Source organism: Ranitomeya variabilis, chromosome 2, assembly GCF_051348905.1.
Source record: "Ranitomeya variabilis isolate aRanVar5 chromosome 2, aRanVar5.hap1, whole genome shotgun sequence".
Lineage (NCBI taxonomy): Eukaryota > Metazoa > Chordata > Amphibia > Anura > Dendrobatidae > Ranitomeya > Ranitomeya variabilis.
The window spans coordinates 248,162,710-248,234,798 of record NC_135233.1 but is presented as its reverse complement, the minus strand read 5'-3'; the positions used below and the strand labels follow the sequence as shown (position 1 = coordinate 248,234,798).

General features: G+C 46.3%; 1 protein-coding gene across 4 annotated transcripts; it reads right to left on the bottom strand.

Annotated features, from left to right (window-relative positions):
• Positions 1–19,369: 19,369 nt before the first annotated feature.
• LOC143805314 (uncharacterized) lies at positions 19,370–58,996 on the bottom strand. Of its 4 annotated transcripts, XM_077284503.1 has the most exons (4): positions 58,071–58,837; positions 51,793–52,293; positions 21,103–21,231; positions 19,370–20,157 (listed from the first exon to the last, which is right to left on the bottom strand). In XM_077284503.1, the coding sequence occupies exons 1-4, from the start codon at positions 58,747–58,749 to the stop codon at positions 19,448–19,450; spliced, it is 2,019 nt and encodes a 672-aa protein (XP_077140618.1). In that variant the 5' UTR covers positions 58,750–58,837; the 3' UTR covers positions 19,370–19,447. The 4 variants fall into 4 exon arrangements, with proteins under 4 accessions (XP_077140618.1, XP_077140617.1, XP_077140620.1 ...); XM_077284502.1 differs by having other exon boundaries at positions 19,370–21,231; XM_077284505.1 differs by lacking the exons at positions 19,370–20,157; positions 21,103–21,231 and adding an exon at positions 29,569–30,337 and having other exon boundaries at positions 58,071–58,996.
• Between the last annotated feature and the right edge of the window lie 13,093 nt (positions 58,997–72,089).

The following is a 72,089-nucleotide window of genomic DNA, read 5'->3' as shown; positions in this document are numbered from 1 at the left end:
ATGTAGCCTAATGATGTGTTAACAAATGTCTAGCGCCAAAATAAAACATTTCACATAGTACAGAATAATATTACCATATAGTGCTAACATAATGCTGCTATAAAAAAACACCCAAAAAATGCCATAAAATGGTAAAAAATGAAGCAAATTTTATTAACTATAAAAGATTTCGGCAAACCAGAATAAAGCAATCAGTTCAAATTACACACCTTATAAAAATTATGAAATAAAAAACCGTGAGATCACGCTATTCAACAGCTGTCCGGACTTTGGTTCATCAGAGACAAGTAAACCTCTGCTTGAATCCAGGGTTTGTTAGCTGGACATTGACCACAAATGGTAAGTCATCCTTGAGAATTGCCTGGATGGTGCCAACGCTGAAGTGCATTTTCGATCCCTTCTTGAATGTCTCTGCACCAGATCGAATTACCTGCTGAATTAAGGTGAACAACACCTTCCTCAAACAAGTGAGGAACATCACCCTCCAGACCCATATGGCAAACCACCACTGCCCACATAGTCTTCTTACGTCTTAGATAAGGTATGAGCAGTTTGTTCACCATCTTGCCGACATACTTAAATGATTTCCGGTTCCTTGCCTTTGGATATCTATATCTTCTCTTCACAATCTGTGACCATACAATTTCTACTCCTGGAAAAAGAGACTTCAGCTTAAAGATATCAAACTTTATGTTACCAATCAGATCCATTATAGAAACACCACTATAAACATCATCCTCCCCAGCGTGTATAACCAGAATATCAGGGGGCCTTTCTAAACGTGAGTAACGAGTAACTGTAGGTGTAACAGAATCCCAAGTCAGACTGCTAAATCCTAGCCACCGAATAACGGCCTTTGAAAGCGGAAAACCCAACTGGCGTCCATCTGGAACGAGTGATACATTTTCCAATGCCGAAGTAACAAAGGAATTTCCAAGAATCCACACCAAGCAAAGGATACAGATCTGCAGGAACAAGGTTAAAAAAAATGTAAAAAAAAAAACAAAAAACCTTGCACACACATACAGGTGCTTTTCAATAAATTGGAATACCATCAAAAAGTTAATTTCTTTCAGTTCTTCAATACAAAAAGTGAAACTCATATTTTATAGTCATTACAGATATACAAGAAATAGGAGACAAAAAAGCGCAAATAGGGTCTTATCCACAGGACTGCTCTTAAAGATTTATAAGAGAACTGCTCACCTGATGGTGCAAAGTAAAGGCGTGTAATTTGTCAGCTGCTGCAGATCCACAGGTCGGCGCTGCGACCTTTTAGAGACGTTATAATAGATGAATGTGGATAAAATCTGCGCTGCTGTAACAAATAATGAATCCAGATATAGTTGTAAGGTGTTCGGGTGGTTTATTCAACGCGTTTCAAAGCTCATGGCTTCTTCTTCAGGAAGTTTCCACACAAAGATCGTTGTGTGGAAACTTCCTGAAGAAGAAGCCATGAGCTTTGAAACGCGTTGAATAAACCACCCGAACACCTTACAACTATATCTGGATTCATTATTTGTTACAGCAGCGCAGATTTTATCCACATTCATCTATTATAATAGTCATTACAGAGTGATCTATTTCAAGTGCTTATTTTTGTTAATGTTGATGATTATAGCTTACAGCCAATGAAAACCCAAAAGTTATTATCTCAGTAAATTAGAATAATTAACAAAAAACAAACCTGCAAAGGCTTCCTAAGCGTTTAAAAAGGTCCCTTAGTCTGTTTCAGCAGCTCCACAAACATGGGGAAGACTGCTGACTTGACAGATGTCCAGAAGGCAGTCACTGACACAGTTCACATGGAGGGTAAGCCACAAAAGGTCATTGCTAAAGAAGCTGGCTGTTCACAGAATGCTGTATCCAAGCATATTAATGGTAAGTTGAGTGGCATTAAAAAGTGTGGTAGAAAAAGGTGCAAAAGCAAACGGGATAACTGGAGCCTTGAAAGGATTGTTAAGAAAAGGCCATTCAAAAATTTGGGGAAGATTCACAAGGGGTGAACTGTTGCTGGAGTCATTGCTTCAAGAGCCACCACACAAAGACGTATCCAGGACATGGGCTACAAGTGTTGCATTCCTTGTGTCAAAGCCACTCATGACCAATAGACAATGCCAGAAGCGTCTTACCTGGGCCAAGGAGAAAAAGAACTGGACTGCTGCTCAGTGGTCCAACGTGTTTTCAGATGAATGTAAATTTTGCATTTCATTTGGAAATCAAGGTCCCAGAGTCTGGAGGAAGAGTGGAGAGGCCACAATCCAAGCTGCTTGAGGTCTAGTGTGAAGTTTCCACAATCAGTGATGGTTTGGGGAGCCATGTCATCTCCTTCTGTAGGTCCACTGTGTTTTAAGACCAAAGTCAGCATAGCCATCTACCAGGAAATTTTAGAGCACTTCATGATTCCCTCTGCCGACAAGCTTTTTGGAGATGGAAATTTCATTCTCCAGCAGGACGTGCCACCTGTCCACACTGCTAAGTGTACCAATACCTGGTTTAAAAACAACAGTATCACTGTGCTTCATTGGCCAGCAAACTCGCCTGACCTTAACCCCATAGAGAATATATGGAGTATTGTCAAGAGGAAGATGAGAAACACCAGACCCAACAATGCAGACGAGCTGAAGGCTGCTATCAAAGCAACCTGGGCTTCCATAACCTCAGCAGTGCCACAGGCTGATCGCCTCCATGCTGCACCGCATTGAAGCAGTAATTGATGCAAAAGGAGCCCCGACCAAGAATTGAGTGTATTTACTGAACATACATTTCAGTAAGCCAACATTCCGATTTTAAAAATATTTTTCAAGCTGGTGTTATAAAGTATTCTAATTTACTGAGATTTTGACTTTTGGGTTTTCATTGCCTGTAAGCCATAATCATCAACATTAACAGAAATAAACACTTGAAATAGATCACTCTGTTTGTAATGACTCTATATATGAGTTTCCCTTTTTGAATTGAAGAACTGAAATAAATTTACTTTTTGATGATATTCTAATTTTGTGGGTGCACCTGTATATTTGACGACCCAGTCTACCTCTTCATAGTCCAATATCCCTTCTACCCACCTCAGAAACCTTTGTGCCCACATGAATGTTAAAGCAGAATACTGTATCGTTGGTTAAGATGATCACATTTATTCAGAACAAACTGAATTCTTGTGAAATCAAAATTTTCAAGATTCGATAAGCACAAATCCAGAAAAATGACGGCCAACAAGCTGCCATTTGGCAGGATTGTTTTGAGGGCTGGCAAGGGAAAATAATACTACACATGTCCTAGGCCTTCACTTGACTCCTTAAGCCAACTCCACAGATCCCAGATACACCATGATGGTAGTAGGTTCTTCTACAGCTGACACCTATGAAGTAGGAGGAATACCGTACTTGTCATTGACATCATGTTGTCCTCCTTCGCCATGTCACTGTATGGGGCTTGTTGGCAGAAAAACCAATGACCTTAATGGAGGACTGGTGAGCTGCTGAGGCAGTGTCACATGAGGATATAGGACAGGTGAGTATCATTTTTTCCTTTTTGTGGTCTGAAAAGACCTCAGAGCATAATAAACTTCTTTTCTCGACAATCTGGGCACTTTTTGGATTTGGTCCAAATTCTTCCACTAAACAGTACATGAGACAGCTGACACAATGACATCATTTCATCACATCATCTGTGTACTGCCGAGAGTCAGTGAACAAGAAACAGTAGCAAAGTGCCAGGGGAGCGAAAGCGAGGTGAGTATTTGGTGTTCTTTTTCATGTGTATGAGAGGCTATGTGGGTCTCTTGCTACAAATGAGAGGCTATGTGGGGCTCTTGCTGCATATGGGAGGCTATGTGGGGCTCTTGCTGCATATGGACAAGGACATTGACACCCCACAGACAGGACCGCCAGGCGAGCATAATAAAAATTATTTCTCTCTCTCAAGAATTTTATCCGTGAAAATCCATGCAGGAACTCGGTCGACGCATCTGTCATAACACTGGATGCGTTATACACGTTTTTCGCTATTTTCACAATGTCCGTCGATGCGTCACTTTACTGCATGGCGACGCACCTCGACCGACGGAAGTGTGAAAACAGGCCTTAGCGGGCAAATATACAGGATTATAGAATGCGGTATATAAGCCCTGAAAGGTGGCGGCATTATCTCATATCGGCTAAACCTGGTGACAGGTTCCCTTTATTTCTGCTCAATATTAGGTGATAATTAATCTACATATATACTTACCTTGTAATGTCTTCACATCTTGTTCCGTTCAGATGTGTCTGGATACCAGAATTCCAAGCGGCGGAAGTTCACCGACCTCCATATTGGGACACCCAAGTAAAGGGTGTATCAATATGGAAACTGCTGGTGGTACCAGCCTTTTGCGCAGTACCACCAGCAGAACACCATTGCACCTCACACACACACAAACATACACTGTTTATGTAGTATGCACCACATGCACACACTCACACTGTATATGCAGTACGCACCACACACACAAACACATACTTTATTGCCGCATGCAGCCTCTTGTGCAGTACCACCAGCGGAACAGCATCGCGAACACGCCGCTGCCGGGATCAGCTGAATGATTAACTGACCGCCGCCATCTTTGTAAAGGAGGAGTGCATGCGCAGTTTTAATGTGACCGCCACTATCTGTCTGTACAAAGATGGCAGCGGTCTGATTTACGGCACTTGCACGAATTCCGCGCAGGCACAGTGAATCATTCGGCTGATCCCGGCAGCAGATGCGCAATATGTCTACAGGCAGAGGAAGCCGGTCACATTAAACAGGTTTTCCCACGAACGAAAATTTAAAAAATTGCCTGTGTCTGACTGTGTACGGAGCATAGCACATCTCCTGGGCAGGGGAGGAAGCAAAAGACAATACTGACATTACAGCAGGGGATCACAGAGGATTTCTTTTGTCTGGTAAATTATTTCACTGACTGTTTTTAAACAACATTTTACCTCACAAAATGCGATCCCCTGCTGTAATGTCAGTATTGTCTTTGAGGGGAGAACACAGAACAGGAAGGAGAGAGACAGCAGACAAGGGGGATAGCACATGAGGTAGACAGGTCAAAGAAGAGAGCACAGATGGGAGAAGTTAGCACATGGGGAAAGAGAGAGTGGATAGGTGGGTGAGCACATGGGGGGAGAGATTCTCAACGCTGCAAAGCCTGCCCCCATTGTAACATTACCGGCCTGCCTATGCGATAGCATCGGGCTTCCATCTAGTATTAATATCAAATAATAATTCACATGTTAATATTAATATTGAGCAGAGTTACTTTCAGCCTATAGGTTCGACCCTCCACAACAGTCACGGACTCTCTTGTGGCCCCCCTTGAGAAAATGAATTGCCCACCCTGCTTTAAGGGGTTGTCCGTTCAAAACCGGTAAGTTTGCAGTCACTCTGTGTGACTACAGACTTATGAATCCCCCCATTGCACGCTCTATTGGGGGGGGATTTGACGGTTTCAGACCTGGAACCGCCTTCTGACATGTGCAATACTAGATGGTTATGATGGTTGCTACCGTTTTCTGGATACATCCTCCGCTACACACAAAGCTGTATGGCTGGCATTTTAAAAAGGAATGTGTAATTTTTAAAAAATGAACTACTGTTTAACCCTTTACACCCCCAAGCCTTGTTTCACCTTCCTGACCAGGTCAAATTTTTCAATTCTTACCAGTGTCACTTTATATGGTAATAACTTAGAATTTTTATGCCCTTAAAACAGATGGTCAAAGCACTAAAAATTATTAATAAATTACATTTGTCACATGTCTACTTTACATCAGCGTAATTTTTAAACAACTTTTTTTGTTAGAAGGGTTAAAAGTGTATCAGCAATTTTTCTTTTTTTTTTTTTAAACAAAATGTACATAACAATTTTTTTTTTTAGGGACCACATAACATTTAACCCCTTAATCCCATATGACGTACTATCCCGTCGAGGTGACCTGGGACTTAATTCCCAGTGACGGGATAGTACGTCATATGCAATCGGTTGATCGTCAGCTGACTATATATATATATATATATATAGGCATGCTCTTTCTTGTGTCTTGCGGGTGTCAGCTGACTATCGCAGCTGACATCGAGCACTATGTGCCAGGAGCGGTCACGGATCGCTCCTGGCACATTAACCCCCGGCACACTGCGATGAAACATGATCGCAGCGTTTCGGGGGCATAGAGAAAAATCGCGCAGGGAAGGGGCTCCCTTCATGCTTCCGTGAGACCCTCGGTACAAGGTTATGTGGGTTATAAGTATCAGAAGATTAGAAGTTCCTAGTTAAAGATCACCATATACCCAATAACAACATTTTAAAAATGGGGAATTATTATTTAACCCCTTTCTGACCTCGGACGGGATAGTACGTCCGAGGTCAGAAGCCCCGCTTTGATGGGGGCTCCGGCGGTGAGCCCGCATCAAAGCCGGGACATGTCAGCTGTTTTGAACAGCTGACATGTGCCCGTAATAGGCGCGGGCAGAATCGCGATCTGCCCGCGCCTATTAACTAGTTAAATGCCGCTGTCAAACGCAGACAGCGGCATTTAACTACCGCTTCCGGCCGGGCGGCCGGAAATGATCGCATCGCCGACCCCCGTCGCATGATCAGAGGTCGGCGATGCTTCAGAATAGTAACCATAGAGGTCCTTGAGACCTCTATGGTTACTGATCCCCGGCAGCTGTGAGCGCCACTCTGTGGTCGGCGCTCACAGCACACCTGCATTTCTGCAGAAAAAGTGAAAAAAATGAAAAAAATATAAAAAGTTTAAATCACCCCCCTTTTGCCCCAATCAAAATAAATCAATAAAAAAAAAAAAAATCAAACCTACACATATTTGGTATCGCCGCGTTCAGAATCGCCCGATCAATAAAAAAAAACATTAACCTGATCGCTAAACGGAGTAGCGAGAAAAAAATTTGAAACGCCAGAATCACGTTTTTTTGGTCGTCGCGACATTGCATTAAAATGCAATAACGGGCGATCAAAAGAACGTATCTGCACCGAAATTGTATCATTAAAAACGCCAGCTCGGCACGCAAAAAGTAAGCCCTCAAACGACCCCAGATCATGAAAAATGGAGACGCTACGAGTATCGGAAAATGGCGCAATTTTTTTTTTTTTAGCAAAGTTTGGAATTTTTTTTTCACCACTTAGATAAAAAATAACCTAGTCATGTTAGGTGTCTATGAACTCGTACTGACCTGAAGAATCATAATGGCAGGTCAGTTTCAGAATTTAGTGAACCTAGCAAAAAAGCCAAACAAAAAACAAGTGTGGGACTGCACTTTTTTTGCAATTTCACCGCACTTGGAATTTTTTTACTGTTTTCTAGTACACGACATGGTAAAACCAATGATGTAGTTCAAAAGTACAACTCGTCCCGCAAAAAATAAGCCCTCACATGGCCAAATTGACAGAAAAATAAAAAAGTTATGGCTCTGGGAAGGAGGGGAGCGAAAAACGAACACGGAAAAACGGAAAATCCCGAGGTCATGAAGGGGTTACGCATTTCTCTTCGATTCAAGTGAAACCTAAACTTCAAAATTCTTCTAGACATGAACTTACAACCTCACAGACATAGGAGACTCTAAGTTTGGCTCAGGAGTCAGTCTGGGCCGTATACAGACCATGAAATATGACAGTGTGAATTCAGCCTTACTCAGACACGCCGCGCCGGCTCCAGGATTCCAGATGCATGATGGCGATTGTCACCTAGACCGCACATAGAGTACTGTGTACAGTTTTGGTCACAGGTGCTCAGGAAGGAAATAATGGAACTAGAGCGAGTACAAAGGAGAGCAACAAAATTAATAAAGGGGATGGGGAAACTACAATACCCAGAGAGATTAGCAAAATTAGGATTATTTAGTCTAGAAAAAAGACGACTGAGGGGCTCTCTAATAACCATGTATAAGTATATAAGGGGACAATACAAATATCTCTCCGAGGATCTGTTTATACCAAGGATGGTGACTGTTACAAGGGGGCATTCTCTGCATCTGGAGGAGAGAAGGTTTATCCACCAACATAGAAGAGGATTCTTTACTGCTAGGGCAGTGAGAATCTGGAATTCCTTGCCTGAGGAGGTGGTGATGGCGAACTCAGTCGAGGGGTTCAAGAGCAGCCTGGATGTCTTCCTGGAGCGTAACAATATTGTATCTTACAGTTATTAGGTTCTTTAGAAGGAAGTAGATCTGGGGATTTATTCTGACGGAATATAGGCTAAACTGGATGGACAAATGTCTTTTTTTGGCCTTACTAACTATGCTACCTACAAATCCTTACCTGGAACAGAGGAACTGACCGGCGTTGGCTCAGAGGGTTCGTCCTCCTGCTCATCTTGCATTATTGCAGCTGAACAGCTTTGGAGTAGCCTTTCTATACGTAATTCAATGGAGTCCTCCGCGGCGTTGTTGGAACGGGTTGTGTCGGAATCTTTCCCATTGCTAGTACTGTGGCAGGTTTCCGCCTTGTCTGTGCACGGATTTGGTGACGGACTGGAGTAGCATTGCCCGCTGTCAGCACTGGACTTCTTTTCCTCCTCACATACAATACCAGCGTCCTCAGATTTTGGTCCGCTGTCTGATCGGCGCCGGGAAGCCGCATTAAATGGAATCCGCAAATCTTCATTCCATAAATCAGTGTCTAAACTGAATGGATTCTCTGAAGGACAAGGCACCTCTGAAGATGGGCACTGCCCAGCGGCCACTTCTGGAGGGTCCCTGCCAGAGCTACTAACTTTTAAATGATTTCTGGGCATCGTGGATGGACTTCTGGGCCCCAAAGATCTAACTCTCTTAGCACATGGAGAGGGATCTTGTTCATCAGATGCTTTTCCTTCATCTGGAAGGATTTCTGCCACTTTATCTTGCAGCCAGGTTTCACCTCTCACCAGTGCTGCTGCCCGCACCTTGCCAAGCAATTCCTCCAGGACAGCAGACATGGTGCAATGTGCACACACTTCCTAGTGCAGGTCAGACACCTCCTCATCTTCTCTGATCTCCCAGCATGCTCCAGTAAACCTGTAACCACTACAAGCTCCATTTCTTGCCCTACACACATCCAGGGCCAGCGATAGGGGCAGGCAGACCAGGCAGCTGCCTAGGGCCCCCGTTCCCCCAGCTAGCGGCACATCACGCAGTCGGGAGGCCTGCTGCTGCCAGCGCCGACTCCCCCGCCACCGCCGCATTGAACTATACCGACGTCTACCGTACAGTTCAAAGCAATGATGGAGGAGTGTCAGCTGATGCTCCCACTCCCATCAATCCCCGCTCTGCCTGACACTGCGGGTGCGCGATGACATCATCGCGCACTCACTGTGTACCAGCCAGTGCAGCCACTGAGACAGGAGCAGGGAGCAGCGCGGGCATGAGAAGAGGTGAGGAGTGTGGTTTTTTTTTTACTATAACAGTGAGTACTGGACTGTGGGGCCATTCTCGGGGGGAGATGTGGGCTGTGCTATATACCATGTGGGCTGTTATATACTATGCGGGCTGTGCTATATACCATGCGGGCTGTGCTATATACTATGCGGGCTGTGCTATATACTGTGCGGGCTGTGCTATATACTGTGCAGACTGTTATATACTATGCGGGCTGTTATATACTATGCGGGCTATGCTATATACTATGCGGGCTGTGCTAAATACTATGCGGGCTGTGCTATACACTATGCGGGCTGTGTTGTATACTATGAGGGCTGTGCTCTATACCAGTGTTCCCCAACTCCAGTCCTCAAGGCCCACCAACAGATCATGTTTTCAGGATTTCCTTTGTATTGCACAGGTGATGCAATTATCACCTGGGCAAGACTAAGGAAATCCTGAAAACATGACCTGTTGGTGGGCCTTGAGGACTGGAGTTGGGGACCCCTGCTCTATACTATGCGGCCTATGCTGTATACTATGAGGCTGTGTTATATACTATGGGGGCTGTGCTATATACTATGCGGGCTGTGCTATATAGTATGTAGGCTGTGCTATATACTATGAGGCTGTTCTGTATACTATGTGGTCTGTGCTGTATACTATGCGGGCTGTGCTATATACTATGCGGGTTGTGCTATATACTATGAGGCTGTGCTATATAATATGCGGGCTGTGTTATATACTATGGGTGGTATATTATATTCTATGGGGGAGGCTGTGTTATATACTATGTGGGTCTGTTATATACTATTGGGGGTATATTATATTCTATGGGGGAGGCTGTGTTATATACTATGTGGCTGTGTTATATACTATGGGGGGTACATTATATTCTATGGGGGAGGCTGTGTTATATACTATTGGGGGCTGCTTTATATTCTATGGGGGCTGCATTATAGTCTATGGGGGGCTGTATTAGATTTTATGAGGGAGGATTGCATCATACTCTTTGATGGGGCTACATTATATTCTATGGGGAGGTGAGCTGCATTATATTCTTTTCGGGGCTACATTATATTCTATGGGGGGCTGTATTATATTTATATTCCATGAGGGGTGATTGCATCATACTCTATGAGGGAGCTACATTATACTATATGAGGGGGGCTGCATTATATTCTATGGGGGGGTTACATTATACTCTGTGGGGTGGTTGCATTATACTCTGTGGGGTGGCATATTATACTATATGTGGGCTGCATTATACTGTATCGAGGACTATGGGGAGTACATTATACTATATGAAGAACTATGGGGTGCATTATACTATGGGAAGTGAATTGTACTACATGGATGACTGGCGGTTCATTATACTATGTGGAGGACTGAGCAGAGGACTATGGGGAGTACATTATACTATATGAAGAACTATGGGGTGCATTATACTATGGGAAGTGAATTGTACTACATGGATGACTGGCGGTTCATTATACTATGTGGAGGACTGAGCAGTGTATTTTAATATATGGAGGACTAAAAGGAGCAATTGTGACCACTGTCACTTTATGAGATAATAACTCTGGAACGCTTCAATGGATCCCGGTACGATACGACTTGCGTTTATTTGTGAAAAAAATGGAAATATGGCAAAAATTTAGAAAATTTAGCAATTTTCAAACTTTTTACGTCCTTAAATCAGAGAGTCATATCGCCCACAATAGTTAATATATAACATTGCCCACATGTCTACATCAGCACAATTTTTGAAACATAATTTTTTTTTGTTCGGAAGTGAAGGGTTAAACGTTGACCATTATTACAACAAAATTTGCAAAACCATTTATTTAGAGATCACCTCACATTTGAAGGGCCTAAATGACAGAAAATACCCCCAAATGATACCATTCTAAAAACTGCACCCCTCAAAAGGTACTCAAAACTACATTCAAGAAATTTATTAACCCTTCAGGTGCTCCACAGGAATTTTTGGAATGTGGAAGGAAAAAATAAACATTTACTTTTCTTTCACAAAAATTTTCCTTTAGACCTACTTTTTTACTTTTGCAAGGGTAATAGGAGAAAATAAACCATAAAATTTGTTGTGCAATTTCTCCTGAGCGTGGCGATACACCATATGTGGGGGAAATATACTGTTTGGTTGCTTATCTAGATGTTTGGTAACTTATCTAGATGTGTATTGAGCACCTTGAACCCACAGGTGCTTCACAGAAGTTTATAACGTAGAGCCGTGAACTCCAGTTGACTGGTTAATAGGTCATTTATAGTGGTCTAGGTTATCGTGGCTGATGATAATCATTTGTTTTACATACTGCATAACCACAATCATGGTGTGGAAGTTTAACCGCAGTGAGCGCACAGTCACTCCATTTACTGTTAGAAATTGACACCAGCATGTAAACGGTTAATAGCAGCTCATCTTCGGATGCTGCTGTTAGTACTAGATGCCGGCTATGTAACTAAGCCATCATCCACAGCATGTGGAGTGGGCTCAGCTCCTAAACCCCTGTGTGTAGTGTTACCCAGTTTTTAGAGGGTGATCACCTCAGACGGCCACCTGAGGCGAGATGCTCATTTTCATCACGGCAAAAGCAGCCCTGATTTTTAGGGGGAATCATACTTTGTGGGGGAGCAGCGTGGGGCTATCATACTGGTGGAATTTTACACCAAGGGGATCACAAACAAAATGCCCCAATACCAGAAATAAACACAAACACCTGTATATTGTTGGGTGAAAAAAAAAATCATTCAAAGCTTTATTAAAAAAAAAATCTAATTAAAACAGACATGCATAGCAATCAACCGCTTGGAAGCTAGAAGGGATATGCGAGCACCGATCCCAGTGTGCAAGTCCGCTCTCTAACCAGATTTTCTGCTGCGAATACCAAGGAGGGACCTAAGATCTACAATAGGTTCTGACCCCCACCCAACAAACAGAGTGACTGTTCAACGCCATCTTGTAAGCCTGATAGGAAAATGTCCAAGCCAATGTCAGTAACGTGCACACCATCCTGCATCATCAAGTGCCTGTGGTCACCCTCGAGCTGTAGATGCCTAACATCGACCCCCGAGTGATAGCGTATGTATCGAGCCATACGAGTATTCACAGTTCTACGTGTACCCTCTATGGAAACCGCACAGCTGGAATCTTTCCAGGCAACCCGAGAAATTATCTCTGACCAAACTATCCTAAGTTCAGAGAAAAAGGCAGGGAAGCGGGCAAGGTCCATACGCATCAATGTAAGAGCTGCCAACTTTACATGACATAGATCATTCCCACCAACGTGTAGGACCAGAATGGCGACTGTTTACTTATGTGTACTACTTCTGAGAATACCTGAGTCCATTTCAAGCCCTTGATACTCCTCCACGAGACCTCCAAACCACGGAAACCAAATTCCTGCCTCCAGGTCGGTCTTTAACCCTCTGTGCAGCACAAAAGACATAAGAATGGCCCAGGATCCATATATTGGGTCTGTTGGAACCCAACAAAAAAAAATTATATTAGATTAACAATGCAATACATCTGGCTAGATGTATCTGTAAAAACAAGCTGTATGCCAGCGACCTATGCAAGGGACGTCAGAATCCAGAAGGCCTGTCCTAGCTGCCTGTGTGGCAACCCCAATTTCAAATTAACGAGTCACAAAAAAAATGAGGATTAAGACCAATGGCTACGAGGTAACAAAGTGAAATGAAATGCTATTCCAGCCAAGCTCCTTTTGACTACAGGAGATGAAACACAAAGATTACAGGGGTGAAGTAAATATTGAAATGTAATCTCCTGGTTGGCTTTGTCATCACTGTGTATTTCACAGGAACCTATAAAAACTTTTCCCAATAATTTGAGATCTTCCCATGTGGCGCCCCTAGGGGCACAAAAATAGTTATTGACACTAAATACAAATACTAAAATAGCAAGACTGCACTACCATCTCCGGCCAGAAGGGGGAGCTCCAGAGACTCCTCTTGATCTATTCTGGTCTGAGATAAGGACTGGCAGTTGGGCTAAGGAGCTCGTAGTGAGAGGTCATACAACTGAGGAAAAGGAGAATAGAACAAAAAGGACATTGTGAGAACCGGGTAGCATTAATCGTTATCCAGAATAGGCGCAGAGACGGATACCGGATCCGTGGCTATATTGATTATATATAACAACCGGAAAGACGTGAGGCGATATCAGCTTCACTAGGGTCGGACGCAGCAACAGAGAGTTCAGTGGTACTCCCTGAGGGAGTAAACCGATAAAAGGACTCGAGTTGCCCGTCGAACCAAGACCCAGATGGGATGGATTGGGTCGGCAGCCAGTTCACATACAGCAGCAGGGCCGTATAGAAATTGCGCATAATAAGAGATGGAAATCCTGACAGGGTCAAGATAATTCAGAGTTTTCATATAGACTCCGGTGACAGTACTGATTGCAAATCCCTTTATGTTGAAGTAAACTGGTTAAACGTTTCGGTGCTTCAGTCTTTCATTTGGATAATAGTCATCTATCCGGAATCGGGATCATCACAGCTGAGAGGACCTACTGTCGATCAAGTAAGTGCCTGTTCCTTCATAATATCCCTTACATTGTGCACTGCCTGAGACCACAGCATCGGGTCAAGCCACTAGTGACATCCCCCTCAAGAGACAGATCTCATTGGTCTGGTGCTGGGTACCTTGGTCTCCCGGGCGTCACACCCATATAACTGTCGTGTTTGAAGGAAACTCAGAAGATTTTACAGGTTCCATTAGCTGGTCTCCACTAGTTCTCACATAACTTGGGGACACAGACATGTTGCCAGATTGGCCTTGGGCACAAGCTCCAGGAACGAGACAGAGCATCAGCAATGACGTTATCAACATCTGGCACATGACATGCCCTACACAAAATATTATTTTCCAAGCAACAAAGGGCTAAGTGGAGCAATAGTCCTAGAACTTGGGGTGATGAAGGGGGCAATTGATACCATGGACCACACTTATCTGTCTAAAAACATTTTTCTTTGAGAGCTCGACTGCTGCCACAATAGGGAACAATTGTAACAAAGTCAAATTCTTATTTAGCCCCAATGCTATCCATTTAAGAGGCCACTCCCCGTGGCACTATTTTGGCCTAAGGATGGCCCGAAAGCCCACCGATTCAGAAGCCTCAGTGAATAAAGAAAGTTCATTGTTAGATACCTCAGAATCCAAATAACAAGTACGTTATGTCCTTTGTAGGATAACAAAAATTGCCTCTAGATAAAGAGGTCAGCTCTTAAAGGGAAGGTGCCACCAGTTTTCTTGTATTTTGTTTTCTTGTGAAATTAAGCTTAAAATAGTAATTAAAATGTATTAACTGCACTGTTTGCAAACATTTCTATATGAAAAATATTATATATTTTTTTTACAAATGTATATATTTACCACTAGGGGGAGCATTTTTCGTTTTAGACCTCAAGCAGCTATAGTAAAGGTACCGTCACATTAAGTGACGCTGCAGCGATAGCGACAACGATGCCGATCGCTGCAGCGTCGCTGTTGGTCGCTGGAGAGCTGTCACACAGACCGCTCTCCAGCGACCAACGATGCCGAGGTCCCCGGGTAAACATCGGGTTACTAAGCGCAGGGCCGCGCTTAGTAACCCGATGTTTACCCTGGTTACCAGTGTAAAATGTAAAAAAAACAAACAGTACATACTCACCTTCGCGTCCCCCGGCGTCCGCTTCCTGCACTGACTGAGTGCCGGCCCTAACAGCAGAGCGGTGACGTCACCGCTGTGCTGTGCTTTCACTTTACGGCCAGCGCTCAGTCAGTGCAGGAAGCGGACGCCGGAGGACGCGAAGGTGAGTATGTAGTGTTTGTTTTTTTTACATTTTACACTGGTAACCAGGGTAAACATCGGGTTACTAAGCGCGGCCCTGCGCTTAGCAACCCGATGTTTACCCTGGTTACCAGTGTAAAACATCGCTGGCATCGTTGCTTTTGGTGTCAAACACGACGATACACGCCGGTTTGACGACCAAATAAAGTTCTGAACTTTGTTCAACGACCAGCGATATCACAGCAGGATCCTGATCGCTGCTGCGTGTCAAACTAAACGATATCACTAGCCAGGACGCTGCAACGTCACGGATCGCTAGCGATATCGTTTAGTGTGAAGGTACCTTAAGACTTACCAGCTTTACTGTTAGCTGGAAAATTGGGGCAGTAACTGCTGACATCACCATTTCCCTCCCCTTTTGGGTGGTCTAGTATCCCTAGGGCAGAATGAAGAGCAGCATCACAGGGCAGCGCCATTTTGTGTGTGACTGCCCTGTGACCTGCTATTACCAGCAGTTACTGCATCAGAGGCACAGCTTGTTTACAGAGGAGCAGAACACAGTGGACTCAGCAGCATCTGGACCCAAGGAAGAGTGAAGACATCTGGTGTGCATGGAGCAGCAATAGGCCATGTGCACACGTTGCGGTTTTTGCTGCGGATCCGCAGCGTTTCTGACGCTGCGGATCCGCAGCAGTTTTCCATGCGTTGTACAGTACAATGTTAACCTATGGAAAACAAAAACCGCTGTGCACATGCTGCGGAAAAAAACGCGCGGAAACGCTGCGGTTCATTTTCCGCAGCATGTCAATCCCTTGTGCAGAATCCGCAGCGGTTTGACACCTGCTCCATATTAAAAAAACGCAGGTGTAAAACCGCAGTAGAATCCGCACAAAAACCGCGGTAAATGCGCAGTAAATCTGCAGGAAAAAGGCAGTGTTTTTGCCCTGCGGATTTATCAAAATCAGTGCGGAAAAATCCGCAGACCAGTCCGCAGCTTGTGCACATACCCTTAGGAGCTGTCTGACTCATCGCTCAAGAAGATAAGGAGATCCAGGTCTGCAGTGAATAGCCAGGCATTATGGAGGGAGGGGAGAGATACATTAGAAGGGCTGAGAGTGACTGACGGGAGAGAAAGAGGCATGAAGTATGATGAGTGAGACACATATGGAGTGTGATTGGGAGAAACACATTGAGGCTGTGTGCACACGTTCAGGATTCTTCGCATTTTTTTCACGTTTGTTCGCTATTTTCCGCAATTTTTGTGCATATGTTGCGTTTTTTTTCTGGGGAAAAAACGCATCGCAGTAAAAAACGCAGCATGTTCTGCGCATGTCGTGTCTCCCTCTTTGATGCGGGTTCCGGCGGTGAGCCCACATCAAAGTCGCGACATGTCAGCTGTTTTGTACAGCTGACATGTGCGCGCAATAGCGGCGGGTGAAATCGCAATTCACCCGCCGTTATTAACCTGTTAAATGCCGCTGTCAAATGCTGACAGCGGCATTTAACTACCGCGGCCAGAAATGAGCGCATCGCCGACCCCCGTCACATGATTGGGGGTCGGCGATGCGTCAGGATGGTAACCAGAGGTCCTTGAGACCTCTATGGTTACTGATGCCAGCCTGCTGTGAGCGCCCCCCTGTGGTCATAGCAAGGCTGCACTTCAGCTACGTAGCAGCGATCTGATGATCGCTGCTATGTAGCTGAGCCGATTGAGTTGTGCCAGCTTCTAGCCTCCCATGGAGGCTATTGAAGCATGGCAAAAGTTAAAAAAAAAATGTTTTTAAAAATATACAAAAAAATAAAAGTTTAAATCACCCCCCTTTCGCCCCATCAAAAATAAAACAATAAAAAAAAAAAAAAATCAAACCTACACATATTTGGTACCGCTGCGTTCAGAATCGCCCGATCTGTCAATAAAAAAAAACATTAACCTGATCGCTAAACAGCGTAGCGAGAAAAAAAATTTGAAACGCCAAAATTACATTTTTTTTTGGTTGCCGTGACATTGCATTAAAATGCAATAACGGGCGATCAAAAGAACGTAGCTGCACAAAAGTGGTATCATTAAAAACGTCAGCTCGGCACGCAAAAAATAGGCCCTCACCTGACCCCAGATCACGAAAAATGGAGACGCTACGGGTATCAGCAAATGGCTCAATTTATTTATTTTTTTTAGCAAAGTTTTGAATTTTCTTTCACTACTTAGATAAAAAATAACCCAGTCATGTTAGGTGTCTATGAACTCGTAATGACCTGGAGAATCACAGTGGTATGTCAGTTTTAGCATTTAGTGAACCTAGCAAAAAAGCCAAACAAAAAACAAGTGTGGGATTGCACTTTTTTTGCAATTTCACCACACTTGGAATTTTTTTCCCGTTTTCTAGTACATGACATCGTAAAACCAATGATGTTGTTCAAAAGTACAACTCGTCTCGCAAAAAATAAGCCCTCACATGGCCATACTGACGGAAAAATAAAAAAGTTATGGCTCTGGGAAGGAGGGGAGCGAAAAACGAACACGGAAAAACAGAAAATCCCAGGGTCATGAAGGGGTTAATCTACAAACGCGGCACCCAATTAAACCATACTTACCGAACGCATAATCCCAGAATCCCTCGTCTCCTTCAACAAAAATAAAATAAACCACAAACATTCCTCACCTGTCTGCCGAGATGATAATCCATAATGTCCCACGACGATCTTGATCACTTTGAGAGCAGTCACATCAGTGACGTGACCGCTCTCAACAATACACTGACAGGAGGTGATCGCCCCTGTAGTGGATCACTGCACCGCCGTGAGTATAATGTTTTTTTTATTTTTATGTGAATGTGTATGTAATGTAACTTTTTTTTTTTTTTTTTAAACTGTGAGCACAGGTACCGGCAGGCGATACTACTCTCCCATCAGACATAGCCCAATGGGAGCAGTAGTCTCATCGGTCTGCGCCTGCTTTTTTACCGCAGGTCACCGCTGCGGGTCAGTCAGCTGCAGAATCACGCTGACATCTGCCAGCATGATCCCGCAGTACTGTGACCGACAGTACCGGCGGTAGTGTTACCGCAGGTGAGTCACAGCTGTGGGATCACGCTGATATGTGACAGCATGACCCCCGCAGCTCCTCTTATCACACGCACTGAGCTGTGTGTGCAATGGGGAAAGATATGCAGGGGTAGAGGAGGGAGAGCGACCCAGGGGGGAGAGGAGGGAGAGCGACCCAGGGGGAGTAAGAATGCAAGGGGGAGAGGAGGGAGAGCGACCCATGGGGAGTGAGAAATGCAGGGGGGAGAGGAGGGAGAGCGACCCAGGGGGAGTGAGAATGCAGGGGGGAGAAGAGGGAGAGCGACCCAGGGGGAGTGAGAATGCAGGGGGGAGAGGAGGGAGAGCGACCCATGGGGAGTGAGAAATGCAGGGGGGAGAGGAGAGCGACCCAGGGGGAGTGAGAATGCAGGGGGGAGAGGAGGGAGAGCGACCCATGGGGAGTGAAAAATGCAGGGGGGAGAGGAGAGCGACCCAGGGGGAGTGAGAATGCAGGGGGGAGAGGAGGGAGAGCGACCCATGGGGAGTGAGAAATGCAGGGGGGAGAGGAGAGCGACCCAGGGGGAGTGAGAATGCAGGGGGGAGAGGAGGGAGAGCGAGACTGCTACGACCCATGACCGTTTTTCTCCCATCAAGTGACACACACGACAGTTATCGTAACATTTAAAACCTTTATTGGGAAATATAATCAAAACATTTCCATCTTTACTTTGGGTAAATATCTTTGGTCGCAGCTTAAACCGGCAGTATCTGCCAACAACAGGGGTGTAGGGAGATTACTGCCTTCCGGTCTCCCGGGCAGGTATCTTCACCACCAACAAAAACTCCACCCTTCCGCAGCTGCAACTTAACAAATCTCTAACAAAAGGGGAGGGAGGGTGGGGAACAGGTCTGGGGTCCTGGGATCGGATGTGATATCGGCGCTTCCTGGCGCCAAGAGCAGGGGATAAGCCCCGCCCCTTCCTCGGGGAGTTAACCCCGTATTCAGCCTTGCCTCACTTGATGGGAGATCTCTTGCCATCAAGCGTGGGGAAGGCGCAGCAGTCAGGGGACAGCGGCATGCGCCGCAGTGTCCCAAAGACTGCTACGACCCATGACCGTTTTTCTCCCATCAAGTGACACACACGACAGTTATCGTAACATTTAAAACCTTTATTGGGAAATATAATCAAAACATTTCCATCTTTACTTTGGGTAAATATTTTTGGTCGCAGCTTAAACCGGCAGTATCTGCCAACAACAGGGGTGTAGGGAGATTACTGCCTTCCGGTCTCCCGGGCAGGTATCTTCACCACCAACAAAAACTCCACCCTTCCGCCAAGGAGGAGCGAACCTAGAGAGCTGCGACCCCCCCAATGAATGCACCGCCTGAACCACGCCTTCTCTAATACCATTGAGGAAAATATCTATTCCCGCCTCGTTCAGATGAACTCCGTCTGGAAGCAAAAAACCGGAATTGTCCCCTTCCAGCCGATGGTGCCGAACAACTATGCCATTTTTAAACCTTACAAAACGCGATATCCTCTGATTCAACGTGCGTCTGGATCTCTCCATAGCATTCAACTCCCTGGCCCCCCGCCACACCATCCTTGGGATAACTTCGGACCAGACCAGACGCATCGAAGGGAAAAAACTCGGAAACTTGTCCATGTCTGATCTGATCAGCGTAAGTAGTTCAGCCAGTGGGGACGAAGCCAAATCATTTCCTCCGGCATGGATGACGACAATGGTGGGGGATGAAGCCACCCGTGCGATATGAACCACCTCCGGAAGGACTTGGGACCACATCATGCTTCTCATGCCACGCCATATCACGTCGACATCGTTAAATCCCAGGGATCGCCCTCCTGGGCCCAATTCAGCGCGGCGGGCAGCCCAATAGACGTATGAATGACCCACTATCCAGACACTGGGTCGCACCCCATCTGGGAATACAATGTATACAGTTAGACAATAACCAACAATCAAAGGAAAATTACCCGATGTATTACCAAGGCTGCTCCCGTATTATGATGGTACAAAGAACAACCCAAATTTTATAGCAATAAGTCAGGCCTGATGTATCTATTAAAACAGCGAGATCTCCATCTACCCACCCATCCTTTGAATTTCTGAGACGAACAAACCCGCTCTAGATGCTTCTGTCGCTGCGCCTATTCGAAAAGAGTGAGTCCCAAATTCTGCTGCGGGCATGCCCACCACTGACAACGTACGTCTCAATACAGCTAAAAATTGGCCCGACACTAGGGGAATCCCATTCTCATGTACGAAAAATTGAGAACCATCTTTTCTAACTCGCATGTAATTCAAGATTAGCATTAACGGGCATATGTCCTTGTTGATGGCAAATATAGGAAACCAAGTTCCCCTACCTTCTTGATCTGTTTTGGATTTACGTATCCTAATCCTTAGACAGTCGTTGCAAATCAGAATGTCCTCCCGCCTAAGGCCACCCGGTTTATTCAAAGCAGTAGGAACAATTTCGCTAACCCTCATGGCCCCAAAAAAAGCTAGGCCGAACGCCGCTGATGTTAGCGCAGCTTCGTACTTGGAATCGCAAACAGATTCCGTTGCCTTGACCAAGTTCCCTAGCAATTCAAAAGATATAGGACGCCTGTTATCACCGTGTTTACTCGACCGTCGCCAACCCTTTAGTATCTGGCTGACCAGAAAATGTTTCGTGGAGTCCGGCCAGCCTCGCAGCTTGAAATGGAACGCTAATGCAGACATACGGTTCCGCGCCACTGCACCCGACACTCCCATAGCATACATCTTGGATAAGAACACCATTGTCACCTGCATTTGAGCCGTCTCTGAAGACCCCACTGGTTTACCTTCTGCCAAAAGGCACCACTCCTCCCACACCTTACCATAGGTTTTCCAGGTTGACGGGGCTATCGATGATCGTATTAGCGGCATCAGGTCCCCAGGACATCCCAGATCGAATGTGGGCAATCCACCTCCTCCAATCGCTCCTGAATGCGCCGTTCCAGTACATCCTGCGAGTGAAAGCCAGTTAGTAACTCAGACACATTCTCATTGCTGCCGATTAGTGCATTCGCTTTAAACCAAACATTAAATGTTAAACATTTCAATACTATGAACCTAATTAAGTCTAGCACCAACGATGAAGGAGATGCTAGGTAATTGATGGCATGAGCCCCGCTAACGGTTTTAAGGCGAAGACGAATACGCTTGTTGGCCAATTGTGAACCCCAGATTTCCATGGCCACAGCCACCGTAAGGAGGTCAATCAAGGTTGGCTCTGTATGCCAGTTCCTGGAAACCCAGAAAGCAGGCCAATTCGCTGAACACAATTTGTTGCCCAGGCGAATGCTGAAACCAGTGTGGCTTGACGCTGCGAAAAACAAACCCATGTCCTCATTGGAGCATTCTGACTCCTGAAAGCAAGTCCTGCCATTGTAGTTGTTGAGGAACAGCTTCCATGTGTTTAAATCAGAGCGTAGATGTGCTGTAATCCTGATTCTATGGTGGCTTTGTTTCACTCCTCTTGTGGCTAACATTAATCTGCGCGAAAAGATCCTGCCCGCTGGCATGATCTTACAGGCAAAATTCAAGGAGCCCAGCATTGACTGCATTTGCGTCAAAGTGACTTTTCCAACCGAAATACACCCGCTGATAAGATCCAGCAGCTTTTCAATTTTCTCCATCGGCAACCTAAATTCCATGGCGACCGAATCGATTTCGATCCCGAGGAATGTGATCACCGATACTGGCCCAATCGTTTTCTCAGGAGAAAGTGGGACCCCGACATGTTCCATGGCATCTTTGAATTGAGCTAGGGTTGTGGAACAAACGTCTGATCCAGCTGGACCAACTATCAAAAAGTCATCGAGATAATGCGTGATGGCGGTTTGCCGAGTGATTTTGCGAGCAACCCATTCTAAAAACGTGCTAAATAGTTCGAAATAAAAACAGGAAATAGAACACCCCATGGGAAGGCATGTGTCATAATAGTATCGATCCTCAAATTTAGCTCCCAGTAGGTGGTGACAGTCCGGGTGTACCGGAAGCAGCCGAAACGCGGATTCTATGTCCGATTTTGCCATAAGGGCCCCCGGGCCCGCGCTCCTGACTAAGTCAATTGCTTTGTCAAAAGAAATGTAAGAGACAGCTGTTTCATCTCTGGGTATACCATCGTTAACCGACATGCCCTTGGGGTATGACAGGTGATGAATTAATCGGTATTTACCTGATTCTTTTTTGGGAACTATACCCAAGGGTGAAACCCGTAAATTAGGGAAAGGCGGGAAATTGAAGGGACCGCGAAAACGACCCAAACTGATTTCCTTGTCCAACTTCGCTGCTAGTACATCGGGTAAATCCTTTGCGGATTGTAAGTTTGTGGCCGATTGTGGCTCCGGGGACCACTTAAATGGGATGAAGAAACCATATGAGAAACCAAAACGCAGTTGCGCCGCAGCCTCCTTATTGGGATATTTGTCCAGCCACGGCTCCATTCTTTTTACGCTCACTGGCGTCGTTAACCTCACCTGCAGAGGGATTTTTCCCGGAGTTAGCTTTTTGGGGTGGTCGCGTGCATTTTGCCACAGGGTGGGGGCCTCCGCACGCTGAACACTCGTGTCTATATTTGCAGAGCCCATAAAACTTACAGTGTCCTTCATTAAATAACCAGCATGAACCTGGTCTACGCATGAATGTTGCTGCCGCGTTGTTACCGGACCCGGCAGCGGGCCCGTGAAAGGATTGGGTTGTTCTTTGCGCCATCATCAAGCGGAGCCACGAATCCGTGGCTTTCATACCCCAGCCTAATTGGGGGTTGGCAGCTAAGCAACGGCGAAAATCTTCATCATATTTCCACCAAGCTGATCCCCCGTGTGCCTTATATGAGTTGTAGATGCTATCTAGGTATATAAATAGCTCGGAGCACCTTTCGGGGTGCTTCTCCCCCATAACGCATCCCAGGACCGCAAACACTTGCAACCAGTTATTAATGGTTTTTGCCACTTTTGGTTTACGTTCATATGTTTTTTCTCCCAACCGCCTCTCTCTATCTATCGAGTGTTGGTCCGTGGAGACCAGGGACCATATATCAATGAAATCATTGGCCCAAATTTGTTCCTTGATGGCGCTATCCAAGTGGGCTCCTAACGGAGGGACCCCACAGAATAGGCCATCCTTGTATACCTCTGGGCGGGGCGGAGGGGGTAGCCTGCAAGGTCCCGCTGGCTGCAGCAATTTTGGGTTGACATAAATCCTGCCCCCTGTGGCCGCACTTGCTACTGCGTCTGAAATGTTGGTTCTCTCCCCTCCCCATGCCCCGATAAAGGGGTACTCACCAATCGGTGCATTGGCCTCCGGACAGCTTACATCCCGCGCCATGGGAGTTGACGGACCTTGACGTTCCATGCGATGTATGGACCTACGACGAGAGGACTCCTGCCTGAAGAACTATCAGATGAAGAAGGCGAGCGCCAACGCGAAGCTCTAGACCGTCTACTACGCCGACTGGACCTAGATCTATATGAACGCCATTTGCTACCATGACGATCGCGCTTCCTACGCCTGCTTCTGTGACGCTCTCTAGGGGAGGACGATGATGACGATGAAGATCTGCGCGCGGGGCGGATACCCGCACTCTGTTATCCAGAGCCGGGGTGCCAGCACCCTGATTTGGGGTACGAACACCGGTTGCCATCAGGGATATTGACGCTAAGGCGTTCTGGTGTTCCCCTACCGCCGCCTGCGAGGGAATAATTTGTCCGCCCGATATTTGTGAATACGGTGTGCTAAAAATAAGCGGGTAAGGTGGCAACTGTGAATCGCCCCTGTACTAGCCTGGGAGTATGCACCGTGCTGACTTGATGTTAATATTATGTGGGATGAGCCCATGTCCTGCTGTGCTACAGCTGCCCCATCCTTGTCCCTGCCGGTATTACCATTGGCTTCCCTTGCGTTGCTTGAAAGCGGAGGAATACCTCCCTGCGGAGCCTCAGCCTCCTTTCCTGCCGTGTTCGAGTCCTGCGAGGAAGCTGATGTTCCCTGAACTCCCCCCATGCTGTTCCTAGTTAGGTGCCCAGCTCCGGCTAATACGGCTGGCACCTGCAGTCCTGCACTCCCTCTTATTGTGCCCAGGGCCGAAGAGGGAATAAAGCTTAAATCGCTAGTCCCCGACTCTTGTGTCTCCTCCACCCGCTGCAGTGCACTTCCTCCCGTCCCACTGGCGCCGAGAGCAGCAGGGGCGTGCGCACGAGAGCTGCGCGCGCTCTTTTTTGAAATCGCTGGCGGGCTCAGCCGTGCCGGAGGCCGGGTGGCTCTGCGAGAGCGCCAACCCTCCGGCGGCGCCGCCGCCTGCATCATGGCAGGGAAGGAGTCACTCCTGGTCAGCAGAGCTGCTAGCCAAGCGCTGCCTTCCCTGCCGATCCTATCCCTCACCGCACTCTCCAGCAGGTCCATCACACCGGCAGCCCAACAGGTCCGGGTCCTGGGATCGGATGTGATATCGGCGCTTCCTGGCGCCAAGAGCAGGGGATAAGCCCCGCCCCTTCCTCGGGGAATTAACCCCGTATTCAGCCTTGCCTCACTTGATGGGAGATCTCTTACCATCAAGCGTGGGGAAGGCGCAGCAGTCAGGGGACAGCGGCATGGGTGTCCCAAACCCAGGGGGAGAGAGTGCAGCTTACCGGAGATCACTAGGACTGTGTGAGTGGGGAGGCGGAGACAGAGCAGGAGAAGCACACAGGGCAGCGTGTGAGAGCAGAGGATGTCTGCTCAGAACGTGCAGTGCCTGGAGTACAGAGGAGCAGGGAGGTAAATCACCCGCACTCCCCACTCTCCAGCCTCCGGCTCCAGTCAGCGCTTCTGTCCTGCAGCGATGGAGAGTAAGTGGAGCTCTGCAGATAGCACTGGGCTATAGTAAAATGGCGGCCAGTCACACCTACAGCAGTGAGTTGTGCAGCCGACAGAGGCGTGCCCAGCTCACTGCTAATGTTGCTGCAATGTTAGAGATAGGAGATAATAGACCGCCACTGACCCTATGTCCATGGGGTGCCGTATTCTGACACTGATAGTGTCGTGCTACTGCTGTGAACACAAGATGTCAGCCCCCAGTTCCTTCTTTCTACTCATATAACACACGAAATCTGTTTCACATGCATTCAAATCTTGGTTATAACAGCATGTTATGCTACATTACATTGATTAATTAATGATCTACAAACGCGGTACCTTCCCTTTAAGAAAAGGGTGATCCTGATACTATGATCTGGGTGTTTTGTTCCCTCAGTGGGCAAAGACAAGGGCCTTGAAAATACCCTGCTCATGGGTATAACTCTACACGCAAAAGGTTAATATATCCAAAAGTGACTGCATTTGATGTAAGGTAACCTTATGAGCAGTGCAAAAATTGTCAATGAAGTGTTGAAATTTATTAATTTTTCTTCCGATGGCAGGTGAAAAACCATGGATTTAGTATCTACTTTGATTCGCAAGATAGATTATAAAAGATGCAGGGTCTTCACTTTTACCATGGGACAGGGGAATACCTTCAAAGTCTTGAAGGTTTCTAAAAGCTATAAACATTCTTCTGATGCAGCTGGGGCCACAAAAAGAAAATAAGCCAAATAGGATACACTCATGTATCTGGTTTCATATCGCACTAACCACTTAAAAAAAGAGCTGAAGACCTCGAAGTAGTGGCACAATATGGAACAACCCATGGGAAGGAAAGAATCATGATATTAACCCCTTCACCCCCAAGGGTGGTTTGCACGTTAATGACCGGGCCAATTTTTACAATTCTGACCACTGTCCCTTTATGAGGTTATAACTCTGGAACGCTTCAACGGATCTTGGCGATTCAGATTTGTTTTCTCGTGACATATTGTACTTCATGATAGTGGTAAAATTTCATCGATATAACTTGCGTTTATTTGTGAAAAAAACGAATATTTGGCGAAAATTTTGAAAATTTCGCAATTTTCCAACTTTGAATTTTTATGCCCTTAAATCACAGACATATGTCACGCAAAATACTTAATAAGTAACATTTCCCACATGTCTACTTTACATCAGCACAATTTTGGAACCAAAATTTTTTTTTGTGACGGAGTTATAAGGGTTAAAAGTTGACCAGCAATTTCTCATTTTTACAACACCATTTTTTTTTAGGGACCACATCTCATTTGAAGTCATTTTGAGGGGTCTATATGATAGAAAATACCCAAGTGTGACACCATTCTAAAAACTGCACCCCTCAAGGTACTCAAAACCACTTTCAAAAAGTTTATTAACCCTTCAGGTGTTTCACAGGAATTTTTGGAATGTTTAAATAAAAATAAACATTTAACTTTTTTTCACACAAAATTTATTTCAGCTCCAATTTGTTTTATTTTACCAAGGGTAACAGGAGAAAATAGACCCCAAAATTTGTTGTACAATTTGTCCTGAGTACGCTGATACCCCATATGTGGGGGTAAACCACTGTTTGGGCGCATGGCAGAGCTCGGAAGGAAAGGAGCGCCATTTGACTTTTCAATGCAAAATTGACTGGAATTGAGATGGGACACCATGTTGCGTTTGGAGAGCCCCTGATGTGCCTAAACATTGAAACCCCCCCACAAGTGACACCATTTTGGAAAGTAGACCCCCTAAGGATCTTATCTAGATGTGTGGTGAGCACTTTGACCCAACAAGTGCTTCACAGAAGTTTATAATGCAGAGCCGTAAAAATAAAAAATCATATTTTTTCACAAAAATGATCTTTTCGCCCCCATTTTTTTTATTTCCCCAAGGGTATCAGGATAAATTGGACCCCAAAAGTTGTTGTCCAAATTGTCCTGAGTACGCTGATACCCCATATGTGGGGGGGAACCACTGTTTGGGCGCATGGCAGAGCTCGGAAGGGAAGGAGCGCCATTTGGAATGCAGACTTAAATGGATTGGTCTGCAGGCGTCACGTTGCATTTGCAGAGCCCCTGATGTACCCAAACAGTACAAACCCCCCACAAGTGACCCCATATCGGAAACTAGACCCCCCAAGGAACTTATCTAGATGTGTTGTGAGAACTTTGAACCCCCAAGTGTTTCACTACAGTTTACAACGCAGAGCCGTGAAAATAAAAAATCTTTTTTTTCCCACAAAACTTATTTTTTGGCCCCCAGTTTTGTATTTTCCCAAGGGTAGCAGGAGAACTTGGACCCCAAAAGATGATGTCCAATTTGTCCTGAGTACGCTGATACCCCATATGTTGGGGTAAACCCCTGTTTGGGCACACGGGAGAGCTCTGAAGGGAAGGAGCACTGTTTTCCTTTTTCAACGCAGAATTGGCTGGAATTCAGATCGGATGCCATGTCCCGTTTGGAGAGCCCCTGATGTGCCTAAACAGTGGAAACCCCCAATTATAACTGAAACCCTAATCCAAACACACCCCTTACCCTAATCCCAACAGTAACCCTAACCACTCCTCTAACCCAGACACACCCAACCCTATTCCCAACTGTAAATGTAATCCAAACCCTAACCCTATCTTTAGCCCCAACCCTAACTGTAGCCCTAACCCTAGCCCTAGCAATAACACTAGCCCTAACCCTAGCCCTAACCCTAGCCCTAACCCTAGCCCCAACCCTAGCCCTAACCCTAGCCCCTAACCCTAGCCCCAACCCTAGCCCCAACCCTAACCCCAACCCTAACCCTAGCCCTAACTCTAGCCCTAACCCTAATGGGAAAATGGAAATAAATACATTTTTTAATTTTTCCCTAACTAAGGGGGTGATGAAGGGGGGTTTGATTTACTTTTATAGCGGGTTTTTTAGCGGATTTTTATGATTGGCAGCCGTCACACACTGAAAGACGCTTTTCATTGCAAAAAATATTTTTTGCGTTACCACATTTTGAGAGCTGTAATTTTTCCATATTTGAGTCCACAGAGTCATGTGAGATCTTGTTTTTTGTGGGACGAGTTGACGTTTTTATTGGTAACATTTTCGGACACGTGACATTTTTTGATCACTTTTTATTCCGATTTTTGTGAGGCAGAGTGATCAAAAACCAGCTATTCATGAATTTCTTTTGGGGGAGGCGTTTATACCGTTCCGCGTTTGGTAAAATTGATGAAGCAGTTTTATTCGTCGGGTCAGTACGATTACAGCGATATCTCATTTATATCATTTTTTTTATGTTTTGGCGCTTTTATACAATAAAAACTATTTTATAGAAAAAATAATTATTTTGGTATCGCTTTATTCTCAGGACTATAACTTTTTATTTTTTTGCTGATGATGCTGTATGGCGGCTCGTTTTTTTCAGCGGTACCATGGTTATTTATATCAGTCTTTTTGATCGCGTGTTATTCCACTTTTTGTTCGGCGGTATGATAATAAAGCGTTGTTTTTTGCCTCGTTTTTTTTTTTTTTCTTACGGTGTTTATTGAAGGGGTTAACTAGTGGGGCAGTTTTATAGGTTGGGTCGTTACGGACACGGCGATACTAAATATGTGTACTTTTATTGTTTTTTTTATTTTATTTAGCAAAAGAAATGTATTTATGGGAATAATATATATATTTTTTTTCTTTATTTAGGATATTTTTTTTATTTTTTTTTTTACACATGTGGGGAATTTTTTTTAAACTTTTTTTACTTTGTCCCAGGGGGGGACATCACAGATCATTGATCTGGCAGTGTGCACAGCACTCTGCCAGATCTGCGATCTGCTGTGCAGGGCTGCAGGCTTACCAAGTGTCTGCTCTGAGCAGACACTCGGTAAGCCACCTCCCTCCCTGCAGGACCCGGATGCCGCGGCCATCTTGGATCCGGGACCTGCGGTGAGGAGGGAGGTAGGAGACCCTCGGAGCAACGCGATCACATCGCGTTGCTGCGGGGGTCTCAGGGAAGCCCGCAGGGAGCCCCCTCCCTGCGCGATGCTTCCCTATACCGCCGGTACACCGCGATCATGTTTGATCGCGGTGTGCCGGGGGTTAATGTGCCGGGGGCGGTCCGTGACCGCTCCTGGCACATAGTGCCGGATGTCAGCTGCGATATGCAGCTGACACCCGGCCGCGCTCCCCCCGTGAGCGCGGCCGATCGCGTATGACGTACTATCCCGTCGGTGGTCATACGGGCCCACCCCACCTCGACGGGATAGTACGTCAGATGTCAGGAAGGGGTTAATGGTCTTCAAGAAACAGCCTAGAAGTCCGGACGAACTGGGAGTAGTTGAAGGAGGGCTCAATGTCAGACTTAGCCAAAAGTGCACCAGGTCTGACCTTCCTGACTAGGGAAACTAGCTTGTCAAAAAAACACAACACTGATGCATCCTCAGGCGAAATGACATCAATACACAGGACCCGTTGACTTTGGATGGAATATTATTTGGCCACGGCCTTTATTCAAAATTCACATACAAAACTTTTAAAACTTATAACCAAAACGCAGCTTAGCCAAAGCTTAAGCCCGTTTACCATTTCCAAAAACCTGACGTCCATTCAGTTCCCTGAATGACTTACCCAACAGCCACCTTGCCTAACCAACAGTAGGCAAGACTGGCCCTGCCCCAGCAAGGGCCAATTCCACCATTGCTTTTAAGTTGAGATTGAAAATGTCAGTGCCTATCTCCGAAAGATGCACCCAATCATTCTGAAAAAGGCCTGGCACGCCACCTTCCAAATCAACATGCCTGAAAGAAAGACCGCCGATAGACGGCATAAACTTGCTCATGGACCTATTTAATCTCTTACGAATTTTCTCACAAAATTTTAAGTCCTCGGATTTCAACCAAAGCAATCTTGGCACTATTTCAGAAAATATTAAAATAGTATTAGGAAACATGATTCTTAACTCTAAAAAATTTTGCTTCATCAAAAATAATAAACCAACAGTTGCAAGTTTTCCGATGTCGTTTCCTCCAAGATGAATGATGATCACGTCTGGGGATGGAAACTTGCTGTATATCAAAGTAACCTGGTCCATGAGGCTGTTCCATTTCTGTTCTCTGATACCAAACCAAAAAATCCTGACCAAATCAGCGGACATGGACAGGTTTAAACCATAACAGCGCTGTCTTGCTCTCCACTCAGCCCAGTGAATGAATGAATGGCCTAGTATCCACACTGTGAGACCTGAGAAAACTACAAACAAAAGTTAGTTCCACATTATTTACGAATATACAATTTGTAACATGTCGAGCCCTATCTCCCTAACATTTTAATAAAAGTTTCTCCTAAAACAATCCTGGCCACCTCTGTCGCAGCTCCAGTTCGGAAGGAATGGGTAGAGAAATATCTCTCATCCAGTCTAGATAAACACTTCTTCAGTATGCTCCGAAATTGGAACTACGTCAAAGGCTTGCCAGAACGATGAATGGGGAATTTATTCATCCCGGCAGGGCGTATACCAATATACTTTATGCATAAGCAAACTGGAAAAATTAAAACTTCAGAAGAACACATTCATTTAAAACTAGTGCCCTTACCTTCCTGGACTGTTTTAGGTTTGGCTATGTACAAAACCAACGACCCATCTGCAATAGAAATTTGATTGACAGCTAAACCTTCACACCTTTTGCCCTCTTGGCAACAGTTCGCCAATTTGAAGCGCTCCAAAAAACATTAGGAATGCAGCAGTACAAAACAATAAAGACTCAAAACTATCAAAACACATATTGGATACTATACATAACTCTTTCAGTATACCAGAAGAGATAGGGCACCTACCATCCCATACCGAATGATTCTTCTTATAGCCCTTCATTACCTGTTCAACAATTAAATAGGAGTTCAATGGTTTTTGACCCCAAACTTTCAAAAAAAAGGAAATACCATCTAGATTCCTGGAAACTGTAGAATAAGCAAAACCTCTGTCAAACAAAAACAACAAAAACATTAACACTGACTATTCCGAGCTTGAACCCGCATCTAACGGTATGTGCACACAATCAGGAATGGCTCAGAATTTGCTCAGGATTTGACACAGGATGTAATCTGAACCAAATCTGTATCTGAGGTCACTGGCAGACCACCGTTTTTTGCATGCGTTTTTGATGCATTTTCTTCATTGCATGCGTTTTTTTGTCACTTGAAATAAAGCTAACTGAAAGTTGGCTTCTGGGATGGAAAAAAAAAATGATATCCTGTTTGCAGATATATTGGGGTATGTGCACATGGTCAGTAAACGCAGCGGGTTGGATGCTGCGTACATCCACAGCGTCCAACCTGCAGTGTCCAGCTGTTACAGCATGGTGGATGGGATTTCAAGAAATCCCATCTCCACTATGTGTGCACCGATGCCCGCGGCTCCCCGCAGAGACGTACATGCAGTGCATCTTCCCAGACCGCAGCATGTCAATTTACGTAGCTACGTAAATTACCCATTTTCAATAGATGCTGCAAAACCGAATTATCTTTTTAGTCACACGAGTATTAAGTGCGGGAACGCAGCTTACTACGTATGTGTACTAATTTAAGTAACGGTGAATCTTGTGACTCAGCCTGAAGTACCGTACATGACACAGGAAGTAGAGAAAAGCAGAGAGAGGTCTCCTCCTTTTTTAATAAATAAATATTAAAAAAAAGAAGTAGTGTGGGGTCCCCCTATATTTGTTAACCAGCCTGAGTACTACTTTCACACTTTCGTTTTTTTCCTCCGTCGTTATGGCAAAAAAACAGATCTGCAAATGTGCCCGCAGGATCCGATTTTTTGCCATACACTTTAACCCCTTCATGACCGTGGGATTTTTCGTTTTGTTTTTTGCTCCCCTCCTTCCCAGAGCCATAACTTTTTTATTTTTCCGTCAATTTGGCCATGTGAGGGCTTATTTTTTGCGGGACGAGTTGTACTTTTGAACGACATCATTGGTTTTACCATGTCGTGTACTAGAAAACGGGAAAAAAAATTCCAAGTGCAGTGAAATTGCAAAAAAAGTGCAATCCCACACTTGTTTTTTGTTTGGCTTTTTTTGCTAGGTTCACTAAATGCTAAAACTGACCTGCAATTAGGATTCTCCAGGTCAGTACGAGTTCATAGACACCTAAAATGTCTAGGTTATTTTTCACCTAAGTGGTGAAAAAAAATTCCAAACTTTGCAAAAAAAAATTTAAAAAAATTGCGCCATTGTCCGATGCTCGTAGCGTCTCCATTTTTCGTGATCTGGGGTCGGGTGAGGGCTTATTTTTTTGCGTGCCGAGCTGGCGTTTTTAATGATAGCATTTTGGTGCAGATACGTTCTTTTGATCGCCCGTTATTGCATTTTAATGCAATATCGCGGCGACCAAAAAAACGTAATTCTGGCGTTTCGATTTTTTTTCTCGGTACACCGTTTAGCGATCAGGTTAATGCTTTTTGTTTATTGATAGATCGGGCGATTCTGAACGCAGCGATACCAAATATGTGTAGGTTTGATTTTTTTTTTATTGATTTATTTTGATTGGGGCAAAAGGGGGGTGATTTAAACTTTTATGTTTTTTTTTATTTTTTTCACATTTTTTTTTACTTTTTTTTTTTAACTTTTGCCATGCTTCAATAGCCTCCATGGGAGGCTAGAAGCAGGCACAACGCGATCGGCTCTGCTACATAACAGCGATCATCAGATCGCTGTTATGTAGCAGAAATACAGGTGTGCTGTGAGCCCCGACCACAGGGTGGCGCTCACAGCTGCCGAGGATCAGTAACCATAGAGGTCTCAAGGACCTCTATGGTTACCTTCCTGACACATGTCATTTCCGGCCGCCCGGCCGGATGCGGTAGTTAAATGCCGCTGTCTGCGTTTGACAGCGGCATTTAACTAGTTAATAGGCGCGGGCAGATCGCGATTCTGCCCGCGCCTATTGCGGGCACATGTCAGCTGTTCAAAACAGCTGACATGTCCCGGCTTTGATGCGGGCTCACCGCGGAGCCCTGCATCAAAGCAGGGGAGCCGACATCGGACGGTATAGTACGTCCGATGTCGGTAAGGGGTTAATGGACGACGGACTGCGACGGATGGACACACGTCGCATCCGTCGTGTGATGGATGCGTCGTGTTTTAGCGGTCCGTCGTGACGAAAAAACGTTCAATGTAACGCTTTTTCGTCCGTCGAATCCGCCAGTTCCGACCGTGCATGTGAGGCCGGAACTCCGCCCCCTCCTCCCCGGAACTCATAATGGGCAGCAGATGCATTGTAAAACTGCATCCGCTGCCCACGTTGTGCTACATTTAGCACAACGTCCGTCGGTACGTCAGGCCGACGGTTTGCGACGGCCCCGTAACGACGGATGTGTGAAAGTAGCCTAAAGCAGACTACTGGGACTGGTATTTCAGGCTGGTATGGATCCAATATTCATGAAACTTACCAGCCTGATAATACCATGCCGCAGCAGTCTGCCTACCTTGGATGGTTAGCAAAAATAGTGGGACCGCCTCCACCAAATTTCACAGTGGGTGCAAGACACTGTGGCTTGTACGCCTCTCCAGGTCTCGGTCTAACTATTACACGACAAGGTGTTGATCTGGGGATGCTTCAGCAAGGCTGGAATTGGGCAGGTTAATCTTTGCGAAGGACGCATAAATCAAGCAACATACAAGGTTATCCTGGAAAAACAGTTGATTCCTTCTGTTCAGGCAATGTTCCCCAACTCTGAGGACTGTTTTTTCCACCAGGACAATGCGCCATGCAACACAGCCAGGTCAATCAAGGTGTGGATGAAGGACCTCCACATCAAATCCCTGTCATGGGCAGCCCAATCTCCAGACCTGAACCCCATTGAAAATGTAATCAAGAGGAAGATGGATAGTCACAAGCCATCAAACAAAGAACTGCTTAAATTTTTGTACCAGGAGAGGCATAAGGTCACCCAAAAGCAGTGTGAAAGACTGGTTTAAAGCATGCCAAGACGCATGAAAGCTGTGATTAAAAATCATGGTTATTCCACAAAATATTGGTTTCTGAACTCTTCCGGAGTTAAAACATTAGTATTGTTGTTTCTAAATGATTATGAACTTGTTTTCTTTGCATTATTTGAGGTCTGAAAGCACTGTTTCTTTTTTTTTTTTATTTTGACCATTTCTCATTTTCACAAAATAAATACAAAATTTATTGCTTGGAACTTCGGACACATGTTGTGAGTAGTTTATAGAATAAAAGAGCAATTTACATTTTACTGAAAAAAAAATCCTATAAAGAGAAAAATCAGACAAACTGAAAATTTTGCAGTGGTCTCTTAATTTTTGCCAGAGCTGTAGGTGCAACTGCTATATCTACTGTACATAAAAAAAAAAAGTTTTCATCTTGGGTCTCACCCAAGTCCCTGAGTTGGGGGGAGGACGAAGAGCTGAAGTGGTCCACTGTCCAGTGTCGGTGGTGAAGAGAGGTCGGATCCCTGGACTTGATGAGCGTTCTCAGATGCTGGTACAGGCAGGCCAGCGTCAAACACAGATGGAGGCACCCTTGAGCACCGCAGCGACGGACTTTTCAAATCTCTCACTTGGCCCTGTGTGCGCGTGCGGTCTCCTCCTTGCTCACACTGACAAGGGCAGCAGCAGCCGCACACACACACGAACGAGGGCAGCGGCCGCAGGTCTCCACCACAAAGTGGGCCGCCGGCCCTTTAAATCTTCTGTGTGAAGGCCCTGTGTGCGCATGCTGTCTAGTTGCACGTGCTGACAAAGGCCGCCGTGGCCTGTGTCAGCGCGTGCAACTAGATAGCACGCACAAATAGGGCCTTCAAACAGAAGATTTAAAGGGCGGGCGGCCCACTTTGTGGTGGAGACGTGCCGGCCCACCGGGCATCTGCCTGCCTTAGCAGATGCCCAATCCGGGCCTGGTCTACAACTATCCCACGTCCTTGTCCAGCCTTGCTAAAAATTCCTTACAGGCTGGCAGCAAGGACAGCAATAAACTCATTGTTCCATATTTTATTTTTAATAGCTGTCAGACAAGTGGTAACAGGGGGAAACTGTACAGACTAGTGCTTCCTTGTAACAATCCTCTCCCGCCCCTTTAAGACCAGATGCAATGGGAGTAATTGAAGACCCATATTCTCTCTGCTCATCCTCCAGGCCATCGTCCAGGTGCTTCCATAATTCTGCTACCCCTGGGGCCCCGGAGGATACACTGGCTGAGCATGTAGTGTTAAATGGAGATTGGAGTAAATCCCTTAATGAGTCTAGCACCTGTGGCAATTTGGGTAACGTGTGTGAGGTGCGTGCAGATTGAGGCTCATACTCACCACCTTCAGATAAAGTGCCTTGAGCTTGGTCCTGCCTGAAGACCTCTCCCTTGGCTGGTCCTTCAACTGGAAGACTGGCAGCCCCAAGATCAGCAACGGCCATGTCCGGCCGGTGGTCAACTGGGGCCAGCCTTCTCCTTTCTTATGTGGGACGTTGGATGCACCCTATGTCCTCGCCATCTGCCGGAGCTCCTTTAGCTGTGTAGAGAAGGAGAGTATAAAACGTTTGTTCTGGGATCCAGTGCACATGCCCCAGGATGATGTCAACGCAGTTTCTAGCGCTTCACCAGTGACGTCCTCTCTCAGCGCTTCCGGCTCCCCGCTTATTTCATAACCAGCGCTCGGTCTGGCAACATCGTCCTCCGAATCCCTCAGGCAGCGCTGCAAGCAGGCGAGCGCTCCTTCATCTCCCAGCTTCTGACACAGCTCCTCCAGGACAGCCTCCATAATGACCAGGTACGGCAGTGGGCAGTATTTCCTTCTGGCAGCGATGAGGAATGACAAATCCCCCTCATCGCTGCCCCTTCTTATCCCCCTCAGCCCTCTTCTATTTACAAATAGTATGCCCCATCAACAACCATCGCTAGGGTAGGGGGGATAAACATGACATTACGGTATCCGTGAGTCAAAAGTAGCTTAGATGTTAGTTAACCTACTCCCCATCCATCCACCATACCTCTTTCACCGAACCCTTGCCCAAATACCTGATGCGGTCACCATTGCCGAATAAAAACTTTACACTGAAATTGGATTAAATGGCAACAGCAGCCTTTTATTAACATTTAATAAAACGATTTAACAATAAAGTCCAAAAGAGGGGGTGTGGTTCTCGAAGCCCCAAAACCTAATCTTAAGTATCCACAGCCCACCGTGGCCCCAGGTCAAGTCTTACCCCAGCCGCTATGTACCAGCTTGGGGGCAGATGATAACCAACCTGTCCGAACCACTAAACAATTGACGGGTCCCTTGATTAACCCTTCCATAGGATTGAACAGACCCTGTCCAACCGAAACTCCTTAGGGGAGTCCAGGACCTCGTGAGATCCCCCCCCCCCTACCAATCCACCATTTCCTTTTTTCACCAACTTCGAGGACCTTCCCCCCCCCCCCACGCCGCCATGACATGATATTAAAATTTTTCAAGCAAAAAATAAACAACCACCCCAATAATCTTTGACATCTCGACCCCATATAAGCATGACAAACACTGATTAAATAACAGGGAGGGTGGGTGGGAGCTTCTTCTAACAGGTGGGTACCTGACTGTTTGTCCCACCAATATGGCTGCACTATTTATAAACCCGCCTTTTTTGAATCCCTCTGCCCCACCCAAACAGTGATCTCATCACCTCAGCATTCCCATTAACCCTTTATTTACTTTTAAAACCAAAACGCTCCTTATCATCACACGTCTCCTTGTCATGCCGGCCTCCCTTTAAAGGGCCGGTGGCCCAGTACGGCCTCACTTGACATTAGGGTATCCGTCAGTCAAAAGTAGCTTAGATGTTAGTTAACCTACTCCCCATCCATCCACCATACCCACCTCTTTCACTGAACCCTTGCCCAAATACCTGATGCGGTGACCATTGCCGAATAAAAACTTCACACTGAAATTGGATTAAATGGCCACAGCAGCCTTTTATTAACATTTAATAAAACGATTTAACAATAAAGTCCAAAAGAGGGGGTGTGGTTCTCGAAGCCCAAAAACCAAATCTTAAGTATCCACAGCCCACCGTGGCCCCAGGTTAAGTCTTACCCCCAGCCGCTATGCACCAGCTCGGAGGCAGATGATAACCAACCTGTCCAAACCACTAAACAATTGACGGGTCCCTTGATTAACCCTTGCATAGGATTGAACAGACCCCGTCCAACCGAAATTCCTTAGGGGAGTCCAGGACCTCGTGAGATCCCTCCCCCCCCCCCCCCCCACCAATCCACCATTTCCATTTCCACCAACTTCGAGGACCTTCCCCCCCCACGCCACCAACATGAATGTTCTGACCACTCAAACATTCATGTCCCCCCACACTTTCAAAGCTGTCTCGATACCTTCCTGTATGGCCAAGCACCACATATCCGTGCCCACTTCATTTAAATGGACGCCATCCGCTCTCCAATAACTTCCTTCACCGGATTCCAAATTCACGTGCCTAACTACCACCGCGCCATTCCTTCCCATAAAACGAGAGACTGCTTTATTCAACTTAATCCTCGCTTTATTAACCCCCGCCACTGATCTTGCTCCACACCATATCTTCCTCTTGATAATATCGGACCAAACTACCACCACTTTTGGAAACATCGCCCACAGCCTTAGCATGTCACACTTAATGTCTTTAATCAACACTCTGCAAGGCCTCTTACCCAGATCATCCCCTCCTAAATGTATTACAACTATGTCAGGAACACGGTCCAACCGGACGAAATGATGAAATTCAGACAAAAACTGACCCCAAACCATCCCTCTTTTACCAATCCACCGTAGGGTTGCAAATTCCTGAGGAAAGCCCAATTGACGCCCCGACGGGCGCACCGCAGCCCTCAGCGCTGCCCAGAAGACAAATGAGTGTCCCATAATCCAAATTAACCGATGATGATCTGCAACAGAAAAAGAAGGGGAGAAAAACATCTCAGATCAGGTTTGGCCGAACATAAGACCGAAATCTCTCGGATTCCCAGCGACCAATTTTCTTTATCACATCCTCATGCAAACCCAATCTAGCAGCTTCTGTTGCTGCCCCAATCCTGAACGAATGACCATTATTTTCCGCGGCTGGTAAACCCCCTTTCTCCAAACAACGTCTAAAAACAGCTATAAATTGGAACCGGGACAAAAAGGAGCCGTCAGCATGAACCAACAACGGTTCCCTTAACCCCTTAAGCCCCGAGGGTGGTTTGCACGTTAAAGGGCACCTGTCACCTCGTTTTTTCAGTATGAGATAAAAATACTGTTAAATAGGGCCTGAGCTGTGCATTACAATAGTGTATTTTGTGGACCCCGATTCCCCACCTATGCTGCCGAAATACGTTACCAAAGTAGTCGTTTTCGCCTGTCAATCAGGCTGGTCTGGTCAAAAGGGCGTGGTGTCTTCCCCCAGATCTTGCTTAGTTTTCCGTTGGTGGCGTAGTGGTGTGCGCATGCCCAAGGTCCCAAATCCACGTCACAGGGAGTGAAAAGATCGCGATGTGCTGTATTTCATTGGTGAGGGAGTGAAAAGATCGCGATGTGCTGTATTTCATTGGTGATCGGTGGGCGCGGCCATCTTCCTTTGGCCGCGCGTGCGCAGAAGCGGCGCTCTGCTGGCCGCGGCTTCAGGAAAATGGCCGCGGGATGCGCAGATGGAGATCGCGGCGGCCATTTTCCTGAAGCAGAGATGCGAACTCTGCTTCAGGAAAATGGCCGCCGCGATCTCCATCTGCGCACGCGCGGCCAAAGGAAGATGGCCGCGCGTGCGCAGATGGAGATCGCGGCGGCCATTTTCCTGAAGCAGAGTTCGCATCTCTGCTTCAGGAAAATGGCCGCCGCGATCTCCATCTGCGCATCCCGCGGCCATTTTCCTGAAGCCGCGGCCAGCAGAGCGCCGCTTCTGCGCACGCGCGGCCAAAGGAAGATGGCCGCGCCCACTGATCACCAATGAAATACAGCACATCGCGATCTTTTCACTCCCTGTGACGTGGATTTGGGACCTTGGGCATGCGCAGACCACTACGCCACCAACGGAAAACTAAGCAAGATCTGGGGGAAGACACCACGCCCTTTTGACCAGACCAGCCTGATTGACAGGCGAAAACGACTACTTTGGTAACGTATTTCGGCAGCATAGGTGGGGAATCGGGGTCCACAAAATACACTATTGTAATGCACAGCTCAGGCCCTATTTAACAGTATTTTTATCTCATACTGAAAAAACAAGGTGACAGGTTCCCTTTAATGACCGGGCCAATTTTTACAATTCTGACCACTGTCCCTTTATGAGGTTATAACTCTGGAACGCTTCAACGGGTCTTGGCGATTCTGACACTGTTTTCTCGTGACATATTGTACTTCATGATAGTGGTAAAATTTCTTCGATATAACTTGCGCTTATTTGTGAAAAAAAACACAAAACGGAAATTTGGCGAAAATTTCGCAATTTTCCAAATTTGAATTTTTAGGCCCTTAAATCACAGAGATATGTCACACAAAATACTTAATAAGTAACATTTCCCACATGTCTACTTTACATCAGCACAATTTTGGAACCAAAATTTTATTTTGTTAGGGAGTTAAAAGTTGACCAGCAATTTCTCATTTTTACAACACCATTTTTTTTTTTAGGGACCACATCTCATTTGAAGTCATTTTGAGGGGTCTATATGATAGAAAATACCCAAGTGTGACACCATTCTAAAAACAGCACCCCTCAAGGTGCTCAAAACCACATTCAAGAAGTTTATTAACCCTTCAGGTGTTTCACAGGAATTTTTGGAATGTTTAAATAAAAATGAACATTTAACTTTTTTTCACACAAAATTTATTTCACCCCCAATTTTTTTATTTTCCCAAGGGTAAGAGAATAAATTGGACCCCAAAAGTTGTTGTACAATTTGTCCTGAGTACGCCGATACCCCATATGTGGGGGTAAACGACTGTTTGGGCACATGGCCGAGCTCGGAAAGGAAGGAGCGCCGTTTGACTTTTCAATGCAAAATTGACTGGAATTGAGATGGGACACCATGTCGCGTTTGGAGAGCCCCTGATGTGCCTAAACATTAAACCCCCCCACAAGTGACACCATTTTGGAAAGTAGACCCCCTAAGGAACTTATCTAGATGTGTTTTGAGAGCTTTGAACCCCCAAGTGTTTCACTACAGTTTATAACGAAGAACCGTGAAAATAATTTTTATTTTTTTTCACAAAAATGATTTTTTAGCCCCCAGTTTTGTATTTTCACAAGGGTAACAGGATAAATTGGACCCCAAAAGTTGTTGTCCAATTTGTCCTGAGTACGCTGATACCCCATATGTGGGGGGGGAAACACTGTTTGGGCCCATGGCAGAGCTCGGAAGGGAAGGAGGGCCATTTGGAATGCAGACTTAGATGGATTGGTCTGCAGGTGTCACGTTGCATTTGCAGAGCCCCTGATGTACCCAAACAGTAGAAACCCCCATAAGTGACCCCATATTGGAAACTAGACCTCCCATGGAACTTATCTAGATGTGTTGTGAGAACTTTGAACCCCCAAGGGTTTCGCTACAGTTTACAACGCTGAGCCGTGAAAATAAAAAATCCTTTTTTTTCCCCACAAAAATGATTTTTAGCCCCCCAAATTTTTATTTTCCCAAGGGTAACAAGAGAACTTGGACCCCAAAAGTTGTTGTCCAATTTGTCCCGAGTACGCTGATACCCCATATGTTGGGGTAAACCCCTGTTTGGGCGCACGGGAGAGCTCGGAAGGGAAGGAGCACTGTTTTACTTTTTCAACGCAGAACTGGCTGGAATTGAGATCGGACGCCATGTCGCGTTTGGAGAGCCCCTGATGTGCATAACCAGTGGAAACTCCCCAATTCTAACTGAAACCCTAATCCAAACACGCCCCTAACCCTAATCACACCCCTAACTCTAATCCCAACCGTAAATGTAATCCAAACCCTAAGGCCATGTGCACACGTTCAGTATTTTTCGCGTTTTTTCGCTATAAAAACGCGAAAAAAACACTAACATATGCCTCCCATTATTTTCACTGTATTCCGCATTTTTTGTGCAAATGTAGCCTTTTTTTCCGCTAAAAAATCGCATCGCGGAAAAAAAAGCAACATGTTCATTAAAATGTGGAATTGCAGAGGATTCCGCACACCTAGGAGTCCATTGATCTGCTTACTTCCCGCACGGGGCTGTGCCCACCATGCGGGAAGTAAGCAGATTATGTGCGGTTGGTACCCAGGGTGGAGGAGAGGAGACTCTCCTCCACGGACTGGGCACCATATAATTGGTAAAAAAAAAAAAAGAATTAAAATAAAAAATAGTCCTATACTCACCTTCGATGTCTTCCCGCCTCTCCACTGCACGCTGTCGCTTCGGTTCCTGTAGCTGGTGTGCGGTGAAGGACCTGCGAAGACGTCGCCGTCTTGTGATTGGTCGAGACCGGTCATGTGACCGCGACGTCATGGAAGGTCCTGCGCGCACACACCATCTATACGGAACGGACGCCGGTGAGGAGATCAGCTGTCTGCGGGTGAGTATAAGCATTTTTTTATTATTTTTAAACATTCTATCTTTTACTATAGATGCTGCAAAAGCAGCATCTATAGTAAAAAGTTGGTCACACTTGTCAAACGCTATGTTTGACAAGTGTGACCAACCTGTCAGTCAGTTTTCCAAGCGATGCTACAGATCGCTTGGAAAACTTTAACATTCTGCAAGCTAATTACGCTTGCAGAATGCTAAAAAAACGCGAAAAAAAACGCAAAAAAAAAATGCGGATTTCTTGCAGAAAATTTCCGGTTTTCTTCAGGAAATTTCTGCAAGAAATCCAGACGTGTGCACATACCCTAACCCTATCTTTAGCCCCAACCCTAACTTTAGCCCCAACCCTAACCCTAGCTCTAACCCTAACCCTAGCCCTAACCCTAGCCGGAAAATGGAAATAAATACATTTTTTTAATTTTATTATTTTTCCCTAACTAAGGTGGTGATGAAGGGGGGTTTGATTTACTTTTATAGCGGGTTTTTTAGCGGATTTTTATGATTGACAGCTGTCACACACTAAAAGACACTTTTTATAGCAAAAAAGTTTTTGCGTCTCCACATTTTGACACCTATAATTTTTCCATATTTTGGTCCACAGAGTCATGTGAGGTCTTGTTTTTTGCGGGACGAGATGACGTCTTTATTGGTAACATTTTCGGGCACGTGACATTTTTTGATCGCTTTTTATTCCAATTTTTGGGAGGCAGAATGACCAAAAACCAGCTATTCATGAATTTCTTTTTTTTTGTTTTTGGGGGGGGGTAAGCGTTTATACCGTTCCACGTTTGGTAAAATTGATAAAGCAGTTTTATTCTTTGGGTCAGTACGATTACAGCGATACCTCATTTATATCATTTTTTTTATGCTTTGGCGCTTTTATACGATAAAAACTATTTTATAGAAAGAATAATTATTTTGGCATCGCTTTATTCTGAGGACTATAACTTTTTTATTTTTTCACTGATGATGCTGTATGGTGGCTCGTTTTTTGTGGGACAAGATGTTATTTTCAGCGGTACCATGGTTATTTATATCCATCTTTTTGATCGCGTGTTATTCCACTTTTTGTTCGCCAGTATGATAATAAAGCGTTGTTTTTTGCCTCGTTTTTTTTTTTTTACGGTGTTCACTGAAGAGGTTAACTAGTGGGACAGTTTTATAAGTCGGGTCATTACGGACGCGGCGATACTAAATATGTGTACTTTTATTTATTTTTATTTAGATAAAGAAATGTATTTATGGGAATAAAATATATATAATTTTTTTTCTTTATTTAGGATTTTTTTTTTTTTTTTACACATGTGGAAATTTTTTTTTAAACTTTTTAACTTTGTCCCAGGGAGGGACATCACAGATCGCTGATCTGACAGTTTGCATAGCACTCTGTCAGATCAGCAATCTGACTTACAGTGCTGCAGGCTTACCAACGCCTGCACTGAGCAGGCGCTTAGGCTAGGTTCCCATTGCGTTAATGGGATAGCGCTAACGGACAGCGTTGCACGGCGAAATTAACGCCGTGCACCGCGTCCGTTAGCGCTCCCATTGCCGGCAATGTTAGAGCGCATTGCTAGCGCGTGTCATTTTCGGCACGCGCTAGCGATGTGCCGGTCTTTTGTAGCGCGCCTCGGACGCTGCTTGCAGCGTCCGCGGCGCGCCAGAGGTCCGTTCCCCGCTCTCGCAGATCGGGGATCTTCGAGAGCGGGGACGTTAACGCGACCCCTGAACGCGGCCCCGAAAAAGACATTGCGTTAGCGCAATCCGCTAGCGCTCGCGCTAAACGGATTGCACTAACGCAATCTGAACCTAGCCTTAGTAAGCCACCTCCCTGCAGGACCCGGATGCAGCCCCGCGGGCATTTTGGATCCGGGGCCTGCAGCAGGGAGAGGAGGTAACAGACGCTCGGAGCAACACGATCACATCGCGATGCTTCCCTACACCGCCGGAACACTGCGATCATGTTTGACCGCTCCTGGCACATAGTGCCGGATGTCAGCTGCGATAGTCAGCTGACACCCGGCCGCGCTCCCCCCGTGAGCGCGGCCGATCGCATATGATGTACTATCATGTCACTGGGAATTAAGTCCCAGGTCACCTTGACGGGATAGTACGTCATATGGGATTAAGGGGTTAAGGACCCCCCGTGTTGCATAAAATTCCTCAAACAAAACACCGGACACAAGGGAGAACCCCGAACCTCAAACAGTACAACTTTACAACCTCTCCCATTCACGTCTGTTTTTGAGGAGCGAAGGAACACCACCACTCTATCGTCATAGACGTCCACGTCTTCCCTCAGCAAGCCCCCACTCATAAATCTGGATGGGCCAATGAGTTACCCTAGGCGGAACGCGCCAAAAAAAAAAAGTAGCACTAAAAAAATCAATTTCCCATGCAGAAGAGCATATGACCGATAATTTTCTTCCAATTACCAGCAACACTTCATATGAAACAGGCCGCCTGCCGTCAACTGACTTCCTCCATCTCTTCATACCTCTCGGACACATGTCTCGGACACGTCCACATCATATGAAATATATCTGAAGACTTACACCTTGGGCATTCAGAGTCATCACGCAAACCTGCCTTATATAGTACTATCGGAGACTTATAAACCCTATGTATCACATAGAGCTGTGACAGTCTATACGGTTCGCTCACTGACAGTCTTGGGACCCATTCTAACACCGACTCCCAAGTCTCGTTATCCATCGGACCCAAATCCCTCTCCCACTTAGCTCTCGCCATTATCGGAAAACCCAACAAGAAGGTGTATAGTAGGTCTTTGTACAAAGTAGATATAACCCCCCCATATGTCCCTTCATTACACACATACTCAAGCACTATATCCCTTTGAATTCTAATACCTCCGTTCCTATTCTGAGCTCCAAAAGCATGTCTCATCCGCAAATACTGACACTCCCCTGCAATCCCAAGTCCAAACTCCACCTGCAATTGGGAAAATGATTTCAACTCACCTCGCTCACTTATTTGATAGACGTACTGAATCCCTTTGACCCGCCATTCAGTCAGCATCCCCAGTGCCATAAACTCCTGTAAATTATTGTTATGCCATAGCGGTGAGAATCTCGTCAAGTCCGTGATCCCACGTATATGTCTCAGCCTGCCCCATAGCCTACGTATCAACAACACAGTCGGGTACAATTTCCCCAGGACCCCCAGGGATCCATCTTCCAAACATTGCACTACTGGTTTCCTTTTTGTCAACACTTCCATCAACCGCTGTACCGCTCCAGAAGACCCCTCAAGTGCCCATCCCTTTAGATGCTGACTTTGTGCTGCAAGATAGTATATTTCAGGGTTAGGCAATGCTAGGCCCCCATCTTCCTTGGGTCGCTGAAGTGTCTACAGTCTAATACGCGGATATTGTCTCCCCCATATTAAATTCTGAAACAGAGAGTTAATCTGTCTAAATTTCCCGTGCGGTATCCAAACTGGCGCATTATGAAGAATATACAGTATTTTCGGCATCAGAATCATTTTAATAAGATTCACCCTACCTACCACAGATAAATGCAGCTTAAGCCAAGCATCCACTTTTGCCTTTAGAACGCCCAAGATTGGAGTCAGATTCCTATACATATAATCAGTAACAGGCATAGATACCCATATGCCAAGGTACTTAAATTGGCTCGTCACCTTCAGTCACCCATCTTCCAGCGTTTCCCCACTAGCGTCGTCCACCGTAAACAAGATAGACTTACTCCAGTTTATCCTAAGTCCCGACACCGATCCGAAGCGTACAATAATCCCAATGTCCCCCTCCAAGGACGCACCCGGGTCCGCCAGAAATAACAGAATGTCATCCGCGTACAACGCCACCCTTTCTTCAATCATCCCATATTTGAACCCAGTCACCTCATCAGACCGTCGAAGCTTAGCAGCCAGTGGTTCAACAGCCAGAGCAAATAAAAGAGGAGAGAGCGGACACCCACCCCTGCCTCGTCCCTCTAGCCAGTTGTATGGTCCGTGATAACTCCCCGTTTACCCTGACCCTGGCCATCGGCATCGAGTACATCAGCCGAATCCAAGATATGAACTGTGGTCCAAACCCCATGCTCCGCAACACCTGCCAGAGATACCCCCACTCCACACTATCGAATGCCTTATGGGCGTCTAGAGATGCAATAACTCTCTGGCCACAGTTATCGGCTCTAAGTTGCAAATTCATATACAGCCTTTGTAAATTAATTGCAGTGGACCTATCAGGCATAAAGCCAGACTGGTCTGAGTGCACCAGGCCGGAAATGACACCCGTCAACCTTATCGCCAACACCTTAGCCAGGAGCTTAACATCTATAGTGAGTAAGGAGATTGGCCGATATGAATCCGGCTGCTTCGAGTCCTTCCCCTCCTTAGGAATCACCAATATTATGGCGTCCCGCATAGATGCCGGCAGACTTCCTCTATTCCTAGCCTCCTCCAGCACCGCCGTTAATCTAGGGATCAGCACTTCCCCCAAGTTTTTATAAATTTCAACGGGAAATCCATCTACACCAGGCGCCTTTCCATTAGCCATAGACTGTAATGCCCGACCCAACTCCTCCTCCGTGATGGGAGCCTCCAAATCCTCACTCTCTATGTCACTCAGCTTTGGTAGCTCCATTTCCCCAAGGAACGCCAACGTGTCCTCCATTGACCCATTCACCCGAGAGGAATATAAGTCCGCATAAAAATCCGCAAAAACCTCCAAAATCTCTGAAGTCTCAGAAACAGCAATACCGCTCCCCGACATCAGAGAATGGATAAAGGAAGTATTTCTCTGAGCAGAAGCCACCAGCGACAGCATATGACCCACAGACTCGCCCTCCTGGTAATAAGCTAGATTCATGAATTCCCTCTTCCTTTCAGCCTTACCCAGCAAAACTTCCTCCAACTGGCTCTGAGCTGCCTTTAACCTCCTCCCAGCTTCCATAGTACCCATTATTATCATCTCGTCTTCAGCTATCCTCAGCCCATCAATCGCCAACTTCTCTGCCTCTCTCGATTTCCGCTTACACCTGCTAATATCCCTAAACAGCAGCCCTCTTAAGTACACCTTCATGGCTTCCCACACTGTAAGAGCGTCTGCACTTCCCTCATTTATCTCAAAAAATTCCACCAACTCCTGCTTTATCTTCCCCAAGTCTATACTATGTAGCCTAGTAGGGTGAATTTTCCACTCCCTCTTGCTCCCGGTCCGTGTCCCCACTGGTCGAAACTCCACCTCAACTGGACTATGGTCTGAGAGAGCCCTAGGCATATATCTCACATCCCTTACCATCGTATCCATCAGACAGTTACCCAGCGCCAAATCGATTCTAGACAAAGTACCATGAGCTGGCGAGTAGCATGAATACGCTCTTTCCCCAATATGTCTAACTCTCCATAAATCAATCATACCTACTTCCCGGACATAGGTCCCAAACGTAGTGATATGTCCCTCTGTCCTGTTCTGGGGTTTTTTATTTTTTATCCCAAAAGTCATCACATATATTATTGAAGTCCCCAATAACTAGAAAAGGTAACGGACCCCAACGCCCCACCCTCTCCAGCACCTCTCATTTTCTTGCTTGAGTATGGGGGCGGAATATACATTGCCGCTATACACATCACCACTCCATTCATTTTACATTTCACCACCACATACTGACCATCCACATCCTCCTTTACCACTACCTCCTCATACTGCACCCCCGCAGGAATTAACACAGACACACCCCTTGAGTACGTAGAAAAAGTAGAGTGATACGCCCTCTGTATCCAGCGTGCACCGTGTCATCCTTCTCTTTCTCACCACCCGCCCCTGTGCTAAAACTAGTACTAGCCGAGTCATCCATAACTGTGTTGCCTCCAGACGCCCTACACCCTCCTGTTACGGACTGAGTACTACTAGCATCAGCAACCACTGTATTTGAAATTCCCCCATTGTCAGCAAAACCTCTAATGCCTAATACGGAATTCCCATCCCCCAACCAAGCTGCCAATGGAGATGCTCCTCTCACACCCCACCAGACAATAACTCCCGCCCCGTATTCTCAATAAGCGGTAAGCAGGGATTAACAGGAAAAATACGCTCACTCTCACCTGGCTGCCTGGGTGCTGTGACCCCACTAGCCGTAGATCCTGCGTCCTGATGAAAACGTCCTGTAGCACTCAGATAGATCCTCTGCTCCAGTTATAGCCGCTGGGTCGACCTGTAGGCTCGGCTGCTGGACATTTTCAGCTGGTGCTGTAGCTGCCAGGCCAGGGACCCCTGAGGCTGATGCTGTGCTGTAAGTGACTCCTGTCACGTTTTGTGCTGCCGCACATGAGCTTCCCGGCGCTTGTGCAGGGAATCCAGAATCGCCACCCGAGGCTGCTGATCGCTGCCCGCCTCCCAGGAAGGCCATGGGAATCGATCCAACTCGGCCTGCGCTGCTCCTCTGCCTACTGCGTGGCGCCGCCGCTGACCGCGCGCTGCTGCCTGGACCGGCTGGCTGCCGCCCGCTATGACTCCCATGCTGAGGGGCTGAAAGGAAAGGTCCCGCCTCCTGGTCTCCCGCTCACGACCTCGCAGAGCAGGCCTTGCTGCCGCGCAAGCGCCTGCCATCCCTGGTCCCGACTCCCGCTGGGTGACACTCACCGCTGCGAGGGAAGCGGACGCCTCCCCCTGCTGCAGGTCCCGCCGTCTGCTCGGATTCCTCCCGGTTCTCTGAAGAGGCGCGGGCTGCCTGCGGCCAGTGTCAGGAACCGGAGGGTCCCTGGAGGGGCTCCGTACTCGGCGCCGGACCCTGGGGGTGGCATCTCGGCTAAGGCGCGCCGGAGGCCTAGCTCTCCGCGGCCGTCTGCCGACAGATGGGGGTTTGTGAGCCTCCTGCTGCCGCCCCCTGCAATAGGCTGCTGATGGAAGTCTACAGCCATGCTGTTCCTTGGGTGCCCACAGCCTCTCAAGCTTTGAAGCAGGGCTTCCACGTCCATATCTGCCATGTGATAGGGAGCTTCTTCTAACAGGTGGGTACCTGACTGTTTGTCCCACCAATATGGCTGCACTATTTATAAACCCGCCTTTTTTGAATCCCTCTTCCCCACCCAAACAGTGATCTCATCACCTCAGCATTCCCATTAACCCTTTATTTACTTTTAAAACCAAACCGCTCCTTATCATCCCACGTCTCCTTGTCATGCCGGCCTCCCTTTAAAGGGCCGGTGGCCCAGTACGGCCTCACTTCACCCAGTGACGTGCTACTGACGACCCCTAACCAATCCTTTATCTCCAAAATACCGGGAAAGCTTGGTGGGAGAACTGTTCCCGCCAGGCTTAACCCCTTAGTAGGAGGGTTATACCATTGTCTGGCAATGCCATACATAACTCTCCTAATGGTCCGGGTTATGCCATTATATACACACGTAATGGTCGGGAAGGACTTCCCGACCGATGTAGTATATATACCTCATGCTATTCATGCGATCATCGCGACTAAGCGCACACTGATCGCATGATGGCGCCTGCTGTTTCTCTCACAGCAGTACACATGGAGTAGTCTTCTTAGGGGTGGCGATGCCCTCCTGCAACTATGATCGCTGTGATTGGCTATTCAATTCTGAACAGCCAATTCTAGCGTTTCTCTGTGCTTCAGGCAATCATATTTCCTGAAACACTGACGACCAACCTACGATCTGTGCTTTAAGAGCCCCGATCAAAGGCTGGAGCCTAGCAACGCTGAAATCACCATAACCCGCACTGATTGGTGTCATTGATCACACCAATCAGAGCGCACAGACGCGATGTGACCCAACGATGACGACCCTGTACTTTCTCATTCTAGCTGCAAATTTGTACAGGACGGTCACTGTGTTGGTCCGTGCTCCTTGCTGGGTCTTGTGGTGCCACAAAACCTGTGCCATCAATCTCCTTGCTGCTGTTGAAAAATAGAAGAATTCCTGATCCTTCTGAATCCACCCCAATCCATCTCTCCCCCCCACCTCCCGCTGAGCACTGATCAGTACTTGATTGCTCGATTTTTGGCAGTTTTTCTCTTTTTCGTGCCTCTTGCAACCACCAAGCGCTGATCAGTCATGCACATCACTGATCAACATCCATGTTCGCTGTTTTCTATGCCTTTTTGTGTCCCAGCCTATTTTTCGCTCCCCCTGTGTGTGCGCGTTATGCAGCTGCCGAGCGCTGATCATTGACACAAATCACTGGTCCACACTCCTGCTTGTTGTTTTCCATTCCCCCCCTCCCCCCAACTATTTTTTTATATTTTTCTTTATATATTCTTTTCTTTTTCTGCTCTTGTAAATAAAAAAACATCAAGTCCTCAAAATACATACCCAAATAAAATTTGGTACATACACAAACACCACATACAGGAAAGAAATGTTGCCCCAAACCAGATATTCAATGTGAAGAGGCATAGATGATCCCACCTTTTTTTTTTATTCCTCTCCTCCTCCAGTGATACCAAACCGCGCGGCAGGCGCCCCAGAAAAGAAAACTGACCAGCGCAGAACGTAACTGTCTCCATATGGACCTCACCTCCTGAAAATTATGAGCCACGGATTCACGATTTTGTAGGGCAATCAGGAATCCAAGTTGACCAAGTTGACATCACTGACCTCACAGAAATTAACTTTTTCAAAGTCTTTTTCTCTGAGGATTATGTAAACCTCAACAAGTTTTCAGAGGTGTACGTTCCCCAAAAGGACATCTGCGTGGATGAGTCCCTAATACATGTCAAGGGGAGGCTCAAATTCCGGCAATACCTGACCAGTAAGAAGGCCAGGTACAGAATTTAGCTCTACAAACTGTGTGAGAGTACCTCAGGGTACACCCACAAGTTTAGGGTTTATGAAGGCAAGGACACCTGAATTCAATCCCCTAAACATCCCCCTGTCCTGAGAGCGAGTGTGAAAATTGTGTGGGATTTGGTGCACCCACTGCTGGATCAAGGTTATGGCCTCTTTCATACTTCCGTCTTTTCAGATCCGTTGCAATGCGTCGTTTTGGGAAAAAAACGGATCCTGCAAATGTGCCCGCAGGATCCGTTTTTTTCCCATAGACTTGTATTAGCGACGGATGGCCACACGTCGCATCCGTCGTGCGACGGATCCGTCGTGTTTTGGCGGACCGTCGTCTGGAAAAAACGTTCAATGTAACGTTTTTTGTCTGCGTCGAAAAAAACGTACAGCGACGGATCCTGCGGCGTCCGTCGTTGGCTAGAATGGAAGCCTATGGGCGCAGGATCCGTTACTGTCCATCAAATGATGGAATCCAGCAACAGATTCCGTTTTTTTACACTGAGCATGCCTGGAAGGATTTCTATTCCTTTAATTTAACCCATTTTTTCTGCAGCTGCTGCATCGACGGACCGTCAAAACACAGGATCCAGTGCATCCGTTTTTTACAATCTGCACAGGATCCGTCTTTTCAACACTTTGACGGATTGTGACTGATTCTAAAAGACGGAAGTGTGAAAGTAGCCCATCACACCTATGTACATAACTTTTTAACCAGCATCCCACTCTTCAAACCCCTCTCTGTGCAAGATACCGCAGCCTGCAGTAGTGTCCGCAAAAATCAGAGAGGCCTCCCTAGGACAGCTGCTCAGGAAGGGTGAGAGTATAGCACAATGAAGCAACAACATGCTGGTGGTAAAGTGCAAAAGGGATGTCCTTTCCTTGACCACTAAACAGGGCGATGACAGCACCCCCAAAGTTGTACGAGGTACCTCTACACAGGTCACCAAACCAGCCTGTGTACTGGGGTACAGCAAGAACATGGGGAGAGGAATTTGATCTCTCTTATCAATCCCTCCAGCTGGACAGTGCCATGAATGGTAGCTTAGCAGCTGGTCAAGGGCATCTAATGGCAGCATGTGCTCCTTCACAAGCAGAGCATTCATACTTGTATTTACAGAGTCCATAGAAATGATAGTGGCCTTTTTTGAATAACCAACAGGCACCTTGGTGCCAGACAGGCACTGTACCAAGATCACTTACTGGGGCAGTGGTCAGGGCATGAAAGGGGTTCTGATTTTGGGTCATCATGAGCTTTAGCCAAGCATCTGTTGCTCTGATGCCCCAACTGAGCTCGGGCTGAAGAGAAAGGCATCTGCAAAAATCCTCTTCTTACCTACACCAAGCACAACTGCAGTGTGTTGACACTCACCCGCTGGAGAAGAAGGTATCACGGAAGAAAGAGGTTCCGGAACACCACTGCTGGCCACGTGGGAAGGTGCCTGACTTGCAGTCCTAGAATGATGACTAGACTCCTGCGTCTCTGCATGTCGTTTTGACTGGCCACCATAAGACGCCGAGCTGCTTGACACCCTTTCTGACGAAGTAGATGAGGAGCTCCTTCTAGAGGACCTGGAGCAGCGACTATGATCAGAGGAGCGTGAGCGTTGAATTCTTCTAGGAGATAGTGATGCCCTCGAAGTACTCCTAGAACGCCTCCTGCGTCTACCACTTGAACGACGGTGGCTATGTAGTATCGAACGGGGGGATACAGAGGGAGGAGACTGTGCTCCTTGGTTAATGTGATACAGGCCCTTGGGATCCACAATAATACTGGCACTAGCAGGATGCTGATGTATATTAGGAAGAAGTCTCGTATCTGGGGTTATTAAGTTCGGGTCAGGAGACCCACGGCCGGAACAGGCATCACATTCTGTGTAGGAAACAAAATTAGATTATTTGCTATTATACTGCTCTCAAATGCCACAAAGGTAAAATTACAGTCTGCTACCTGCCAAGGGTGGAGAGGTTTAATGGGCAGAAAGGAGCTGACAGGCTCCTTGAATGAATAAGTCTAAGAATATGTCTTAGGAAATCACACATGATGCAATTCCATAATATTTTAGTTAAAGGGGTCAACTGCAGACTTATGAATCCCCCAGGGCACGCAGTGTGCGTTGCGAGGATTCCCCAGTTTCTGAGCTGGGAACTGTGATGTAAACGTTATGCATACACCCAGGCCAATGGGGGCGACCTCACTCAATGCAGGTGTAAGCAGTGAGGCTGCGCCCACTAGACAGCTTCTGCCCAGGAGTATGTATAACGCATACATCACCGCCGTTGCAGAAACCGGAAAATCCTCTGAGGGAATTCAAGAGTCTGCAGTCACACAGAGTGACTGCAGCTTTATCAATTTAGACTGGACAACCCCTTTAAGGCAATGAACCAATGCAAACATGGAGCAGGATGGGAAAAGGGAAAATAAATTCCCCAAAAGGTGCCCAATATGCAACACAAAAGGTCTACACCAGGCATGGACCCTGTTTAGCGGTACTGGGAGTTCCCTACATGGGCTGCAGTAGCACAGTAGTATAAGAGCCAGGACTCAAGTCTCTGCTGTAAGGCCAAATTCAGATATGGCCCATAAGGACCATCATGTCTGGACGGGCACTGGTCTCCTGACCCAAACCCAACAGCTTCATATATGTCCATGTGGTTGCGGAGTTTGGGTCAGGCCGGTCCGTCCACCACTGTCCTTTCGCAGACTGTGTGACAGACTTCTGAATTGGGCCTTAATTGTGTTATAATAATCAGGAGATTATAAGTGCCTAGATTAAAGTTAAAGGGAACCTGTCACCCCGTTTTTTCCGTATGAGATAAAAATACTGTTAAATAGGGCATGAGCTGTGCATTGCAATAGTGTATTTTGTGGACCCCGATTCCCCACCTATGCTGCCGAAATACGTTACCAAAGTAGCCGTTTTCACCTGTCAATCAGGCTGGTCTGGTCAGATGGGCGTGGTGTGTTCCCCCAGATCTTGCTTAGTTTTCCGTTGGTGGCGTAGTGGTGTGCGCATGCCCAAGGTCCCGAATCCACTGCACAGGGGAGTGAAAAGAGCACGATGTGCGCTATTTCATTGGTGACCGGTGGGGGCGGCCATCTTCCTTTGGCCGCGCGTGCGCAGAAGCGGCGCTCTGCTGGCCACGGCTTCAGGAAAATGGCCACGGGATGCCGCGCGTGCGCAGATGGAGATCGTGGCGGCCATTTTCCTGAAGCCGAGATGCGAACTCAGCTTCAGGAAAATGGCTGCCGCGATCTCCATCTGCGCACGCGCGGCATCCCGTGGCCATTTTCCTGAAGCCGCGGCCAGCAGAGCGCCGCTTCTGCGCACGCGCGGCCAAAGGAAAATGGCCGCCCCCACCGATCACCAATGAAATAGCGCACATCGCGCTCTTTTCACTCCCCTGTGCAGTGGATTCGGGACCTTGGGCATGAGCACACCACTACGCCACCAACGGAAAACTAAGCAAGATCTGGGGGAAGACACCACGCCCATCTGACCAGACCAGCCTGATTGACAGGCGAAAAAGACTACTTTGGTAACGTATTTCGGCAGCATAGGTGGGGAATCGGGGTCCACAAAATACACTATTGCAATGCACAGCTCAGGCCCTATTTAACAGTATTTTTATCTCATACGGAAAAAACGGGGTGACAGGTTCCCTTTAACCATAAACTCAATAATAACATAAAAATGGGGAATTGCTATACAAGCATTTCTCTTAGATTTACAGTAAGTGAAAGCTAGATTTAAAAAAAAAATTTCTAGACATGAATTTTGCAACTTCAAAAACATGGGTGACTCCAAATTAAGGTTAGGAGATGAACCCTCAGTCTGGACCATAAACAGACCATTAAAGGGAATCTGTCATAAAATAATGCTATTATTAACCTGCAGATATGGGGTTAATAGCACTCTGACACAATGCGCCGGTCGCACTGAGAGCCCCGCTGCAGGGAACAATTGCACTCTATTCCTCAAGACAGGCTCTGTCTTCCAGTCATAGGGGCGGCACCATAACCGTTTCAGTCACCACTCCATGCACAGAAAGCGGCTGCTGTAACCGTCACCCTGGCACTGACTGACAGCTCAGTCATTATTAGAGCTGGCTGTCAGTCAGTTACAGCTGCCGCTTTCTGTGTGCAGAGCGATGACTGACACCGTGCCAGCGCCGCCTCTATAACTGAAAGACTGTGCCTGCCGGCAGGAATAAAATGCAATTCTTATAATTTACACTCAACTAATCCCACACAATTAAAGTGGGAAGAACGAAGAGATCCCAAAATTAAAACCACATGTTTATTGATATTAGTTTAAAATTTACAGAATAAAAAGCATAAATACCATAGGGGACACCAAGAGACAAGGCAAATAATAAACAGACCATACTCATAAGAATAAGGATAACAACAGTGGCTGAACAAAACCCCAAATAGTTAGCTCAGTGGCTTAGTATATCCAATGTAAATAACGGTATCAAATAATCTCATCTACCTCCCAAAGGACTACCTCAATAGTAATGCACACAGTGGTTACATTATCTGATACATACATAGGATGCACATATGGGGGCAAACAAACAGACCGCTGAATCCATAAGATAGTAAAGAGATGGTGTTACCTCGTGCTGATGGCGTCCCCTCACCCCGACGCGCGTTTCGCCTCCTGCTTCTTCTTGAGCTAACTATTTGGGGTTTTGTTCAGCCACTGTTGTTATCCTTATTCTTATGAGTATGGTCTGTTTATTATTTGCCTTGTCTCTTGGTGTCCCCTATGGTATTTATGCTTTTTATTCTGTAAATTTTAAACTAATATCAATAAACATGTGGTTTTAACCCCTTCACCCCCAAGGGTGGTTTGCACGTTATGGACCGGGCCAATTTTTACAATTCTGACCACTGTCCCTTTATGAGGTTATAACTCTGGAACGCTTCAACGGATCCTGGTGATTCTGACATTGTTTTCTCGTGACATATTGTACTTCATGATAGTGGTAAAATTTCTTTGATATTACCTGCGTTTATTTGTGAAAAAAATGGAAATTTGGTGAAAATTTTGAAAATTTCGCAATTTTCCAAATTTGAATTTTTATGCAATTAAATCACAGTGATATGTCACACAAAATACTTAATAAGTAACATTTCCCACATGTCTACTTTACATCAGCATCATTTTGGAACCAAATTTTTTTTTTGTTAGGGAGTTATAAGGGTTAAAATTTGACCAGCAATTTCTCATTTTTACAACACCATTTTTTTTTTTAGGGACCACATCTCATTTGAAGTCATTTTGAGGGGTCTATATGATAGAAAATACCCAAGTGTGACACCATTCTAAAAACTGCACCCCTCAAGGTGCTCAAAACCACATTCAAAAAGTTTATTAACCCTTCAGGTGTTTCACAGGAATTTTTGGAATGTTTAAATAAAAATGAACATTTAACTTTTTTTTCACACAAAATTTAATTCAGCTCCAATTTGTTTTATTTTACCAAGGGTAACAGGAGAAAATGGACCCCAAAAGATGTTATACAATTTGTCCTGAGTACGCCGATACCCCATATGTGGGGGTAAACCACTGTTTGGGCGCATGACAGAGCTCGGAAGCGAAGGAGCGCCATTTGACTTTTCAATGCAAAATTGACTGGAATTGAGATGGGACGCCATGTTGCGTTTGGAGAGCCACTGATGTGCCTAAACATTGAAACCCCCCACAAGTGACACCATTTTGGAAAGTAGACCCCCTAAGGAACTTATCTAGAGGTGTGGTGAGCACTTTGACCCACCAAGTGCTTCACAGAAGTTTTATAATGCAGAGCCGTAAAAATAAAACAAAAAATTTTTCCCACAAAAATTATATTTTAGCCCCCAGTTTTGTATTTTCCCGAGGGTAACAGGAGAAATTGGACCCCAAAAGTTGTTGTCCAATTTGTCCTGAGTACGCTGATACCCCATATGTGGGGGGGAACCACCGTTTGGGCGCATGGGAGGGCTCGGAAGGGATGGAGCGCCATTTGGAATGCAGACTTAGATGGAATGGTCTGCAGGCGTCACATTGCGTTTGCAGAGCCCCTAATGTACCTAAACAGTAAAAAAAAAACACAAGTGACACCATTTTGGAAAGTAGACCCCCTAAGGAACTCATCTAGATGTGTTGTGAGAGATTTGAACCCCTAAGTGTTTCACTACAGTTTATAACGCAGAGCCGTGCAAATAAAAAATATTTTTTTTTCCACAAAAATTATTTTTTAGCCCCCAGTTTTGTATTTTTCCAAGGGTAACAGGAGAAATTAGACCCTATATATTGTTGTCCAATTTGTCCTGAGTACGCTGATACCTGATATCTGGGGGGGAACCACCGTTTGAGCGCATGGCAGAGCTCGGAAGGAGCATCGTTTGCAATGCAGACTTAGATGGATTGGTCTGCAGGCGTCACATTGCGTTTGCAGAGCCCCTAATGTTCCTAAACAGTAGAAACCCTCCACAAGTGACCCAATATTGGAAACTAGACCCCCCAAGGAACTTATCTAGTTGTGTTGTGAGAACTTTGAACCCCCAAGTGTTTCACTACAGTTTATAACGCAGAGCCGTGAAAATAAAAAAATAAAAAATTCCCCCCCAAAATTATTTTTTAGCCCCCAGTTTTGTATTTTCCCAAACAGGACAGATAAAGTACGCCTGCATCGGAGCCGCGGCAGGAAGCAGAGGACGTCATCGTATGAAGATGGGAGGCGCTGGACCCGTACCGCGATGCCCATCAGGCTGGACCGCATCGGGACCGCCCCTGGGTGAGTATAATTTAAGCTGTTTTTCTTATCTTTCAGGTGGCATCAGGGGCTTATCTACAGCATTACAGAATGTGAATTCAGCCTTAAGGTACCGTCACACTAAGCGACGCTGCAGCGATACAGACAACGATGCCGATCGCTGCAGCGTCGCTGTGTGGTCGCTGGAGAGCTGTCACACAGACCGCTCTCCAGTGACCAACGATGCCGAGGTCCCCGGGTAACCAGGGTAAACATCGGGTTGCTAAGCGCAGGGCCGCGCTTAGTAACCCGATGTTTACCCTGGTTACCAGTGTAAAATGTAAAAAAAAAAAAACCACTACATACTCACCTTCGCATCCCCCGGCATCCGCTTCCTGCACTGACTGTGAGTGCTGGCCCTAACAGCAGAGCGGTGATGTCACCGCTGTGCTGTGCTTTCACTTTACGGCCGGCGCTCAGTCAGTGCAGGAAGCGGACGGCGGGGGACGCGAATGTGAGTATGTACTGTTTTTTTACATTTTACACTGGTAACCAGGGTAAACATCGGGTTACTAAGCGCGGCCCTGCGCTTAGTAACCCGATATTTACCCTGGTTACCAGTGTAAAACATCACTGGTATCGTTGCTTTTGGTGTCAAACACGACGATACACGCCGATCTGACGACCAAATAAAGTTCTGAACTTTCTTCAACGACCAGCGATATCACAGCAGGATCTTGATCGCTGCTGCCTGTCAAACTAAACGATATCGCTAGCCAGGACGCTGCAACGTCACGAATTGCTAGCGATATCGTTTAGTGTGAAGGTACCTTTACTCAGACACGCCGCGCCAGCTCCAGGATTCCAGATGCATGATGGCGGTTCTCAATTACAAATCCTTACCATGATCAGAAGTACTGACCAGCGTTAGCTCAGAGGGTTCGTCCTCCTGCTGATCTTGCATTATTGCGGCTGAACAGCTTTGGAGTAACCTTTCTATCCGCAATTCAATGGACTCCTCCTCAGCGTTGCTGGAATGGGTTGTGTCGGGATCTTTCCCGTTGCTACTACTGTGGCTGGTTTCCGCCTTGTCTGTGCGCGGATTTGGTAATGGACAGGAGTAGTGCTGCCCGCTGTCATCATTGGACTTCTTTTCCTCCTCACATACAATACCAACGTCCTCAGATTTTGGTCCGTTTTCTGATCTGTGCCAGGATGCCACATTAACCGGAATCCGCAAATCTTCATCCCCAAAGTTGTGTGGAGCATACCGTAAATCAGTGTCTAAAGTGAATGGATTCTCCGCAGGACAAGGCATCTCTGAAGATGGGCACTGCCCAGCGGACACTTCTGGAGGGTCTCTACCAGGGCTACTAACTTTGCGTCGATTTCTGGGCACCGTGGATGGACTTCTGGGCCCCAAAGATCTAACCCTCTTAGCACATGGAGAGCGATCTTGTGGATCAGATGCTTTTCCTTTATCTGTGAGGATTTCTGCCACTTTCTCTTGCAGCCAGGCTTCACCTCTCACCAGTGCTGCTGCCCGGACATTGGCAAGCAGTTCTTCCAGGGCTGCAGACATGGCTGCTGGACCTCTGCAGCCGAGCAACGTGTGCACACACTTCCCTATGTATCAGTGCAGGCCAGACTCCTCCTCATCCTCTCTGACCTCCCAGCATGCTCCAGTAAACCAGTAACCACTACCTACAAGCTGGGAGGAGGGAATCAGCAATGCACGCAGAAACTGCAGCCGAGACTGAGGCGGACTGATTGTAGAGGCTCCTGAATGGCAAATGCACCCTGCCTGTCTTGCTGTGGCCACGTTCACTATTTGGTGATTTTTTTACCTCAGTATTTGTAAACCAAAACCAGGAGAGGCACAATCAGCGGAAAAGTATAATAGAAACACGTCACCACTTCTGTATTTATCACCCTACTGTATGGGGGCAATGACCTTTGTGTCCTTTTACGACCTTTTACGTGTCACAGGGCAAAATATGCAGGATTTAGTCTACATACTTAGGGCTGCTGGAAATTACTTTCTTGAATTGCATCAGCAGAGCAGACTCCTACTCCTACCCTCCCATAACATGCTGTGTATACAGCAGTATCTCTGGACCTGAGGGTATTGCAGCAGCTGTCGCTTCTTGATGGTGGGTTAAACTACACCAAAAGGTGAGCAGCTTAGAAATGTGTCCATCACATAGGACCCTATTGCGCTTTGTGTTTCCTTGTTTCTTTTACCTGTGTTCTGGGCACTCTAACTACGGGTGACAGAGGCTATATAGGCTGTCCCCCCTTGGGGATCACAACACTTTCCCACCATCCTGACAGGCTGTGAAAAACACTTTCCCACAATCCTGACAGACTGTGGATAACACTTTCTTACCATCCTGAGGGGCTGGGCATAACACTTTCCCATCATCCTCACAGGCAATGAATAACACTTTCCCATTATCCCATAGCACTTTAGGATCAGTGAAAATCATGGGGCAGCTACCACCGACATCGTCACAGTCCATCGTGACACTGGTCAGCTGCACGGGACCACCTTCCTCATAGACCTCTTGCCTGTCCCCATCGGCCTTAGCACTGATTCTCAGTGCTACTTGTGACATGGCTGAGTCCCCCTGGACAATGGAGACATCAGCATGTACAACATTGACATCCACATTATCAACATTTGGATCCCAGGATGAACCAGATCTGGGAGGGTTACCAGGAACATACGTACTGTATTGAGCAACCATCCGGCTCAGATCGGCCCCCAATAAAACATTTATGGTGAGGTTATCGGACATTCCCTCTTCACTCAACCCCCCGCCCAGCTCCCCATTGTAGGAAAACATCTCAGCCAATATAGGGTTAACTCCTCCTATTCTGGTGACAGTCAGTGTTTTCCCAGGGATAATATTATTGGAAGAAATAGGTTCCAGAAGGACTGTGGTTATCTCCATCCCGATGTCTTTCAGACCCAAAGTGACAGTACCGCCCAAAGTGGTGGACTACAAATTGTCACTGGGTCTCCGTTCTAACCCACCCACAAACAAAACAGTTGGAGACGAGCTGGGTGGGTTGGGAGAGGGGACAATCTCCCTTTTGTGATGGCAGATAGTGCCGACATGCCTTAATTTGTTGCACCCAAAACACCTGCAGGAATCAAATACAGGCTGGGTACTGTGAGATGTGGTGAGTAGGGTTGAGCGAAACAGATCGGACAAATTCAAAAATCACGGTTCGTGTGACGCATTCAGCGCCATTTCTCAGCCAATGAAGGAGGACGCAGAGTGTGGGCAGCGTGATGACATAGGTCTCGGTCCCCACCATCTTAGAGAAGGGCATGACAGTGATTGGCTTGCTTTCTGCGGCCTCACAGGGGCTATAAAGGGGCGTGCACGCCGACCGCCATCTTACTTCTGCCGATCTTAGCATAGGGAGAGGTTGCTGCAGCTTCGTCAGAAGAAGGGACATAGTTAGGGAGGGAAGATTAACCCCCAAACCGCTTGTGCTGTAGCGCTTTCCACTGTCCAACACCACCTTTTTTGCAGGGACAGTGGAGGCTATATCTTTGTGCATCAGCTCTGTAGCTTATTAGGCTGCCTTATAAGGCTCCCTGATAGCTGCATTGCTGTTTGCACCGCTGCTGTGCAAACCAACTGCTTTTTTAAAAGCAAAAATCCTGTTGCTCCTTTCTGCACAGCACAGTTATCTTGTTTATTTGTCCACACTTTTGTGTGCAGCAGTCCTTTTTTATTGCTGCCATACTTGTCCTGAGATCATTGTAGGGAGATTGAAATTGTACTACAGTCCTTGTATTTTTTCATATATCTTCCAGCCACTTGCTGCCACTCACATTGCATTGTTTTATACACTGTGCCCAGGGGTGGATTAACCCCTTCATGACCCAGCCTATTTTGGCCTTAATGACCTTGCCATTTTTTGCAATTCTGACCAGTGTCCCTTTATGAGGTAATAACTCAGGAACGCTTCAACGGATCCTTGCGGTTCTGAGATTGTTTTTTCGTGACATATTGGGCTTCATGTTAGTGGTAAATTTAGGTCGATAATTTCTGAGTTTATTTCTGAAAAAAACGGAAATTTGGCGAAAATGTTGAAAATTTCGCAATTTTCACATTTTGAATTTTTATTCTTTTAAACCAGAGAGTTATGTGACACAAAATAGTTAATAAATAACATTTCCCACATGTCTACTTTACATCAGCACAATTTTGGAAAGAAATTTTTTTTTTGCTAGGAAGTTATAAGGGTTAAAATTTGACCAGTGATTTCTCATTTTTACAACAAAATTTACAAAACCATTTTTTTTAGGGACCACCTCACATTTGAAGTCAGTTTGAGGGTTCTATATGGCTGAAAATACCCAAAAGTGACACCATTCTAAAAACTGCACCCCTCAAGGTGCTCAAAACCACATTCAAGAAGTTTATTAACCCTTCAGGTGTTTCACAACAGCAGAAGCAACATGGAAGGAAAAAGTGAACATTTAACTTTTTAGTCACAAAAATGATCTTTTAGCAACAATTTTTTTATTTTCCCAAGGGTAAAAGGAGAAACTGGACCACAAAAGTTGTTGTCCAATTTGTCCTGAGTACGTTGATACCTCATATGTGGGGGTAAACCACTGTTTGTGGGCACGGCAGGGCTCGGAAGGGAAGGAGCGCCATTTGACTTTTTCAATGAAAAATTGGCTCCAATCTTTAGCGGACACCATGTCGCGTTTGGAGAGCCCCCGTGTGCCTAAACATTGGAGCTCCCCCACAAGTGACCCCATTTTGGAAACTAGACGCCCCAAGGAACTTATCTAGATGCATAGTGAGCACTTTAATCCCCCAGGTGCTTCACAAATTGATCCGTAAAAATGAAAAAGTACTTTTTTTTCACAAAAAATTTTTTTAGCCTCAATTTTTTCATTTTCACATGGGCAACAGGATAAAATGGATCCTAAAATTTGTTGGGCAATTTCTCCTGAGTACGCCGATACCTCATATGTGGGGGTAAACCACTGTTTGGGTGCACGGCAAGGCTCGGAAGGGAAGGCGCGCCATTTGACTTTTTGAATGAAAAATTATCTCCATCGTTAGCGGACACCATGTCGCGTTTGGAGAGACCCTGTGTGCCTAAACATTGAAGCTCCCCCACAAGTGACCCCATTTTGGAAACTAGACGCCCCAAGGAACTTATCTAGATGCATAGTGAGCACTTTAATCCCCCAGGTGCTTCACAAATTGATCCGTAAAAATGAAAAAGTACTTTTTTTTCACAAAAAATTTTTTTAGCCTCAATTTTTTCATTTTCACATGGGCAACAGGATAAAATGGATCCTAAAATTTGTTGGGCAATTTCTCCTGAGTACGCCGATACCTCATATGTGGGGGTAAACCACTGTTTGGGTGCACGGCAAGGCTCGGAAGGGAAGGCGCGCCATTTGACTTTTTGAATGAAAAATTATCTCCATCGTTAGCGGACACCATGTCGCGTTTGGAGAGACCCTGTGTGCCTAAACATTGAAGCTCCCCCACATGTGACCCCATTTTGGAAACTAGACCCCCCAAGGAACTTATCTAGATGCATAGTGAGCACTTTAAACTCTCAGGTGCTTCACAAATTGATCCGTAAAAAATGAAAAAGTACTTTTTTTTCACAAAAAAAATTTTTTAGCCTCAATTTTTTCATTTTCACATGGGCAACAGGATAAAATGGATCCTAAAATTTGTTGGGCAATTTCTCTTGAGTACGCCGATACCTCATATGTGGGGGTAAACCACTGTTTGGGTGCACGGCAAGGCTTGGAAGGGAAGGCGCGCCATTTGACTTTTTCAATGGAAAATTAGCTCCAATCGTTAGTGGACACCATGTTGCGTTCGGAGAGCCCCTGTGTGCCTAAACATTAGAGCTCCCCTACAAGTGACCCCATTTTGGAAACTAGACCCCCCAAGGAACTAATCTAGATGTATAGTGAGCACTTAAAACCCCCAGGTGCTTCACAGAAGTTTATAACGCAGAGCCATGAAAATAAAAAAATATTTTTCTTTCCTCAAAAATGATTTTTAGCCCGGAGTTTTTTATTTTCCCAAGGATAATAGGAGAAATTGGACCCCAAATGTTGTTGTCCAGTTTGTCCTGAGTACGATGATACCCCATATGTGGAGGTAAACCACTGTTTGGGCGCACGGCAGGGCTCGGAAGGGAAGGCACGCCATTTGGCTTTTTGAATGGAAAATTAGCTCCAATAATTAGCGGACACCATGTCGCGTTTGGAGAGCCCCTGTGTGCCTAAACATTGGAGCTCCCACACAAGTGACCCCATTTTGGAAACTAGACCTCCCAAGGAACTAATCTAGATGTGTGGTGAGCACTTTGAACCCTCAAGTGCTTCACAGAAGTTTATAACGCAGAGCCATGAAAATATAAAATTATTTTTCTTTCCTCAAAAATGATTTTTTAACCCACAATTTTTTATTTTCCCAAGGGTAACAGGAGAAATTGGACCCCAAAAGTTGTTGTGCAGTTTCTCCTGAGTACGCTGATACCCCATATGTGGGGGTAAACCACTGTTTTGGCACACGTCGGGGAGCGGAAGGGAAGTAGTGACGTTTTGAAATGCAGACTTTAATGGAATGCTCTGCGGGCGTCACGTTGCGTTTGCAGAGCCCCTGATGTGCCTAAACAGTAGGAACTCCACACAATTGACCCCACTTTGGAAACTAGACCCCCAAGGGAACTTATCTAGATGTGTGGTGAGCACTTTGAACCCCCAAGTGCTTCACAGAAGTTTATAACGCAGAGACGTGAAAATAAAAAATGTGTTTTCTTTCCTCAAAAATATTTTTTTAGCCCAGAATTTTTTAATTTTCCCAAGGGTAACAGGAAAAATTTGACCCCAAAAGTTGTTGTCCAGTTTCTCCTGAGTACGCTGATACCCCATATGTGGGGGTAAACCACTGTTTGGGCACATGGCGGGGCTCGGAAGGGAAGTAGTGACGATTTGGAATGCAGACTTTGATGGAATGGTCTGCGGGAATCATGTTATGTTTGCAGAGCCCCTGATGTGCCTAAACAGTAGAAACCCCCCACAAGTGACCCCATTTTGGAAACTAGATCCCCCAAGGAACTTATCTAGATGTGTGGTGAGCACGTTCAACCCCCAAGTGCTTCACAGAAGTTTACAACGCAGAGCCGTGAAAATAAAAAATCATTTTTCTTTCCTCAAAAAAGATGTTTTAGCAAGCAATTGTTTATTTTCACAAGGGTAACAGGAGAAATTGGACCCCAATATTTGTTGCCCAGTTTGTTGTGAGTACGCTGGTACCCCATATGTGGGGGTAAACCACTGTTTGGGCGCACGTCAGGGCTCGGAAGGGAAGTAGTGACATTTGAAATGCAGACTTTGATGGAATGGTCTGCGGGCGTCACGTTGCATTTGCAGAGCCCCTGATGTGCCTAAACAGTAGAAACACCCCACAAGTGACCCCATTTTGGAAACTAGACCCCAAAAGGATCTTATCTAGATGTGTGGTGAGCACTTTCAACCCCCAAGTGTTTCACATAAGTTTATAACGTAGAGCCGTGAAAATAAAAAATAATTGTTCTTTCCTCAAAATTATGTTTTAGCAAGTATTTTTTTATTTTTGCAAGGGTAACAGGAGAAATTGGACCCCAATAGTTGTTGCCCAGTTTGTCCTGAGTACGCTGGTATCCCATATGTGGGGGTAAACCACTGTTTGGGCGCACGTCGGGGCTTGGAAGGGAGGGCGCACCATTTGACTTTTTGAACGCAAGATTGGCTGGAATCATTGGTGGCGCCATGTTGCGTTTGGAGACCCCTGATGTGCCTAAACAGTGGAAACCCCTCAATTCTAACTTCAACACTAACCCCAACACACCCCTAATCCTAATCCCAACTGTAGCCATAACCCTAATCACAACCCTAACCCCAACACACCCCTAACCACAACCCTAACCCCAACACACCCGTAACCCTAAATCCAACCCTAATCCTAACCCTAATCCCAACCCTACCCACAACTGTAACCCCAACACAACCCTAACCCTATCCTTAACCCTAACCACAAGCCTAATCTTAACCCTATTTCCAACCCTAGCCCTAATTCCAACCCTAAGGGTACCGTCTCACATAACGATTTACCAACGATCACGACCAGCGATACGACCTGTCCGTGATCATTGGAAAGTCATTGTGTGGTCGCTGGGGAGCTGTCACACAGACCGCTCTCCAGCGACCAACGATGCCAAGGTCCCGGGTAACCAGGGTAAACATCGGGTTACTAAGCGCAGGGCCGCGCTTAGTAACCCGATGTTTACCGTGGTTACCAGCGTAAAAGTAAAAAAAAAAACGTACATACTCACATTTTGGTGTCCTTCAGGTCCCTTGCCGTCTGCTTCCCGCTCTGACTGAGTGCCGCCGTACAGTGAGAGCAGAGCGCAGCGGTGACGTCACTGCTGTGCTGTGCTCTCACTTTCCGGCCGGCAGACAGTCAGAGCGGGAAGCAGACGGCAAGGGACCTGAAGGACACCGAAATGTGAGTATGTACGTTTTTTTTTTTTTTTTACTTTTACGCTGGTAACCACGGTAAACATCGGGTTACTAAGCGCGGCCCTGCGCTTAGTAACCCGATGTTTACCCTGGTTACAAGTGAACGCATCGCTGGATAGCTGTCACACACAACGATCCAGCGATGACAGCGGGAGATCCAGCGACGAAAGAAAGTTCCAAACGATCTGCTACGACGTACGATTCTCAGCAGGGTCCCTGATCGCTGCTGCGTGTCAGACACAGCGATATCGTATGGATATCCCTGGAACGTCACAGATCGTACCGTCGTAGCGATCAAAGTGCCACTGTGAGACGGTACCCTAACTCTAATTCCAACCCTAACCCTAAGGCTATGTGCCCACTTTGCGGATTCGTGTGAGATTTTTCCGCACCATTTTTGAAAAATCCGCAGGTAAAAGGCACTGCGTTTTACCTACGGATTTACAGCGGATTTCCAGTGTTTTTTTGTGCGGATTTCACCTGCGGATTCCTATTGAGGAACAGGTGTAAAACGCTGCGGAATCCGCACAAAATTGACATGCTGCGGAAAATACACAGCGTTTCCGCACGGTATTTTCCGCACCATGGGCACAGCAGATTTGGTTTTCCATAGGTGTACATGGTACTGTAAACCTGATGGAAAACTGCTACGAATTCGCAGCGGCCAATCCGCTGCGGATCCGCGGCGGATCCGCTGCGGATCCGCGGCCGATCCGCTGCGGATCCGCGGCCGATCCGCTGCGGATCCGCGGCCGCTCCGCTGCGGATTCGCAGCCAAATCCGCACTGTGTGCACATGCCCTAACCCTACCCCTAACCCTAACCCTACCCCTAATTCTAACCCTAATTCTAACCCTAGTTCTAACCCTAACCCTAGCAGAAAAAAAAAATATATTTTATTTATTTTTATTATTGTCCCTATGGGGGTGATAAAGGGGGTCATTTACTTTTTTTTCATTTTGATCACTGCGATAGGCTATATCGCAGTGATCAAAATACTTCTGAAATGAATCTGCCAGCCGGCAAGACTCTGCGGGCGCAGTGCGCATGCGCCCGCCATATTGGAAGATGGCGGCGCCCATGGAGAAGCCGGACGGACATCGGGAGGCCCGGTAAGTATGAAGGGGGGGTGATCGGATCACGGGGGGGGGGACCGGAGCACAGGGGGGGGGGACCGGAGCACAGGGAGGGGGCACCGGAGCACGGGGGGAGCGGACAGGAGGACGGAGGAGCGGACAGAACGAATTAGGGGGGCGGACCGCGCACCGGAGCACTGGGGGGGCGATCGGTGGGGTGGGGTGGGGGCAGATTAGGTTTTCCAGCCATGGCCGATGGTATTGCAGCATCGGCCATGGCTGGATTGTAATATTTCACCGTTTTTTTGGGTGAAATATTACAAATCGCTCTGATTGGCAGTTTCACTTTCAACAGCCAATCAGAGCGATCGTAGCCACGGGGGGGTGAAGCCACCCCCCCTGGGCTGAAGCACCACTCCCCCTGTTCCTGGAGATCGGGTGAAATTGGAGTTAACCCCTTCACCCGATCTGCAGGGACGCGATCATTCTGTGACACAGCATATGCGTCACAGGTCGGGAAGGCACCGACTTTCATGACGCATACGCTGTGTCACAGGTCGGGAAGGGGTTAAGGGTAGCCAGGGCCCCGGGCTGTTCAGACACTGTGGGCCCCCCCGGTCATGTGGCGGGGGTCATGTGACGGGGGTCATGTGATACCCGAACCAGATTATTCCAGAAAAATGGCCGTGCCCTACTCTACTGTAACCTATTAAATATTTGTTAAAATCTGCAATACAATTTAGGTATATTTTGACCAATAATATCACATACAAGGAACAAATACCACCGCACCATGACCAGACCACAAATTACAACCACAGTGATCGAATAATATCACATACAAGGAACAAATACCACTGCACCATGTCAAGACCACATATTACCACCACTTGGTGACCAAATAGCACATTCAAGGGACAAATACCACAACACCATTTCCAGACCACATATTACCACCACATAGTGACTGAATACTACAATACTGATCAGTAATTAAACAAAAAAAAACACAATACTATCACCATAAGTGCCAGTATTCACGTGAGATCTGTACTTAGTATGCAGTGTCTGTGTAGAGGTAATACAGAGATCACTGGTGACATTATACACAGGAGCTCTGTATATAATGTATAGGTAATACAGTGATCACTGGTGACATTGTACACAGGACCTCTGTATATAGTATACAGTGTATAGTGTCAGTGTATAGGTAACACTGACTCACCAGTGACGTCTCTAGGTGAAGTCCTTCATCTTTCATCCAGCACAGACCGCCATCATTTCTTCCAGCCAGGACTCGTTTCTGCAGGAAATAACAGTTATCTCGAGCTCTGCTTGCAGAACACATTACTTAATTTTTCACAACTTCTACATTACACCACATGGAGAAAAAAAGCCGATATAGTGTCACTCTGCACAGTAACAGGACCGCCCCCATTTAAAACAGTATACTCAAAAAATAAAATAAATACATCACTGCAGTAATATTATTCCTCAATTAGCCCCTATGGTAATAATATTACCCACCCTGCGCCCGTGTGTCTCATTCCTGGCTCCAGCCATATGTTCTCCCATCCTGCACTCATGAGTATCCATTCTACACCATATGATCTCCCCATCCTGCCCCATCTGTCTCCATCGTATCCATCCTGCCCCATGATCCAATCCTACCCCATGTCTTTCATTCTGCCCCGTGTCTCCAATCATGCGCCGTGTCTACATTCTGCCCATGCCTCCAGTCCTGCCCCCAGTGTGTCCAGCAATCTGCCCCAGTGTGTCCAGCATATTACCCCCAGTGTATCCAGCATATTACCCCCAGTGTGTCCAGCAATCTGCCCCAGTATGTCCAGCATATTGCCCCAGTGTCCACGCTCCCGCACGTCAATAGGAAACCGCCGCAGCGCCGGAAGGGGCCCGGTGAGCAGATGAGAAGGGGCCCGATGCGGGCCCCCTCTCTCTGCCCACCGGGTCCGGGGGAACATAAATGTACCACTGGGCCCTGGGCTACCGCCCATATTGACCCTCTGATAATCCGCCCCTGACTGTGCCTGAGTTTGGGTTCAGTCTCCCCCCCAAAAAAAGTGAGATTCAAATTCTCACAAAATGGATATACCTCAGTCCTCTTAGTTTGTCGTAAATCAGCCAGCCACTTTCTGCCACTTCCATTGTGTTGTTTTATACACTGTGCCTGAGTTTTGGTTCAGTGTCCCAAAAAAAAGTGAGATTGAAATTCTCACAAAGTGGATATATTTCAGTCCTGTTAGTTTGTCGTGTATCAGCCAGCCACTTGCTGACACTCACATTGCGTTGTAAAATACACTGGGCCTGAGTTTGGGTTCAGTCTCCCCCCAAAAAAAGTGAGATTCAAATTCTCACAAAGTGGATATACCTCAGTCCTCTTAATTTGTCGTATATCAGCCAGCCACTTGCTGACACTCACATTGCGTTGTTTTATACACTGGGCCAGAGTTTGGGTTCAGTCACCCCCCAAAAAAAGTGAGATTCAAATTCTCACAAAGTGGATATACCTCAGTCCTCTTAGTTGTCGTATATCAGCCAGCCACTTGCTGCCACTCACATTGCGTTGTTTTATACACTGGGCCTGAGTTTGGGTTCAGTCTCCCCCCCAAAAAAGTGAGATTCAAATTCTCACAAAGTGGATATACCTCAGTCCTCTTAGTTTGTTGTATATCAGCCAGCCACTTTCTGCCACTCACATTGCGTTGTTTTATACACTGGGCCTGAGTTTGGGTTCAGTCTCCCCAAAATAAAAAGGGAGATTTAAATTCTCACAAAGTGGATATACCTCAGTCCTTAGTTTGTCGTATATCAGCCAGCCACTTGCTGACACTCACATTGCGTTGTTTTATACACTGGGCCAGAGTTTGGGTTCAGTCTCCCCCCCAAAAAAGTGAGATTTAAATTCTCACAAAATGGATATACCTCAGTCTTCTTAGTTTGTCGTATATCAGCCAGCCACTTGCTGCCACTCACATTGCGTTGTTTTATACACTGGGTCTGAGTTTGGGTTCAGTCTCCCCCAAAAAGAAGTGAGATTCAAATTCTCACAAAATGGATATACCTCAGTCCCCTTAGTTTGTCGTATATCAGCCAGCCACTTTCTGCCACTTACATTGTGTTGTTTTATACACTGTGCCTGAGTTTCGGTTCAGTGTCCAAAAAAAAGTGAGATTGAAATTCTTACAAAGTGGATATATTTCAGTCCTGTTAGTTTGTCGGGTATCAGCCAGCCACTTTCTGCCAATCACAGTGCGTTGTAAAATGAACTGGGCCTGAGTTTGGGTTCAGTCTCCCCCCAAAAGAAGTGAGATTCAAATTCTCACAAAGTGGATATACCTCAGTCCTCTTAGTTTGTCGTATATCAGCCAGCCACTTGCTGACACTCACATTGCGTTGTTTTATACACTGGGCCTGAGTTTGAGTTCAGTCTCCCCTCAAAAAAAGTGAGATTCAAATTCTCATAAAGTGGATATACCTCAGTCCTCTTAGTTTGTCATATATCAGCCAGCCACTTGCTGCACTCACACTGCGTTGTTTTATACACTGGGCCTGAGTTTGGGTTCAGTCTCCCCAAAATTAAAAGGGAGATTTAAATTCTCACAAAGTGGATATACCTCAGTCCTCTTAGTTTGTCGTATATCAGCCAGCCACTTGCTGCCACTCACATTGCGTTGTTTTATACACTGGGCCCGAGTTTGGGTTCAAACTCCCCCCCAAAAAAGTGAGATTCAAATTCTCACAAAGTGGATATACCTCAGTCCTCTTAGTTTGTCGTATATCAGCCAGCCACTTGCTGCCACTCACATTGCTTTGTTTTATACACTGGGCCAGAGTTTGGGTTCAGTCTCCCCCCAAAAAAAGTGAGATTCAAATTCTCACAAAGTGGATATACCTCAGTCCTCTTAGTTTGTCGTATATCAGCCAGCCACTTGCTGCCACTCACATTGCGTTGTTTTATACACTGGGCCTGAGTTGTGGTTCAGTCTCCCCAAAATAAAAAGGGAGATTTAAATTCTCAACAAGTTTATATACACCTTCTACCTTGTTTTACAGTACCATATAACGGTTGTTATTTTGGTTACATTTTCCGAAAAATGAGGAAGTCTGGTGGAAGAGGCCGTGGGCGGTCATTGCCAGCTGGTACTGATGGTGGTGGTAGTGGTGGAGCATCTGGTGGTAGTGGGAAAAGCAAAATAGCACCTAAGGCTGGAGGTGTTGAGCCAGCGTCATCGTCTGGCTACACAAAGCCTCGAAGGCTCCCTTATCTGGGAGTAGGAAAACAAGTTTTAAAGCCGGAGCAGCAGGAAAAAGTTTTGGCTTTCCTTGCTGACTCAGCCTCTAGCTCTTTCGCCTCCTCTTCAGAAAGTTCAAAATATAAAAGCAGCGAGTCGTCAGTGGATGCTCCCGGTCAGGAACAAGACGTTTCCTTGTGTCCTTCACCCAAACCAAAAGTGAAGGATGCGTCAGGCGACACTACAGGTTACTCCATGGGGCTCTTTACACATACCGTGCCTGGGATAGAAAGGGAAATTGTTAACTGCCCATTACAAGATGAATCGGACATGGAGTGCACTGATGCACAGCCACAGCTAGATTATTATGCTGTTCCATTGACTCAGATCACTACATTGCCCTCGCAGTGTACTGAGCCAGAATCTGACCCTGATGAGACTATGGTGCCCCGTCCCGAACGCTATAGCACCTTACACGGTGACACAGAGGAAGGTGCACATGACATTGAAGAGGAGGTGATAGATGACCCAGTTGTTGACCCAGATTGGCAGCCATTGGGGGAAGAGGGTGCCGCTGCCAGTAGCTCAGAAGCGAAGGAGGATGATCCGCAGCAGCCATCTACATCGCAACAGCTGTCATCTGGCAGGCCCAGGCCAAAAATGTGTGTCAAAAACAGTTTTACGACAGCGGGGTCATCCGGTGAAAGTAGCACAGCGTGCAATGCCTGAAAAGGTATTCGATAGTAGGAAGAGTGCAGTGTGGCAATTTTTTTACAAAGATCCGAATGATCAGTGCAAAGTTATCTGTAAGAAATGCTCAAAGACCTTTAGCAGCGGGAAGAATCTTCAAAATTTAAATACGTGCATGCGTAGACATTTAACCAGCATGCACTTGCAAGCCTGGACTAACTACCAAACGACACGTACCGTTGGTGCACCTGCTCAGAATGAAGGTAGTCAGCAATGCTACATTGCTTCCCTCACTGTAAGCCCACCGGTTAGGACACCACCAGCAGCAA

Excerpts from the sequence above, each read along its gene's own strand:
- LOC143805314 (XM_077284502.1), bottom strand. The coding sequence starts at position 58,749 with ATGTCTGCAGCCCTGGAAGAACTGCTTGCCAATGTCCGGGCAGCAGCA. Across the intron at positions 52,294-58,070 it reads GGTCAGTACTTCTGATCATG|AATGTGATGCCTGTTCCGGC; the intron begins GTAAGGATTTGT and ends TTTCCTACACAG. Across the intron at positions 21,232-51,792 it reads GATACCTTCTTCTCCAGCGG|GATGTACTGGAACGGCGCAT; the intron begins GTGAGTGTCAAC and ends TTTCACTCGCAG.